This window comes from Orcinus orca, chromosome 11, assembly GCF_937001465.1.
Source record: "Orcinus orca chromosome 11, mOrcOrc1.1, whole genome shotgun sequence".
Lineage (NCBI taxonomy): Eukaryota > Metazoa > Chordata > Mammalia > Artiodactyla > Delphinidae > Orcinus > Orcinus orca.
Window position 1 is genome coordinate 29,163,022 of NC_064569.1, and position 60,948 is coordinate 29,223,969.

At 38.0% G+C, this 60,948-nt stretch overlaps 1 long non-coding RNA gene across 1 annotated transcript; it reads right to left on the minus strand.

Annotated features, from left to right (window-relative positions):
• Window positions 1–39,063: 39,063 nt before the first annotated feature.
• Window positions 39,064–60,567, minus strand: LOC125960482 (uncharacterized). The gene is made up of 2 exons (XR_007470163.1): window positions 59,904–60,567; window positions 39,064–39,275 (listed from the first exon to the last, which is right to left on the minus strand). It is a non-coding gene; the product is annotated as an uncharacterized LOC125960482 (long non-coding RNA).
• Between the last annotated feature and the right edge of the window lie 381 nt (window positions 60,568–60,948).

Here is a 60,948-nt window from a genome sequence, read left to right on the forward strand (position 1 = left end):
CAGGTAAATAAATTCTTCCCTTTCCAATTCTATGTTCCAGTCCCTTTGATAAAGAATCTTCTAACACAGTGCCACTCATACATCCCAGATGGCTACTGATACATGTCAGATAGATTTGCAGCATCTTTAAATTACAGTACTTTGTTTATGAAGCCAAGTGCATCCTCAGTTGCTTGATATTCTGACTTAAAACCTAGGTATAAGCCAAGTGGCCAGGAGGGAAAGTGAGGGCAGATCTTGAGTGGTATATCTGCTGCCTTGCAGGATTATTGAGATGACTGCTCTTAGCAAAAAGGAATGGAACACTTCTGCAGGCTTAGAAGAGTCAGAGGAATCAAAAGAATCAAAATCTTCAGAAGCAATCATCCGCATGTCTAGATTCTGTGTGTTAAAGCTTCAGATTTTCCCAATGGGGGCAATGCCCTTGGTATAACAAATCTGCCAAGTTTAACCTCCTTTGAAGTTAGTCGCACAGACTAATAAATCTCAGGCCTCACGTTTGGCTTTCTCTGCACTCCTGCTGCAAAACGAGGGCTTCTTTGCCTCTACCAAGGAGTCCCTTTGGCTTTCACATCTCATTTTTAATTCATTCTTATTTTCTTTATCATTCTATTATCATTCTGTAGAGAAATTATAGCCCATAAGAGTGTGACAGAGAGGGGACTGGAATTACAGAAATTGAGGAAGGTATTAATGGTCTAATGGTCTCCTTGCTCCTGGATGAATTCATGTCCATGTTCATAAGAGTGCACTCTCACTTGTGAATCCCATCATATCACTTCCTTTCCCAAATCTCTTCAGGATAAACCATATATATATATATAACAAGACTGTATTATCTATTCCCCACCAAAATAGTAAACTCATTTCCTGTTGCTCCCTTTTGTGGCATTTTAAATTCTCAAAAAATATGTAAATATAGAGAAGATCAATAATTATCAACATATGTCCAATCGTGTTTTGGCTCTGCCCAAAACACGATTACTTTAAGGTTACTTTAGGATTACTTCAGAGTTACTTTAACCCCTGAATAGTATAGATGAAAATCCTAAGCATAACATTTCATCGGGGAAAAAATAGCATAAGGACTAAAAAAATACAAAATAAGACAAAAGCTTTTCCAGCTATCCACCCACAAATTTAACAATAAACCCTTAATATTAAAAAATCTAGTCAGTGTATATATCGGCATGATGTATCATAATTTATTTCCAAAGTTGTTTTATTGAAATCAGAATCCCAACAGGGCTCAGAATATTGACAGCTTGGTTGATTATTCTCTTGTCTTTAAATCTATAGGTTGTCCCTCTCTCTTTTTTCCATGACGTTTATTCTTCCTTGTGGGTGGTCATTTGCCTTGTAGAGTTAACAAAATTTTGCATTTTTCTGTGTGTATTCCTGTTTTATTTTTAACATATTTCTCCGATTTTCATGTTTTTCTTTTTTAACAAATTAGTGATTGGGAACTACAGTTTTGATTCAGATTTGATTGGTAAGAGTTCTTCATAGTTGATGTGCTACACTTCTTATTTCTTCACATTAGGGAGCACATAATATCTGGTTGTCTCAAGTTTTATGTTCTTAAAATTAATCACTAGGTTCATTCACTTAAAATCCCCCTCGATGTGTTATGATTCTTAAACACTAATACATTTAGATGTACTGTTTTCTCTATGGTTTTGAATGCCCACAGCATACTTTATAGTATTATAAGAATTATTTTAAAGAAAAAAAGCAATTAACAAGGATTAATGTGCAAGAATGCTTTTATAGAATGTTTGGGGATAGAAACACATTTAATATCAAGTAATAAAGGCACAGATAAATTATGTGGTACTTGCATAAGATGGAATGTTTTGTAGGTATTAACATGCTTTCAAAAAATATTTAATAACATGGAAAATGTTCTTCATGTAACGCTACATCAAAAAGTGCTGAAGACACAGATTGTTCCTTAAGAAAATACAAAAGCTTATCAAATGTAATTTCAAGAGCAAAGAAATAATATGTAATTTTAACTTCCTAGTGTCTCTGAGCGTCTGTAAATATACTAAATTTTAATTTAGGATAATGGATAATAAGAACCAATATTACTAAATATCAACAAACTGATTTGTAATTATACATGGCTGAATAAAGTTGTTTCTTTTGCCCTTTACTCAGTAATTTGGTGCCAACAACAAAAGTAAAAATTAATGAAAAATATTTTAAGTGCATCTTCAGTAAGAATAAAAAATATTTTTTTTTACCTCTCAAAAGAAGATTTTGTTAGCATAAGGAAATATGACCAAACTGAGGAAGAACCGTGAGATCGTACGATTAACAATACAGATCTCAATAACACAAAACAAAGTTCTAAAATTAGGTGACCATCCTTGTGTTTCCTGAATTAAAGTCTGGGAAAAGGAGCAGGTTTCTTCAGGAGAATTAATGAGTGCTAAGAAAACACATCGAAACCAAATTGTATGGATAAGGTTTTCTCGTATAGAATTGCTGGCATAGCAACCAAGTGAGGACAACTTGAAATCCCCATAAGAATGACAAATAAATTATGAAGAATCCAGAATATGTGCTATGAAGGTATTTTGAAAAAGTTATAAATCTATAAACAGACATGAAAAAGTCTCTAAATCTTACCATCAAATAGAAAGCAAAATCCAAAACAATACAGATTAGTCCAATGTTTATATTTCCATCAATTTGAATAGTTTACATTTAACAAATTTCATGAATTAAACATATAGACAAAACATTCATATTATTTTTATTTTAAATTTTGTTTTGTTGAACACTGGTTAGTTTGAGCATTTCATTGTATTTATCACATTTTTTACATTTGCTTTCCTGAATTTCTTCTTCCTGGCATTTATTCAATATAATATTTACCTTTATTTTTTAATGAAATCTCTTGCCCCTATATTGATTATTTTGCATTGCAGAAGTTATTTCTCTATTTTGAGATTTGTTTAAACTTTTTGAAGCTTTTGGTGTTTAACCAAATCATTATGTCTGCTTTTACAGCTCAGAGTTTATTATCTCCTGTATTATTTCAGTAATTTTATGCTCTATATATTTAAGTCCTTATTCCATCTGAATTTTATTTTGATTTGTATTTTAAAATCTATATAAGGAGACCAACCATCTGCTAACTAAAATGTACATATGTATTTTGCATTATCATATCATGATATTTGTGCCCTACAGAAATCTCTGGATAAAGCATACTACTGTAGTTGAGGGGACGGGCAGGGGGACAGCGTGTCCTTAAAGAGAATAACTTACCATCAAGAGAAGAGTAGGTCCTTTGAGAGAAAACAGAAACCTAACAGAAAATGTTAACTTGCTGGACAAGAGAAAACACATTTCAAGTTTCTCCTTAACCACTATTCTACAGAAGGCCAAGCACTTGAGTGTATTCACTTTTGACAGTAGGGGATAGAGTGTATTAAATAATTTTGATACTCACTAGCTGATCCCATGAAGATGGGCTGCTGCTTCGGTTGCTTTGGAAAACCATAAATATCTATTTAAAACTCAGTTTGTGAACATCTGTGGTTAAGTTAATCAAATATTTTATCAACGTTTCTTCATGCATTCTCAGTTCCACGAGGTGAAAACGTGCTTCATTTTCCCCCCCCTCAGTCCACCATTCACCAGAGGAAAGTTCTCCTTCGTTTGCAGCATTATGTTTTTATCAGATCAAATATTGGGCAATTATCAGCTTCATCTTGACTTGTGTCTTCAGAAATGTTGAAAGGAATCTGAAACTAGTAACTGATAAATAACTATGTCACTTTCTGGATTAAAAAAAATCTTGTAATTTGTAAAAGTGACTGTTTCATGAAGTTACAATTTTCTGTAGATTGGATTTTATTTTCCACCTTCTTTCACTTAACTCTTTTCTCATCACACCTAGTTTCTATTATTTTCTTCTGAATTCTGAGAAAAATTGAGTATGTATGTATGCCGAGTATGTATTTCATTGCATTGATTTTCTAAGGAATATAACTTGCTGCTTACTGCTATCACAATGATTTTAAATTTGATAATTCTGTTTTTAATCAGGAATAATAATTTCTTTATAAATCTCTAGAATAATAAAGAGGCAATGATAGCTTTCAATCAGGTCGAAAATGGAGTGGTGGCTAGACTCTGGGTTTCTGGGGTTCTAGGTATGTCCCAACCACATCTGGGGCTTCCCATGTCTAGAGGTGCCTCAAGCAAGGAGGGCTTAGCTCACACTTGGAAGGCCCCTATTTACTTTGTCATGTTCCCCAGGGTGGGAGTCAGCTTGCTGAACGCCTTCCTGTTTGCACCAGAGAAAACATAAGAACCCAAGTTTTTGTCTATCCCCATCTCTGCGTCAGGTCCAAGCCCTTTTCCTAGAGATATGGTAACCATTCTTTATTCTATAACCCTCATTTGAAGCCACTTCTGACCTGCAATGAAGATGAATAAAGAAAACCTGGACCATTGTTCTACATCATGGACCACAGCTCAGATTTGGACTATTCTTGCACATGGACCAGTAAAATGTATAGGACCTTAAGCCCATGTTTGTTATTTGTATCAAATGATGACCAGTAGACTGATTTTGCATCACTTTTCTTGTAGCAGGAGATGAATTAAATAAATAACTTAGGTAAAAAAAGAAAAGGAGAGAAAAAAAGGTAAAGTTAAGAGGAAGACCATGTATCACTCCCCCCTTTCTTGTTGCCCTAGATTCCATCCTTCCAAGCAAGGAATCATAACATTTTTATATATATATATATATATATATATATATATACACACATACACACACACACACACACACACACACACATATATAACATATACATGCACACATATATACACACGTTATTTATGTTTTGTGCAAATAAACTTTCTGCACACTACCTAAAATACAAAAATCGATCAGTTACAATTAAAGTTCCCACTACTCAGCACTGTGCAAAGAGAAAATTGGAAATATCAGTTCGAGATTAGTTCTCATTTTGATGCAATGGTCTCAGCAGAGGTGGATCTAGAGGAAGTGTAAGGTGGCAGGTCTTCTATGATGAATGGCTTATTAGAGGAGAGTATGAATTGGTAATAAAAAACATGGGATTTCAGTTCACAATACTGATATAATTTGTGAGGTGAAAATAGCTAAGAATTTTTCAAAAATAATGACAGACACCAAACCATAGATCAAGGACTCAGAGGAGTCCAAGTGGGATAAATAATAAAAAAACTTTCACCTGGCATGTTGTGTTCAAACTACAGAAAATCAAAGAAAAAATCTTGAAACACACACACAGAAAAACAACACCTTACCTATGAAGAAAGAAGTATAAGATTTATAGCAGACTTCTTGTCATCAACAATGCAAGCAAAAAGAGAGTGGAGAGAAATATTTAAAATGTTGAAATAAAGGAATCACCAAGCTAGAATTCTGTATTAAGGAAAATTGTTCCTCAAAAATGAAGGAGAAATAAAGACTTTCTCAAATGAACAAAAATGAGGAATTTTTCACCAGTAGATCTGCCTTTCAAAAAATGTTTAAAGAAGTTTAATTTTTTTAAAGTTTAGAGAAAGAAAATGATGCAGGTTAGAAACTGAGATCTATGTAAAGAAATGAAGGGCATTAGAGAGGGAACACATAAAGGTAAAATAAACCCTTTTACTTTTCTTTTTCTTACTTGATTTAATATAAGTGTTCAAACTAACAACAGCAACAATATATTGGATGAGTATAGCTTATTGATAAGTGAAATGAGTGACATCAATGTTAGAAGGGATGAATACGAAATATTTTAAGGTACCTACACACTCATAAAATAATATAGACCTATTTAGAAGTGGACTTGTAAATACATGTTGTAAATACATGTTGCCATCCTTAGGGCAACCACTAAAATCATTTTTTAAAAAGAAGTATAACTGATTTGTTAAGAAATGAGAGAAAACAGAATCATATAAAATGCCTAATTAAACCAGATAAGGCAGAAAAGGGTAGAATATTAAAAAATAAGAAGTGCAATGAATAGAGAACAGTACAGAAAGGGGAGAGATTAATCCAACTATACTCATAATCACTTTAAATGTGAATGGATTAAATGCAGCTATAAAAATTAAAAACAGAAAATGACAGAGGGGATAAAAAAAACAACTGACTATATGTTGTCTGCAAGAAACCCACTTTAAAAAGAAAGACATAGATTATAAGTAAAGTGATGAAGAAAACTATACCACACTAACACTAATGAAGGGAAAGCTGGAGTAGCTATATTAATGTCAGGCAAAGCAGACTTCAAACAAGGAAAATTATCAGGGATAGAGAGAGCATTACATAACGAAAAGGGGGTCAATTTTCTAAGAAGACTTAATCCTTAATGTGTATGTGCATAACAGCAAAGTACCAAAATAAGTGAGGCAAAAACAGATAGAATGGCAAGATGAAATAAACAGCTCTATTATTATAGTTGGAGACCTCAACAGACCTCTATCAGTAATTGACAGATTCTGCTTACAGAAAATCAGTGAGCATACAGTTGAACTGAACCACCATCATTATCAACTGTATCTCATTGACATTTATAAAGTACTTATCCAACAGCAGAAGATTACAGTCATCCCTTGGTACCTGAGGGGGATTGGTCCCAGGAGCCCCTGCATATACCAAAATCTGCTGATGCTCAAGTCCCTCATATAAAATGTAGTAGTAAAATGAATGGAAATTTCAATCCAAGTTGATTGAATCCACAGACGCGAAACCCAAGAATTTGAAGGGCTATTAAAACAACAATAAATACATTAAACGTAAGATTTAATTTAGCTAAATAGACAATTATTATTTATTTATGACATACCCAATTTAACAGGACATAGAAAGTCTGAAGTATGAGTGACAAAGAATCTAAGGGGAGAATACTGATCAAAAAGAAATGGATTTAGTTATAATAATATCAGAAAAAGAAGTCAAAAATACTTTCAGGGATTAAAAGATATTTACTATGATAAAATGTATGAATCATTAAGACCTAGTAACTCCAGCTTCTCAAGCTTCTATAAATATAGCAACTCAGTCTTCACAAGGGAAAATTGAAAATCCACAAACTGGGAAATGTTCTCACACTTCTTTCACTTAATGCTATGTCAAAAAATATTTATAGATATAGATAGGTAGATGACAGATAGATGAATGAATGGATGTGTGTGTGTGTGCACATGCACATGCATATGTGTATCTTATAAGAGTCTTGAATCAGCAACTGAATTATTGAATCTGACACTGACCTGGGGTAACATTCAGACACTTCAAAAACATCTAGATAAGTGGTCTGAGGTATCAATACCATCTATTAAACAGAAATGATACCCTCTCAAGTTGCTAGCATGAGAGATATGGAGGCCAGGTGATAAGCTGAGTTCTGACCCAAGCCCAACTCACAGTGTGCTCACTGGTTCATAATGAAATTTGTGGATATTTATCCCGTTCCTGATATATAAGTGGAAAAAACACAGTTAGTGATAGAACACCCCTTGTCTTGCTTTTCAAATTTGTGTAGGAAAGCCAAATGAAACTGAACTGAACTTGTCTCCCATTCCAACAAGCTTGAAATCAACAGCAATACTGCATTTCTGGAATTATTGAAGAGATGTGTATTACTGTCAAAGATATGGAAAATGTAGTAGTTGTGATTCCTAGATATCCCCATTTAATTTGCTTACATGGCTTTAGCACAACAGTGATGGATCATGGCACATAAACATGGACTCCTGTATATTTAACAGGTGGTAGCCTGATTTTGAATTGAAACTGCTATGTCTACATATGATACCCTGACTAAAAAAGCTTATCATAGACATTACCATTGGAGATTTAGGTGTGCATCTATTGGTTTGGAAAATAATAAATAAGTAAATTTTCAATCTCCATTAAGTGTGTGTGTGTCTATGTGTGTGTGTTTATATGGTAAGGACCAAGGACGATAGTTCCACCTTCACGGTTTTATATAAGTATTATATCAACTCTCTTGCTTTCTACATAATACTGTATATAGGGCATTTATGATCTCAATAATCCATAGAAGATACCAGTAATTTGCTATATTGATTACATCAGAGTGCTCATTTAACCCCTTTGGGCCCCCACGGGAGTGGAGGAAGACTGGACAGAGAGGGAGAAGGGGCCATTGAAGGTACACTATTTACTATGGGATTTAACTCCTCAAAGGCCTCCCAGTAGCTTCAGATCTGCTCAAGAATCCTTCATGTCCTGCTGGTTTGCAGCGAGTGGCTCACAGCTTCAAGGCCTCCTCTGCCAGATGGAGAACTATTTCAAACATCCTGCCTCTATTTTGTACTGTAGCAATGCAGACAGGAGACCTGACCCCATTTTCAGGTTCTAAAGAGAAATTCTAAGTACCTGAAAGACTGAGGAACATGGTGGCTTTTATTTAAGATGTGGAGATAGAGAGCACATACCTGGACTTGGGCCTGCAGCAGCACCAAATTGCACCAAGAGTTCCCTTTATTTTCTCTCGCATCTCTGTTTCTCCTTTTCTCTCTGCTGGACTAGCCACGGGGACTCCAAGTTCTTCATTGTGTGGTCCTGGTACCAAGATTCTCCTGGGAATTATAAAGCTATTCACCTTCTACATCGAGCACTTCTTATTTTTTCCCCAGCAACATAAGTCATCCTTAAGAGGGGTCAGGGTGCTAGCTCTTAAATATATTTTAGTCATCCCTTTGTACATTAAATTCTCTTTCTTGGAGACTGCTCCTGACATGGTGTTCACCGTGCTCTCAGCTGGCCTCCTGAAGTTCTGCCCTGCCTTCCCCACCAGGTACAGTTCAGGAGCTGCCTACCTCAGGGTGATAGGTTATCTTCTAGTTGCTTTATTCCTTTCCGTTTTACATTTAGAGAGTATAATTGGAATACATAAACTTCTCTGTGACCACAGCTTTATTTGCAACCCACAGGTTTTGTTATGGCATATTTTCATTATCATTCAATTAATAAAATTCTAATTCCCATTGCGACTTTATCTTTGACCTACATAATGATCAGAAGTATGTTTTTAATATCCAACTATTTGGTAAAATATTGGTTATACAGGTTTAAATTTCTTGCTTATTCAGAGCCTTGTTTTATAACCAGAATATAGTCAATTTTATAAATGTGCCATGTGCACCTAAAAATTTCTGCATAATATATATATTCCATCATTGTCGGTGCAGTGTTTTATGTAAATTTAGGCCAAAGTTTTTAATGATGGTATTCAGATCTTCTATAATCTGCTGATTTGTTGTTGTGGTTCTATGTTACTGATCTAGGTAATTTAGATTTTTCTATTTCTACTTAGATTTTTGGAATTTCCCTTCATATATTGCATTGAAGTTTAGACTTATAATATATTCCTTGTAAAGTAACAGTGGGTTTTATTATCCTGCCTTATCGCCAGTGATACTTTTTGCTTTCAAATCTATGTTAACATTAAAAAATCTTCTGCAATTTTACTTATTGTTGTTATGACATAATTTTTGAATCCTTTCATTTTCAATCTGACTCTTGTCTCTTGTAGGTGGCATAGAATTAGGTTTTTGGTTTGTTTCAATAATCCTTGTCCTTTAATTTCAGTATTTACAGTTAATGTATTTTCTTATAGACCGTTTACTCCTTGCTTACTATTTGTCCCACCTTGTTATGTTCCTTTAGCTCTTCTTTCTTCCTTTGAGATTTCTTCAAATCCCATTTTCCCTTGTATTAGCTTGTTATTTTTACATAAGTAGCAGTTACACATGTACCATGACTTATTAGCTCTTTTACTTCTTCTCAAGCAATGCTGAGATCTTAAATTTCTTTTACTACTTTTTCCTCTTCCTTTTGTTGTAATGCATTCTAATGTTTGATATATTTTATTATTACTCTTTTTTGCTGTTAGATTTTATTTAGGTTTATCCACTTATTTATCCTTTCTGTTATACATAATTCTTTATAAAGTCCTTATTTTCATCTGTGATAATCTTCCTTCTGCCTGCAGGTCTCCCTTTAGAATTTAATTCAGTCAGTTCTGATGAGAACATATTTTCTAAATTTTGTTTGTCTGCAAATTTCCTTATTTCATCTTTCCTTCCAAACAACATTTTCTCTGCCTCTAGAATTCCCAATGCGCAGTTCTTTTCTTTAGCACTTAAAAATGTCATTCCATTATTTTCTAGTATCCAGTCAGTTTCGCTGAGAAGTAAGCTGTAATCTCAATCCTTTGAGAGTAATCTCTCTCTTTTTCCTCGGGCTGCTTTTAAGATGTCATGTTTTTCTTTGCTGTTCATGAATTGTACTGTGGTGATCTTAGGTGTGGTTTTCTTTGTATTTGTTCTTGTTGCTTTTTTTTTAGTGCTTATTGAATTTAAGGCTCCATATATTCTTTTTAGTTTTAGAGAACTCTCAGCTGTTAATATTGTTTTCATCCCAATCTCTCTCTCCTTTTTTCTTTGGACTCCAGTTTACACATATGATAAAAATGTTTATTGTGGCCCATATGTCTCAAATGCGCTTTTGTGTACTTTTTATTCTTTTCGTTTCCCATGCTTTAGTCTTAATATTGTTACTACTCTATCTTCCAGTTCACTTACCTCTGTTTACCTGTGTCCAATCCACTACCGAGTTTTAAATTTCGTATAATTTTTAATTCTATCAGTTCAACTTCAATCAGTTTATAGTTTCTAGTTGTCAAGTTAAATTCTTCACCTTGTCATCTATTTTCTTGAACTTGATAATATTTACCAAAACATGTATGAACTTGAACGTTTAGGTCATCTATGATTCTGATTCTTTTTTGTTTTTTATTCTAATTCTCCTTTTCTTGGTAGTCTTGGTGGTTCTTCAGTGAATACCAGACTTGGGATATGACAAGTTGTAGAGAATCTGAATGACATTACAGTTGTCCTTTGAACAACCTGGGTTTGAACTGCACAGATCCACTTATGCATGGATTTTTTTTCAATAAGTAATACAGTACTACACGATCTGTGGTTGGTTGAATCCTCAGATTCAGAACCACAGATAAGAAGGACCGACCATAAAGTTATATGGGGATTTTTGACTGCACAGGGAGTCAGCGTCTCTAACCCCTACATTGTTCCAGGGTCAACTGTATTTTCTTGAGGAGAGAATTTCCTATTCTTAGGTAGGGAGCAGAGGGGAAGATCACCTCAGTCACTGGACCAACTTCATACTCATTTTCCTTCTTTATGAGGTTCAATGTAGATGTTGCATCAACCTTCCTAACACATAGACACAGACACACACACACACACACACACACACACACACACACATATGTAGAGACTTCCAATGTCCTAATTCATATCATTAGTTTTCCATTGGGCCACAAATCTTTCATAGGTTCTGAACCCCAATTTTGTCTCTTCAGCATTATGAGCCAACTAAGTCTTTGCTTTGACTTCAGTTAGCTTTTGTTTGACTTCTTAGCATCTTGTCTTGTCTACCTATTATACATGGAAAATACTGCAAGGAAACACTGTTGCTGAATCCAGCTCCGTTCTCTGAATCTTTACTCTCTCTGTGATTTTGGTCCTTAAAATTCTAGCTGCCTTGTTATTTCTCAATTCCAACTCTGGTTTCCTTAGTCCTATGACACTGTCCTAAGATCTACTGGCTTTTCTACCTCTTAGGAGTCACATTTGGTTTCTCAGACTTTTGCTCTTCATCAGTAGTTTCTAAATGACTGGGCTAGAAACGCATGTGCAGAATATTGTTCTCACTTCAGTGAGTTTCTTTCTGTATTTTACTTTTCTAGGTCATGGCTACCTCAGTAGCTTTCTAACACTCACAGTCAAATGTTTCGTATGATTTATCTGGCCTTTCTAGTTCTGGGGTAAACATTTTCATACCTTCCAATCCAATTTAAGTAATGTATTGTTTTTACAGTGCATTAGTGGAAATTAAATGGTAAATTCAGTCAGTCATTTCATACATCAAAAAGGAAAATCAGTCAACACAACTGTCTGACTGAAATGAATGAAGAAAACAATTCAAGGTAAACAACTGTCCCAGTAGACTTGTATAAATACAGTAGTGGTGTCATGTGCAGAATTAATCTTTCCTCACCCTTAACTGCAGAACACTCTGCCAGCCAATTCAGTCACTCAAATGATACTGAATTATAATATTCCAGTTTCATTTACTCTCAGTTACTGGTGACTGCCCTTCCTTCTCCTTCATCTGTCCACCAGTGGAGAATGTCAGAGCAGGAGAATAGTAATATTGGCATATTGTAATGCACTGTCTTGAATTCTACAGCTTCAAAATTCTTAGGCTAACCCAATGATCTTAAAGAGCCTGGTGCAGAAAGGATATGTGAATTAAATCCCAGACCACTGGCTGACCCTTCCAGCACTAACATCCCTTATTCCTGGTTCTAATATATCACAGAATACTCAAGAGGAAAGTTTTGAGTGGTCAGCAGAAATATGGCTCCAAAGCAGGCACATGGAAAAGAAATGTTGTCATCTGTGAACCACTTTAAAGTTGACTTGTCTTTTACTCATAAACCAGATTCAGTGTGAGTTCTGTTCTGCTATATGTTAGAGAATCTGTTGGAGGAGTGTGGGCAATTCTTTTGAATTTTTTACTAACTTTTTGGTTTTTTAACATCTTTATTGGAGTATAATTGCTTTACAGTGCTGTGTTAGTTTCTGCTTATAACAAAGTGAATCAGCTATACATATACATATATCCCCATATCTCTTCCCTCTTGCGTCTCCCTCCCTCCCACCCTCCCTACCCCACCCCTCTAGGTGGTCACAGAGCATGGAGCTGATCTCCCTGTGCTATGTGGCTGCTTCCCACTAGTATCTATTTTACATTTGGTAGTGTATATATGTCCAAGCCACTCTGTCACTTCATCCCAGCTTACCCTTCCCCCTCCCCGTGTCCTCAAGTCCGTTCTCTATGTCTGCGTCTTTATTCCTGTCCTGCCCCTAGGTTCTTCAGAACAATTTTTTTTTTTTTAGATTCCATATATATGCGTTAGCATACGGTATTTGTTTTTCTCTTTCTGTCTTATTTCACTCTGTATGACAGTCTCTAGGCCCATCCACCTCACTGCAAATAACTCAATTTCATTTCTTTTTATGGCTGAGTAATATTCCATTGTATATATGTGCCACATCTTCTTCATCATTCATCTGTCGATGGACACTTAGGTTGCTTCCATGTCCTGGCGATTGTAAATAGTGCTGCAGTGAACATGGTGGTACATGTCTCTTTTCGAATTATGGTTTTTTTAGGGTATATGCCCAGTAGTGGGATTGCTGGGTCGTATGGTAGTTTTATTTTTAGTTTTTTAGGGAACCTCCATACTGTACTCCATAGTGGCTGTATCAATGTACATTCCCACCAACAGTGCAAGAGGGTTCCCTTTTCTCCACACCCTCTCTAGCATTTATTGTTTGTAGATTTTTTAATGATGGCCATTCTGACTGGTCACACAAAAAACTTTGGCATGGTGTTCATCATCTAGCTAATCCTAACATGCAGACATTTATGAGAGTAAAGTCAGGTCTTTGCCAGAGTGGGTGGCGTATTTGGGCAACTGGGTCAAATCAAGAAGGGCAAATGTAGGCTGCCAGAGTAAATAAGGAGAGGAAAAACAAAAAGAGCGAGACATATCATTCATCAGTGATTTCCCCCCCAATATTCTTAGCCTCCACCTATCTCCATCTTACTGGTAACACAGGAAATAGACTGAAGAATCAGGTAAAAGGTCTCTACAGAAACTGAGGTAATATAGAAAATAAAAAACTAAAACATAAAATTGTAAATTTTCTTCCTAGGGATAATTGAGATGATACTTCAATAATAACATAAGATCAGGTGAAGTCTAAAGAAATTTTAGAAAACCCAGATAAAGTAAGAAAACATCTCTTCGCCAGCATCCGAATGTTAGACACACACCGAGACATGTGGGCCAAGTTCTGGAGAGAAGGGAAACACAGACGCAAGCTTGACATTTGGTGCAGCTTTTCTCCTTGGGGCATTTGCTGATTCAACTCATACAGCCTAGGAGCTGAAAAGCCAAGGAGTTCAAAAGACTCTAACCACAGAAGCCAAACGGCAAGAGCTCAAGCTAAAGGCAACAACTAATGGAATGACAAGCTACACGTATCCTTAGTCTCACAGGGCTGGGGGAATCATTACATTTAAAGCCTAACAAATACAAGGGTAGTTGGGAATAGGGAGAATCTAAACGTTCACATGGTAATCCCTAAGGGCAACACCCGTAGAGGAAGGACAAGACAGAAATAGAGCAACCTTCACACAGAGTGAAAAACGGCTTTGAATGAGCTCAAACTGAGAATGGACTAAGATTTCCAGTCCCTATAGTAACTGTCTGCCATGGGCAAAAGGAAATCTTTTCAAGAGAACGATAACAACATCCTGAATGTGGAGGTATCTTTATAGTTTCCTAAAATAAGTTAAGCCCAATTTTAATATAAAAATAATTGGACATACCAGGAAAAAGACTAAATGATCAAAAGATAAAAAAAAAAAAGAAAGAAGGAAAAAAGAAAATTTAAATAGACACAGGAGGACAAGAGTGAGTAGGCCTTGGTTAAAAAACAAAACAACTATGATTAAACAAAGAAAATAGACACACGGCAAATAAGCATATGAAAAGATGCTACACATTCCACGTCATCAGGGAATTTTAAATTAGAACAATAATGAGATACCACTACACACCTATTCAAATGTCTAAAATCCAAATACTGAAATACCAAAGTTGTTGACGATGCAGAACAACTGGAACTCTCATTTGTTGCTAAGAGGATACTTGGCAATTTCTTACAAAACTAAACATACTTTTACCATACAGTGATCTAGTAATCATGCTATTTGGTATTTACCCATAGGAACTGAAAAGTTACATCCACATAAAAACCTGCACGTGGATGTTTATAACAGCTTCTTTCATAATTGCCAAAACTTGAAATCAACCAAGATGTTTTTCAATAGGTGAATGGATAAACGAACTATGGTATATCGGTACAAAGGAATAGCGTTCAGCAATAAAGAGAAAAGGCTATGTAGCCATGAAAAGACATGGAAGAAGCTTAAATGCATATTGCTAAGTGAAAAAAAGCCAATCTGCAAAGGCTACATGCATATTATATGATTGCAGCTATATGAAATTTAGGAAAAGGCAGAAGTGTGGAGACAGTCAAAAGATCAGTGGTTGCCAGAGGTTGTGGGGAGGGAGAAAAGGATGGGTGAAGCCCGGAATTTTAAAGGCAGAGAAACTCCTGTGTATGGTTCTGTAATGGTGGATACAGGCTCTTGCACATTTGTCAAAAATCATATAATGTACAAAACAAAGAGTGAAGTCTAAAGTAAACCATGGACATTAGTTAGTAATAATGTGTCAATATTGGTTCATTAACTATAACAAATGTATTACGCTAATGTAAGATATTAATAATAGGGGAAACTGGGTAGAGAGGTAAGGAGGTATGAGAACTCTGTCCTTTCTGCTTAATTTTTCTGTAAACCAGAAACGGCTCCGAAATAGTCTGTTAATTTAAAAAACAAATCTAGACCTGCATACAAAACTTGCACGTAAATCCAACCACAGCAGCATTATTCATAAGAGCCCCAAAGTGGAAATACCCCAAATGGCCATTTACTGTGAATGGATAGATGAAACATAGTAATATCTACACCATGGAATATTATTCAGCCATAAAAAGAAATCAAGTACTGATGCATGCTACAACATGGATGAACCTTGAAAACATGCTAAGTAATTGTATGATTCCATTTGTATGCAATGTCCAGTCTAGACAAATCTGTAGAGACAAAGTATATTAGTGGCTGCCTAGGGTTTGGAGAAATGGGGGAGTGAGTGACCTATAATAGATTCTTTTTCTTTTGTGGGTGTGGATGAAAGTTCTAAAATTGATTGTGGTGGTAGATGCATAACACATTAAATTGTACACTTTAAATAATATGGAAAGTAAATTATATCTCAATGAAACTATTATTTAAAATTATGATTAATGTATTAAAAAAAGGACAACATGTACAATTTAAGCAAAAATTGTCTGTGAAATGCAACCAAAAGAAACTTCTAGAATTAAAAATGCTGAAATTAAGCACTCAGAAGATCGGTTGAACAGTACTTTAGTCAAACAAAAGAAAGGATTACAAATGTCAATTAAAAAATAACTACACTAAAATGTGGAGGGAAAATGACGGAAAACAGAAATGAGTACTTAAGACATATAGAGTATATATAAAACACTGTGTCTAGCCAGCCCCAAGTCACACAGCCTAGGGAGGAGACACACAGCCTACCTGAATCACAAGGACTTCTCCAAAGGAAAAATGAGGTTCTGATGCCAGAAGTGGATGGAATGAATTGCAAAGAAAAAGAACAATGGTAAAGTATAATCTAGATATACATCGGTAAATACATAGGTTCCCTGGGGTTGTGATCTGGTACAAACACTAAAAAAAAAAAGATAAGACTCATAGTAGAGGCTGCTAGATTCTGCTGAGGAAAATGTCCAGGGAGGGAAGAGTTGATTTATTTCATTATTTTTTTAGAGTCCACATATAAGTGACATCATGCACTATTTGTCTTTGTCTTATTTCACTTAGCATAGTGTCCTCCAGTTTTATCCATGTTGACTTAAATGACAGGATTTTCTTCTTTTTTAAGGTTGAATAATATTCCATTGTGTATATACATACCATATTTCCTTTATCCATTAATCTACTATGGACACTTAGGTTGTTTCCATACCTTGGCTCTTGTGAATAACGCTACAATGAACATGGGAGTACAGATATCTCTTCTAATAATGATGATGTTTCCTTTGGATATATACTCAGAAGTGGGAGTGAGGAAGAACTTATGACACAAATCGACCATGTGTAAAAGATGTTGTAGGAATGAAAAAGTCTGAACACCTAGGCAGAGTGTGGAGTATTTGGAAAGGTCATTGTTCAAGGTCATACATAGTTTAAAATTATGACATTTCAGTGAGCCTGTGTGCATGAAGGCTTGCTTATATTTTGGGATTTGAATATAGTGCAAAGAAGTGTTGCTAAATATTCGATCAACATCAAAAACAGGGTGGAAATGTTTTTTCTTTTATTATGAAACTGCAGGAAAGGCAAGCCTAGAATTCTAGGCCCACTAGAATCTTCCCTGATGATAGTGCTAATTTAGGAGAAGAAGAAGGATCCAAGGCCATAGAACAATTTTGAAAGCAAAATAAGACTGCTGAGTCTTCACCCAGTGTATGAGATTAAGTTTTAATGGCATATGATGAAGTGGCCATGACACAGCCGGCAGAGCTCGTTGAGTTGTTGAAAATGGCTCTTGAAGCTACAGGAAATGAACAGTAGACATAGAAAAAGAACAAGGTAAATCCCAAAGAGTGGAAGGACAAAATTAATCAAGAGAAAAGTCAAAAATAGAGAAGAAAAGCAGTAAACTTGACAAATAAAACCAAAAGCTTGTTCTTTAGAAAGACCAATAAAATAAGCAATATTTGGCAAATATGATAGTGATGGGACTAGCTATAAAACAGAGTTTTTTTTTTTTAATTACAAAAGAATACCATGGTAGCTTTATACCAACACATTTGAAAATCTGGACAAAATGACTGATTATTGATTAGTTATGTGCAGCCATTATTTACTCCTGTTTTGAGTAGAGAATACAAGTAGCTTTATGAAAATAGAAAATATAAACAAAGATATACACCTTAGAAAGACATCAGTTATTTTCCAATGTATTAAAAAATTAGAAGAGTCCTAATACAAAAATCAGATATGGAAAATTTACCCAAAAGTAACTAGAAGCACATTTCTTTTAAGATCTTAAGTTCTACCTCATATTAGCAAATAGATTCCAGCAACGTATTTTTAAAAAGTCATTATGATCAAGAGGGATTTATCACCATAAAGCAGATTTTTTCCCTAATTGGGATTCGGGCAGATGAGCTATGGGACTTTTCAAATCTCCAAAAATAGTGACAAGAATAGTGACAGAAAAATAGGAGGCTGCAAGCAAAAACATTCAGGAAATGAGGAGAAATGAATGAGATTTAATAGATGATTATGACAGCCAGGATAGTACAGTTTGTTGGCACATACTTCATACAAGCTGAGGCTTTGGTTTTTTTGTTGTTGTTTTGTTTTTGTTTTTTTTAATTAGGAGAAATGTCTTAGAAGCAGCACTGTGGGGGGGGGAGAGAATGACAATCTAGTCTCTAAGCTCTACAACAGAGAGTTGTCCTTCTCTGAGGAGACAGTAAGGAAAGCTGTGTCATCAGGGGAAGTCAGTTTTTTTTTTTTTTTTTTTTGCGGTACGCGGGCCTCTCACTGTTGTGGCCTCTCCCGTTGCGGAGCACAGGCTCCGGATGCGCAGGCTCAGTGGCCATGGCTCACGGGCCCAGCCGCTCCACGGCATGTGGGATCTTCCCGGACCAGGGCACGAACCCGTGTCCCCTGCATCGGCAGGCGGACTCTCAATCACTGCGCCACCAGGGAAGGTCGGAAATCAGTTTTTTATTCAAGTCAGAAGATAAAGGAAACATTAAAGGAAAATACTGAAGATTGGGAATTTTGGTAATGACAGACTATATATTCTAAAGGATACACAGAAACTATTTGGGGAGTGAGGGATTGGAAAGAGACGGGAGATTAGATCAGATCAAGAGATGTAAGACGTTATGGGGGGGGGGACCTTGAAGATGGCGGAAGAGTAAGACGCGGAGATCACCTTCCTCCCCACAGATACACCAGAAATACATCTACACGTGGAACAACTCCTACAGAACACCTACTGAACGCTGGCAGAAGACCTCAGACCTCCCAAAAGGCAAGAAACTCCCCACGTACCTGAGTAGGGCAAAAGAAAAAACAGAGACAAAAGAATAGGTACGGCACCTGTACCAGTGGGAGTTTCACACACTAGGAAGCCCCTTCGCGGGCGGAGACTGCGGGGGGCGGAGGGGGGAGCTTCGCAGCCGCGGAGGAGTGCGTGAGGAGAGGGGTTTAAGAACACTGCTTGAGGGAACTCCGGAGACGGGCGCGAGCCGCGGCTGAAAGCGCGGACCCCAGAGACGGGCGGGAGACGCTAAGGCTGCTGCTGCCGCCACCGAGGGGCCTGTGTGCGAGCACAGGTCACTCTCCACACCCCTCTTCCGCGGAGCCTGTGCAGCCCGCCACTGCCAGGTTCCCGGGATCCAGGGACAACTTCCCCGGGAGAACGCACAGCGCGCCTCAGGCTGGTGCAAAGTCATGCCGGCCTTTGCCGCCGCAGGCCCGCCCCGCACTCCGGGCCCCTCCCTCCCCGCCGGCCTGAGTGCGCCAGAGCCCCCGAATCAGCGGCTCTTTTAACCCCGTCCTGTCTGAGCAAAAAACAGACGCCCTCCAGCGACCTACACGAAGTGGCAGGGCCAAATCCAAAGCTGAGCCACTGGGAGCTGTGAGAACAAAGAAGAGAAAGGGAAATCTCTCCCAGCAGCCTCAGAAGCAGCGGATTAAAGCTCCACAATCAACTTGATATACCCTGCATCTGTGGAATACCTGAATAGACAACCAATCATCCCAAATTAAGGAAGTGGACTTTAGGAGCAAGATCTATGATTTTTTTCCCTTTTCCTCTTTTTGTGAATGTATATGTGTATGCTTCTGTGTGAGATCTTGTCTGTATAGTCTTGCTTCCACCATTTGTCCTAGGGTTCTATCCGTCCATGGTTTTTTTTTAAAATTTTTTCTTAATAATCAATTTTAATTTTAATAACGTTATTATACTTTACCTTCGTTCTTTCTTTTTCTTTCTTTCTTTCCTTCCTTCCTTCCCTCCTTTAGACAACGAATCATCCCAAATTGAGGAGGTGGTCTCTGACAGCAAGATTTATGATTTTTCCCCATTTACCTCTTTTAGTGAGGGTGTATGTGTATGCTTCTGTGTAAGATTTTGTCTGTATAGCTTTGCTTCCAACATTTGTCCTAAGGTTCTATCCGTCCCTTTTTTTTTTCCTAAATAAGAATTTTTTAATTCAATAACTTTATTATACTTTATTTTATTTTTACTGTGTCTTCTTTCTGTCTTTTTTCCTTCTTTCCCTCCTTCCTTCCTTCCTCCCTCCCTCCCTCCTTTCTTTCCTTCTTGCCTTCTTGCCTTCTTTGCTTCTTCCTTTCTTTCTTCCTTCCTTCCTTCCCTCCTTTCCTTCTTTCTTTCCTCACACTTCTACTAATTCCCTCTACTTTTTCTCCCTTTTATTCTGAGCCGTGTGGATGAAAAGCTCTTGGTGCTCCAGCCAGGAGTCAGGGCTCTGCCTCTGAGGTAGGAGAGCCAACTTCAGGACACTGGTCAACAAGAGACCTCCCAGCTCCACATAATATCAAACGGCGAAAATCTCCCAGAGACCTCCATCTTAACACCAGCACCCAGCTTCACTCAACGACCAGCAAGCCACAGTGCTGGACAACCTATGCCAAACAACTAGCAAAACAGGAACACAACCCCACCCATTAGCAGAGAGGCTGCCTAAAATCATAATAAGGCCACAGAAACCCCAAAACACAGCACCAGACGTGAACCTGCCCACTAGAGAGACAAGATCCAGCCTCATCCACCACAACACAGGCACTAGTCCCCTCCACCAGGAAACCTACACAACCCACTGAACCAACCTTAGCCACTGGAGACAGACATCAAAAACAGCAGAAACTACGAACCTGCAGCCTGCAAAAAGGAGACCCCAAACACAGTAAGATAAGCAAAATGAGAAGACAGAAAAACACACAGCAGATAAAGGAGCAAGATAAAAACGCACCAGACCTAACAAATGAAGAGGAAATAGGCAGTCTACCTGAAAAAGAATTCAGAATAATGATAGTAAGGATGATCCGAAATCTTGGAGATAGAATGGACAAAATGCAAGAATCAGTTAACAAGGACCTAGAAGAACTAAAGATGAAACAAGCAACGATGAACACCACAATAAATGAAATTAAAAGTACTCTAGATGGGATCAATAGCAGAATAACTGAGGCAGAAGAACGGATAAGTGACCTGGAAGATAAAATAGTGGAAATAACTACTGCAGAGCAGAATAAAGAAAAAAGAATGAAAAGAACTGAGGACAGTCTCAGAGACCTCTGGGACAACATTAAACGCACCAACATTCGAATTATAGGGGTTCCAGAAGAAGAAGAGAAAAAGAAAGGGACTGAGAAAATATTTGAAGAGATTATAGTTGAAAACTTCCCTAATATGGGAAAGGAAATAGTTAATCAAGTCCAGGAAGCACAGAGAGTCCCATACAGGATAAATACAAGGAGAAATACGCCAAGACACATATTAATCAAACTGTCAAAAATTAAATACAAAGAAAGCATATTAAAAGCAGCAAGGGAAAAACAACAAATAACACATAAGGGAATCCCCATAAGGTTAACAGCTGATCTCTCAGCAGAAACCCTACAAGCCAGAAGGGAGTGGCAGGACATACTGAAAGTGATGAAGGAGAAAAACCTGCAGCCAAGACTACTCTACCCAGCAAGGATCTCATTCAGATTTGATGGAGAAATTAAAACCTTTACAGACAAGCAAAAGCTGAGAGAGTTCAGCACCACCAAACCAGCTTTACAACAAATGCTAAAGGATCTTCTCTAGGCAAGAAACACAAGAGAAGGAAAAGACCTATAATAACGAACCCAAAACAATTTAGAAAATGGGAACAGGAACACACATATCGATAATTACCTTAAATGTAAATGGACTAAATGCTCCCACCAAAAGACACAGATTAGCTGAATGGATACAAAAACAAGACCCTTATATATGCTGTCTACAAGAGACCCACTTCAGACCTAGAGACACATACAGACTGAAAGTAAGGGGATGGAAAAAGATATTCCATGCAAATGGAAACCAAAAGAAAGCTGGAGTAGCAATTCTCATATCAGACAAAATAGACTTTAAAATAAGGACTATTAAAAGAGACAAAGAAGGACACTACATAATGATCAAGGGATCGATCCAAGAAGAAGATATAACAATTGTAAATATTTATGCACCCAACACAGGAGCGCCTCAATACATAAGGCAAATACTGACAGCCATAAAAGGGGAAATCGACAGTAACACATTCATAGTAGGGGACTTAAACACTCCACTTTCACCCATGGACAGATCATCCAAAATGAAAATAAATAAGGAAACACAAGCTTTAAATGATACATTAAACAAGATGGACTTAATTGATATTTATAGGACACTCCATCCAAAAACAACAGAATACACATTTTTCTCAAGTGCTCATGGAATATTCTCCAGGATAGATCATATCTTGGGTCACAAATCAAGCCTTGGTAAATTTAAGAAAATTGAAATTGTATCAAGTATCTTTTCTGACCACAACGCCATGAGACTAGATATCAATTACAGGAAAAGATCTGTAAAAAATACAAACACATGGAGGCTAAACAATACACTACTTAATAATGAAGTGATCACTGAAGAAATCAAAGAGGAAATCAAAAAATACCTAGAAACAAATGACAATGGAGACACAACGACCCAAAACTTGTGGGATGCAGCAAAAGCAGTTCTAAGGGGGAAGTTTATAGCAATACAAGCCCACCTTAAGAAGCAGGAAACATCTCGAATAAACAACCTAACCTTGCACCTCAAGCAATTAGAGAAAGAAGAACAAAAAAACCCCAAAGCTAGCAGAAGGAAAGAAATCATAAAAATCAGATCAGAAATAAATGAAAAAGAAATGAAGGAAACAATAGCAAAGATCAATAAAACTAAAAGCTGGTTCTTTGGGAAGATAAACAATATAGATAAACCACTAGCCAGACTCATCAAGAAAAAAAGGAAGAAGACTCAAATCAATAGAATTAGAAATGAAAAAGGAGAGGTAACAACTGACACTGCAGAAATAAAAGAGATCATGAGAGATTACTACAAGCAACTCTATGCCAATAAAATGGACAATCTGGAAGAAATGGACAAATTCTTAGAAATGCACAACCTGCTAAGACTGAATCAGGAAGAAATAGAAAATATGAACAGACCAATCACAAGCACTAAAATTGAAACTGTGATTAAAAATCTTCCAACAAACAAAAGCCCAGGACCAGATGGCTTCACAGGCAAATTCTATCAAACATTTAGAGAAGGGCTAACACCTATCCTTCTCAAACTCTTCCAAAATATAGCAGAGGGAGGAACACTCCCAAACTCCTTCTACGAGGCCACCATCACCTTGATACCAAAACCAGACAAGGATGTCACAAAGAAAGAAAACTACAGGCCAATATCACTGATGAACATAGATGCAAAAATCCTCAACAAAATACTAGCAAACAGAATCCAACAGCACATTAAAAGGATCATACACCATGATCAAGTGGGGTTTATTCCAGGAATGCAAGGATTCTTCAATATACGCAAATCTATCAATGTGATAAACCATATTAACAAACTGAAGGAGAAAAACCATATGATCATCTCAATAGATGCAGAGAAAGCTTTTGACAAAATTCAACACCCATTTATGATAAAAACCCTGCAGAAAGTAGGCATAGAGGGAACTTTCCTCAACATAATAAAGGCCATATATGACAAGCCCACAGCAAACATCATCCTCAATGGTGAAAAACTGAAAGCATTTCCACTAAGATCAGGAACAAGACAAGGTTGCCCACTCTCACCACTCTTATTCAACATAGTTTTGGAAGTTTTAGCCACAGCAATCAGAGAAGAAAAGGAAATAAAAGGAATCCAAATCGGAAAAGAAGAAGTAAAGCTGTCACTGTTGGCAGATGACATGATCCTATACATAGAGAATCCTAAAGATGCTACCAGAAAACTACTAGAGCTAATCAATGAATTTGGTAAAGTGGCAGGATGCAAAATTAATGCACAGAAATCTCTGGCATTCCTATATACTAATGATGAAAAATCTGAAAGTGAAATCAAGAAAACACTCCCATTTACCATTGCAACAAAAAGAATAAAATATCTAGGAATAAACCTACCTAAGGAGACAAAAGACCTGTATGCAGAAAATTATAAGACACTGATGAAAGAAATTAAAGATGATACAAATAGATGGAGAGATATACCATGTTCTTGGATTGGAAGAATCAACATTGTGAAAATGACTCTACTACCCAAAGCAATCTATAGATTCAATGCAATCCCTATCAAACTACCACTGGCATTTTTCACAGAACTAGAACAAAAAATTTTGCAATTTGTATGGAAACACAAAAGACCCCGAATAGCCAAAGCAATCATGAGAACGAAAAAAGGAACTGGAGGAATCAGGCTCCCTGACTTCAGACTATACTACAAAGCTACAGTTATCAAGACGGTATGGTACTGGCACAAAAACAGAAAGATAGATCAATGGAACAGGATAGAAAGCCCAGAGATAAACCCATGCACATATGGACACCTTATCTTTGATAAAGGTGGCAGCAATGTACAGTGGAGAAAGGACAGCCTCTTCAATAAGTGGTGCTGGGAAAACTGGACAGCTACATATAAAAGTATGAGATTAGATCACTCCCTAACACCATACACAAAAATAAGCTCAAAATGGATTAAAGACCTAAATATAAGGCCAGAAACTATCAAACTCTTAGAGGAAAACATAGGCAGAACACTCTATGACATAAATCACAGCAAGATCCTTTCTGACCCACCTCCTAGAGTAATGGAAATAAAAACAAAAATAAACAAATGGGACCTAATGAAACTTCAAAGCTTTTGCACAGCAAAGGAAACCATAAACAAGACCAAAAGACAACCCTCAGAATGGGAGAAAATATTTGCAAATGAAGCAACCGACAAAGGATTAATCTCCAAAATTTACAAGCAGCTCATACAGCTCAATAACAAAAAAACAAACAACCCAATCCAAAAATGGGCAGAAGACCTAAATAGACATTTCTCCAAAGAAGATATACAGACTGCCAACAAACACATGAAAGAATGCTCAACATCATTAATCATTAGAGAAATGCAAATCAAAACTACAATGAGATATCATCTCACACCAGTCAGAATGGCCATCATCAAAAAATCTAGAAACAATAAATGCTGGAGAGGGTGTGGAGAAAAGGGAACACTCTTGCACTGCTGGTGGGAATGTGAATTGGTTCAGCCACTATGGAGAACAGTATGGAGGTTCCTTAAAAAACTACACATAGAACTACCATATGACCCAGCAATCCCACTACTGGGCATATACCCTGAGAAAACCGAAATTCAAAAAGAGTCATGTACCAAAATGTTCATTGCAGCTCTATTTACAATAGCCCGGAGATGGAAACAACCTAAGTGCCCATCATCGGATGAATGGATAAAGAAGATGTGGCACATATATACAATGGAATATTACTCAGCCATAAAAAGAAACAAAATTGAGCTATTTGTAATGAGGTGGATAGACCTAGAGTCTGTCATACAGAGTGAAGTAAGTCAGAAAGAAAAAGACAAATACCGTATGCTAACACATATATATGGAATTTAAGAAAAAAAAATGTCATGAAGAACCTAGGGGTAAGGCAGGAATAAAGATGCAGACCTCCTAGAGAACGGACTTGAGGTTATGGGGAGGGGGAAGGGTGAGCTGTGACAGGGCGAGAGAGAGTCATGGACATATACACACTAACAAACGTAGTAAGGTAGATAGCTAGTGGGAAGCAGCCGCATGGCACAGGGATATTGGCTCGGTGCTTTGTGACAGCCTGGAGGGGTGGGATAGGGAGGGTGGGCGGGAGGGAGACGCGAGAGGGAAGACATATGGGAACATATGTATATGTATAACTGATTCACTTTGTTATAAAGCAGAAACTAACACACCATTGTAAAGCAATTATACCCCAATAAAGATGTTTAAAAAAAAAAAAAGGTTATGGGGATAAAAATTAGTATTTAAATATCCTGAATGCTTGGACTTTTGGTAGTTACAGAGTAAAATGGGAATAAAAGCATGATGAGATTAATCCTGCTGGTCTTCTGGGGGAAGGTAAGTGGTGAAAACAGAGATATGGAGACACGCTGACTACACTGGTGGGGAGTACTGGTTATACACCATACTGGTGGGCTTTCAAAATGCTAAATGGAGGTGGGGTTCTGGCTAGGGAAGGGGAAGTCTATATCGACTTGGACAACAGAATTTCGGGGGGTGGCGATTTATTAAATCCAAGAGAGTAAAATATATCAAAAACAGTGGAGGTCGGGAATCAGACAATGTGAAGAAGTTGGGGAGAGAGGAGGAATTGATTGGGGCTGGGCTGTCCCTGAGTCATTACCTGGTGGTGAGCACTCCTTAAAAGACAGAGCTGGGGAGTAGAGGTTTACCTAATGCAGCGCTGGAATTAATTAGTTGAGGTAAAATATGTTTAGGAACATAGGAGTCTATCACTCACAAGTGTGGAAAAAAATTTCATCTCCCAGTAGAGACACTGCATTTTACACTTGCCATAAGGAAGATGAGTGTTGATGGGGGTCTGTATGATCCTGGGCTGATGATCCATAACACATATAGTCATAAAGATAAATGGGTTCTAAGTGGATCTGGTGATAGATTCTATTCACACTTCTGGTACTTCTTATTAAAATGACTACAAACTCACTTCAGGGATATATGTTCTTTGCAATTAAAGCTGAAAACCAGGCCCCTTAATGAGCCCGTATAGGGTAATACATTGTCTAGTATTAGCATCATGCTATTGCCACTTTTCAGGAAGCACTGTTCGCTAGAGTCTTTTCGTAATTTTACAGATAATCATGAAGTGTAATTAATCATGGGAAAGCATTTACAGGAAAACTTCATTTATTTGGCATGATTGGGAAATAAATGTTCCTACCTTATTATTTTAGATAACTCACACATCCCCCTGGAGAATCCAAAATTTAAAGAAAAAAATCTGTTTTCAATGAACTTCTTTTACAATTTGTTGTTTCTTTAAATACGGTAAAAGAACATAATTTAATCCTTTCTTGACTACTTAGACTAAGCAGGCTAGAGTCATATCTGAAAGCTAGGTAGCCAAGGCCAAGATATTTAACTTCTCTCAACTTTCCTTTTCTCTTCTATAAAGTCAATACCAATTTTATAGGGTCATTATGAGAATTTAATGAGATAATGCAAAGAGAGCTTAGCTCCATTTCTGTCACACAGAACACAATCAAGGGTACCTATGATTATCAGTAGCCTCATCAGATCAGCACCTTAATTAGTAACATCAAAATCTGCCTCCACTCCAATCAAATGATGGCATCAGATCATATGACCCTCGACAAAATGACCCTAGACTACTGAGGTTTTGAATTCCAGTTCCATGTTTTTCAGTATCTTCACTCTTTGCTGCAGTGTGTGTGCCTATACACAACTGCATTAATTTTTCTCTTCAACCACTGGATTTTCTGTTTCTAATATATTCTGGTATAACAAACTTGATACCTGAATTTACTAGGACTGTGTAGACTAAGTATAAAATTAATTTTGAATGAGAGCCAGAGGGCCTCTGTCATAAGCAAAGTCATGGATATTAGTGTATGAAATTGGTGACATCCACATTGGTTATTGAGAAACATTTCTTGAATTCATCTCAACTTTTCAAATATTTGTCAGGCAACTGTTATATAAAGTCTAGATCACTGTCATAGCCTTTTATTTCATGATCAAATGCATTAGAGCACTTAATATGTTCAAGATGTGCTGCTGTACTAGGTATTAGGAATGCAAAAGTGATGAGCTAGGCCCTACTTTTAATTAGGGAGGCTGACCAGAATCTTCGCCATTGTAATATCTTAAGATTGGTACGGAGGATCAGGCTTAAGTTATTTTACCTAGACCTGAGTTTTCTAGGGGAAATGATATTTAACTTGGTTAAGTAAGAGTCAGACAAATAAGTGAAGAGAAAGGCAGGGACATTGGAAGTGTAAAAGTCCAGAGGTAATAAAGAACTTGGAAAAGTTGATGACCTGAATAAAGCTCACTGTAGACGAAACATAAAATGGAACCGGAGGATAATACTGAGTTGTAACGCTGAGTACGTACATTAAGCAGGGACACGGATATGCAGACTGTGTAAACCATGGTAAAGATTTTGGGCTTTTTTCCAAGGATTATGAAGGGTTGTTTAAAGGTTTAATCTGTGAAGTGATATACTCAGGCTTATGCTGAGTATATCATGTTTCAAAGGTCATTTTATGTTAACCACAGATAATGGATGGAGAGTACAAGTCAAGGGATGGGGGACGGTGAGCATGCTGCCCAGTGGTCCGGGGTGGGGGGGAGACTGCAGTGATCCACACTAGAGCGTGGGCAGTACAAATGGTAGGGATTTTCACGAGGGAGAAACAGTAGGACTTGAAGACCAATAGAATAAAGGGAATGAAAGAGAGGTAGGTGTCAAGGCTGACTTTGTGTTGCCCAACTTCACAGATGGTGGTACAATTTACTGAACAAAGGAATACTGACAAGGGACCACACTTGAAAAAGAAGGTCGAGAACTGAGACTCAAAACTTGGCAAATTTGAGGTACCTTTGAAGTATATACTTATCCCCTGGGAAGGGACCAAAATGTGCCCATTACTGTGTGTATTCCAACCTCTTACGCTGTTCCATCAGTCAAAAGTCCTGATAGTATGTCCCAGCAAGGCCACTTCTAAATTTTTACCAAGAGGAAATGAAAGTATATCATCCACACAAAGACTTGTAGACAAATATTCCTAACAGATTTAGTTATAAAAGACAAGACTGGAAACAACCCAAATGCCCATCAGGGAGTGCAAAGTTAAACTGTGGTATATCCTTGTAGTGGAACACTATTCAGCCATAAATAAGTAAGTGAATAAATGGAGTAAGCTATTGATACGTTCAACGACATGAATGAATCTCAAAATCATTATGCTGAGTAAAATAACTCAGACCAAGAAAAAAAAAAGCATAATGCCATTTTTATAAAATTCTAGAAAATGTAAACTAATATATAGTGAGTAAAGCATAGAGAGAAGAAAGAATTGCAAAGCTGCACAAGAAAACACTGGGAATTATAACATATTTGGTATTTTGATTGGGATGATGGGTTTGTGGGTCTACGCATATATTGAAACTCACAGTATTTAGTATACTTTAAATATGAACAATGTATTGTGTGTAAATTGTACCTCAATAAAGTTATTAAAAAGTCAACCCCCCGATCACCTGCTTCCAACCAGGTGAGTTCTCATTCCCTGTTCTATGTCCCATCATAACAACCTGTTTGATAATTAGCAGCACACCTGTTTGCTCCTTCTCTCCCTGTGGATTTCCAGCTGGGCGCCAAAAGAGATTAAGCCCCTTTTGTTCCATGTGTCTCTTACAAACCTAACACAGTGAATGAAAGGATGAAGCATTGGTAGTCTCACTCATGCTGGTAAATATCTGAGAATGAACACCTTTTCCTATCAAATCAGGTCCTACGAGGACAGGGCAATAGGGGATGGATCAATGGTGGATACTAGGAAAGGTGTCTGCTTACGGTGCTCTCATATGCAAGTGAGGGACAGGAGGGTAAACAGGAGAGGGAGTGAGATAGTTAGGAAACAATGCTTTAACTTGAGACACATGTAGAAACCAGTAAAGAAAAATCTACGTGGAGGTGGAACACAATATAAAAACTATCCCATTTAATTTATGCTACCTATGAGACACCAAAGAACAATGCTTACATTTCAGGAATGGTGTTGGAAGTGCAAATCGAGAGGGAGATTTTGTGCGTATGTTAGATGCAGCCGTCAGGGAACAGCCATTCTGGAATGAAGCGATGTCACGTCACTTTGGGGTTTCACTGTCATTCAGCTTCACTCTGAGCTCACTGCCCTCAGGAAGTTAGCAGGTTAGACGCTTTAACTGAGAAGGGAAAGCTTTGAGTCCTGGGAGATATTCCTGTAGCTGAGAGTTTAATTTTAACTAAATGGAAACGGCTCATGAAATAAAAGCAAGATTGAGCCTTTATGGAACATTTTAGGATTGTACACGGCGGCAGTCCCAAGATGAACAACCAGGGTCCAAAGGTAAACTTAAAAAGATGCCTGTAGGGTCACTTAAAGCATCTGAAATGACCTACCATGGAAAATAAAATCCTAATGGGCAAATCCTTGTGCTTTATCTATACATACAAATGGAAAGTTAGATAGTTATCTAGCTGTTTTTAGATATTCAGTTTTATGCAAACGATGTTATTCTTAACGGCATTTTTGTAAGGCCCTCATTGCATACCATTTTAATTAAACTTTTATTTATTTAGCCACTGTGTTCACTGCCACGGAGCTGTAAATTATAATTTAAGATATAATTATTTCCTGATTTCAAGGATTAGCCTCTCTCTGCGCTACTTAAATAATACTTAAATAATATGATAGAAATTCTGTGATTCAACACTCAACTGAAAGATAAGAACAGTGTTTCAAGGGGGTTGGAAGAAGAGAGATCTATGTAAGCAATATGGAACAAGTAACTTTGCAAAGAAGAGATGGGCTTTGAGGCTACTCTTGAAGGATTCTTGAACTGGGGAAGTGATATAAGATAGAGAAGGGCATCCACATAGGAGAACAGGAGGAGTACAAGAGAGATACCACAGAAAGCGCTCAGGTTTCCCTCCTTGTTAAAAAAAAAAAAAAAAAATCTTATGGTGTCTGAGTTTGTTCAAAGTCTAAGAAAAATATTAGCATAGGCAGGGCTTCTCTATAATGGTGTAATGATCGAACCTGAAATAGAAACCACCTCAGGACAGAGGGAGGGTAAAAAGGCGTCAATTTCTCATTGTCTCCCATCAACACCCACTGTACTACACATAGTTCATAGATTAAAATCTTTTTTGACTGTGGACCTCAGATTGGACTGCCTGCGAATATGGTGTTCCACAGCACAGGCTAGTTTTATCTGTTTCTGGATTTTAATGCTTATGTTAAACTTCTGTAGTGAGAGATACTCTAGCAGGGTACTAAGTATCAAAATGGAATTTGTCTTTACTAATGGCTTTAAAGTTAATCTGGGTTAGGGATTATAAAATTATAGATATTAGTATTTCCCTACTGTGTGATGAAAGCAACCCATGCTATACCATGCATTTAAGAAATGTCACCACACAAATCCCAAGATGGTCTTCCTCCACAATTCCAATGGCCAAATCCTTCAGGAACAGAATGCCATCCTCTTCTGAAATAATAATGTTAGATATAGTACTATTTTTAGAGTTGCTTGAGGGTTTGTTTTCTTGGTTTTTTTTTTTTTTTTGCGTTACGCGGGCCTCTCACTGTCGTGGCCTCTCCCATTGCGGAACACAGGCTCCGGACGCACAGGCTCAGCGGCCATGGCTCACGGGCCCAGCCGCTCCACGGCATGTGGGATCTTCCCGGACCGGGGCACGAACCCATGTCCCCTGCATCGGCAGGCGGACTCTCAACCACTGCGCCACCAGGGAAACCCTGTTTTTTTTTTTTTTGATGTTAACTATAACAGGCCAAGTAGGAGGCATAACCAATATGAGAGGCAGATCAACTTGCCTAGGGCCACAGATACCGCAAATAAAAGAAAATAATTTTAACACGTATTTAATATTTTACAGGTTCTAGGCAATATTCTATGAACTTTCACATACGTTAAAATCACCATAACAACTGTGTGAAGAGAATATTATTAGCCCAATTTTATGGATGAGGAGACCGAGGCTCAGTAAGATTAAAAGCAACAGAACACAGATATAAACTCAGGTCATCTGACCCCAATCCCAATATTCTGTGTAATCATCATGATTAAAGTAACATGTATTAGGTACTTGCTCTATGCCATCTTCTCTGCTAAGTGTTTTATATAAATCATCTCATTCCCAGCATAATGTCCCTAGAAAGGAATATCACTGGCTAACATTCACAGATTCAGAAACAGGTTGATCAAGGTCACACAGCTGATAAGTAACCCAGCTAGAACTTGAAATCTGAGTTTAGAACTAACACTCTTTATTAATATATTTTGCTGCCTCTTAAAGGATAGTGCAATCCTAAAAGTGAATTCAGTTACAGGTATTAGGACCTTATTCAGGCAATATCTATGTGATAAAGTGAGGGAGAAAATCCATTCTCTTGGGGAATCAGACAGCAAGCACACATTGAAATCTCATTAGAAATTAGTTACAGGAAATAATACGTTTAAATGTTTCAGTATATCATCCTCCTCCACAAAAAGGACACTTCCATTTTCGCTTAATATCCTATCCTTAATTAGCAATGACAAGAGCCTCAATTATGGATTGCTTTCTATATGTGCCTAAAGCCATGCTTAGCAATTTATATAAAATATCTCATTTAATCCTCACAACCAGACTATTAAGTCTATGATTTCTTCCTGTGAATCAAGGGAACAGTATACAAAGCTCAAAGAACTCGAACAGGTGCTAACCTACCTAGTTAAGGGAAGCAGAGCAATTCTGGCCCACAAACACCTTGGAAGCTAATCATCTCTGCCTTTCACATGGAAGCCACAGTTGTGAGATTATTCAGCAGTCACCTGGTGAGATGTAAAGCATTTTATCTGATACGACTGTGGGAAATGTGCTATAAAAATAAACCCAGTGTGCCTTGCTTGTTGTGCCGAAGAAACCTCCCTGGACAGTGTGAGTGGATAAAATATTGAAGAAATATTGCTGCCCATGATTAGAGTTAGAGGGATGGAAAAATATATATATATTTTTTTGAAGCATATATTTGAGAAGGGGATAAACAGCCACAGACTTCCTTACTTTTGTCCAGAGAATGTGAGCAATTCAGCAAAGAGCTCCTAGCCTTCGTCTGTGTAAAACTATTGCTAGACGTTAACTTGCCAGGGCTGCAGGACCCAGCACCTCCTGCATGTATACCCTGTCAATGGAATGTGAGCAAAGGTAATGAATGTCACTTCTGGGATGGAGTGATTAAGAGCAGAGCCTCTACACCCTTTTCTCCTCTGTCTTCCAACTACATTCCAAAGGCTTTGAGGCCCTAGGAAATAGAGTCAGGACACAGAAGAAGCCTGGGCTCCTAATTCACTTCATGGAGAAAAGATCTCAGCAAATAAAAAATATCATGTTGGATTATGTCCTTAAAAGCACAAACTCTATTAGATAGATTTCCATCTTGGGCAGGTGAATACTCAAATACATAATAAGACTAAATAAAATATTTTTCTCCTGATATTCTGTTCATAAGACTATAATGATACTTGTCCAACTGTACAATAATTATGTGTTAACCTCTATGACTCCCCTCAAGACTGGGAGACCCTCCAAGGTAATGATAATGACTTTTTCACCTTTCCAGCTCAGCACCTAGATCAATACCAGGTATAGTATCCACAGTAACAAATATTTTGTGAATATATGAATGATGTGTAAATAGATGGATACAAGTATGAATAAATGAGTGAAGAGACTGGAGTATACAGAGAATAAAACAATTATTTTCATAACAAGACCACACAAATTACTTTCCATTTGACTTTAGAATGCATTTTGGAACTTATATTTAAATGTGGGTGTGTCCAAATCAATTCAAAATCATTCAAATAATAGAATTAAGTCAAACCATGAGAGGTTAAAAAAAAGAAAAGAAAAAAGCTTGTCTCTTTTGTTCTTCATCCTCAATTTCTCTCCCTAAACCTTTCTGGCTTAGGCAAAGCACCAACCTAACTTGAATTGTCCTTTTTCATTCAAAGTGTGTTACCTTCCTGCTGAGTGTCTTAAGTAAAAGATAAAGAATAAATATGTTCTCAGCTCCTGTGAGGCTGCAGGTTTAGTCTAGGTAAAGAAAGGGTAAAATAGAGAAGTTTGCCATTTTTTATATGACTTTCAAAGTTCTTCAAGGCTGTTTTAAGTCACATACCTGAATCAGAGGGTACCAAGCAGTCTGCTTAGGTATACAGTTCTGAATCTAATGTTTGTAAGTGGGACATGAGATAATGATCCCCTCAACCCTTGGGGCTGCCTGGTACAGCCTGGGTTACCCAGAACCCTGCAACTATTCACATTCAGCCACAAATAGCCTCTCTAGGGTCTCCCAGGAAGGTTACCCGAGAGAGAGAGAGAGAGAGAGAGAGAGAGTCAGACAAAAGGTCAAAAGTGGTCTCGGATGGCAGACACAGTGAGAAACACCACACCCGTGGGTCCATCAAAGTTCTCTCGCCATTCAACCAGTGGGCATCAGCTTGTGCAACAGCCAGCGGCGAGTATGCCAGTGCTGATGGTGAACAAGAGATTGCTAGGATTGCTACAAGAACTAATGATCCAGAGCAAAGATACAGCAGGTCAGGGGCGGGAGTCCCAGGAGACCTTGTCAGCATGGGTTTAGGTGGTTACCCGCCCATCTCTGTCTTCATGTAAAGATGATATGACCGCCTAGTGGATGTGAAGGCTCTACCACAGTCTGTGCCTTCTACCATCATTATTGGGACATACCTTACAAAAGCAACCACCAACTTGGAACGAAATCAGTCTCATACACATCATCAGATGATACTGCAATGAGTTTTTGTGTGCCAAAGAAAGAAGAAACTAGATTCTTTGAAAAACACTGGCTTGAAAATTTTTGATCGTAAAAATGATTAAAATTTTCTTGTCTAATGTGACAATCAAAAATAGAGAGATGTTATTAAAACATTGATTAGAATTACAGTCACAACTTCAAGAGTAAGACCTGGTAAACAAAACAAAACAAACAAAAAAACCAAAAAACACTTATGTTTGTGGAAGCAACTACAAGTTTCTCAGTAAAAATCCTGAAAAGCATTACTTGAAAATTATGTAAATTAAGTATTTGATATCTTTCCCAATACTTTATACTTTATTATGGCTTGTTATTTTAAATTTTTATTTACATTAGTTGTTTTACTTTATCATTGTTTAATATAAAGGCTATACAATTTTTACCAAGCTCCATTTAGATCCCCTCTAGTTTATTCTAGTATAGCATACAAGTATCATTTAATAAGTGTGCCATGAAGTGAAAACAGTAAGCAGTAGTACCTACCTATATAAGCAGCATATTAATATTCACAACTAGACAATGTGTTCTAGAGTCGAAGGGGGCAGAACCCAGAAGATACCCTTAGCCTACTGATTAGGTAAATATTCAATTTAAGATGATATATTCCCTAGACCACACAAAAAATAGATACCAGTGTAATAATAAGATTTGAGGTCTGTAATTTTATCTAGCAATGTAGCCCTTAAGGCAGCAATCGCTGGTGTTTCATGAATTAATTGCCTACCCTGGAGCTTTTCAACATAGAATACAAATTAATCCCACACACCTTACTATTATAAAATTTACTTACATTTTTCATGACACATGCAGAATCTAAAGATTTATAAATATGGAGTAGATAATGCTTTCCATTTAAATTTGGCATCAAGCTATCGCTCTGAGCCCAAAATAACAATGCAGACAACGCTGGTTTAAAAAAAATCCCAGATTTACTTAATTTTGGCTGTTTGTTCCTTTGCCTAAGTGTTTGGTTTTTTCTTTTTTTTTTTTAATCTTACTCTCTAAAGCCAAGCCGAAGTTCTTTCTTCGAAGAATCAGATTTTTTGACTGATGGTGAAGCAGATGGATCACAAAATTAGGAGGTAGGACAACTGGATATTTCTGATTACAACTCTTTTACAGATTTGTTTGCTTGAGTATGGTTTTTTGCTTCTTATTTGAGCTAGAGTTTCCTCATCACTAGAATGAAGGTTTTCATTAAATATTTCTGAGTGTTCTTTTGAGCATCATGTGAATTTGTGATCCTGTCTAACTTGTTGCAGAAAAAATTTAAATGTATATAATCTCAGAAGTATTTATACTAGTTATAAATTCAAACAAAGTAGGGATTTTAAACGCTGAATTATCCTGATTTTATGCCATGCTGCCACTAATAAACAAACAGCAAGTTCCCTGATAGTGATTCTCTATTATGGGATATTGATATATTTTGGGATTTGGAGGTTGGATTGACCTCCCCCTGTTTACAAGACACAACTTTCTGATTTGCCACCTGCTATGTCTCCTATTCATCTTTTTGTAAGACTTTTTAAACATTAAGCAAAACCCTCATGGTACAGAATTTCCCACAAGTGGCCCACATTTGAACAGTAGGATTCAACTGAGACTTGAAGATGGGCCACACGCAGCACACCCTGCTGACATGTTCCTCTACCCACATCCCTCCTTTTCTCACTGCCTGGTAATTGAAGTGTATTTTTGTCAGTGGTGTCAAAGCCTGTCTCCTAGGCTGTCTTATTATTTTTAAATCCCCGACAAGTCCACCACAGTGATCCAGCAGCTCCTTGCACTTTATAGGTGCTCAAGATCTATTGGCCAAGCCAACACGTCTCTCTCAGTTTCTCTAGACTTGCAGGTCCTTAACTGCAGACCCTAGGGTGACTGGGAGACACAGCAGCTGGCCTGGAAGAAACTGTGCATAAACCACAGATTTTTACTTATGCAGCTTTGTGCATTAATTCTGGATAAGCACATGATAGAATGTCATATGTGTGAACTTTACCTTTCAGGTGTAGTGATGGTGGGAAAGAGGCTGGTAATAGCTATTGTAGACCACACTGCATTACAAACAATCTGATAAATCCAAGCAATTCAATTCAAAATGGTCAATTAAGGGGAAAAATGCAGTCATTTAACTTGATAATTCTACATGATACATTAAGTCTCTCACAGACTCCACCACAATGAAAGCGAAAAGAGTTGAACGAAGGTAGAGGAAGATTTTCTTTAAGGTCCACTACTTGATTTCTTTTAGCTCCTAAATATGTGGGAAGCAGTAATGCATGGTGTTCAGGCCATTGTACTCACCTGATCTTGGAGTTGGGCAGTGTAATTTGTGCACTGGCTGAACAGATGGATAACTGATCATAGGCAAATTCTTAACTTTTCTCTTCCTCAGTGTCTTCATCTGTAAAATGGGGATATTATTGGTACTTACTTCTTAAGAGCTTTGTGAGGATTAACTACACTAATCCATGGACAAGAGACACGTTGTCTACATAACAGGTGCCCAATAAGTTACAGTGATTGTGTTGTCTTGTTGATAATGCCCATGACAACAATGATGGCATGTGTCTATTTTTATCATTATAGTGTGATTACACGTCATATATGTTGTATCTCCTTGTTCTGAGATTAACATAGCCTCTTTTAGAAACCACCAAAAGGCTCAACAGTATTGGTGAGAAACATCTGTGAGCAACAAACATTCAGACACAAACATTCAATTAAGACGACCGCTTCCAGAAGCAGTCTCTGAAGCATGTCTGATCTAGAAGGGATGCCCCCATACACTTCCTGCTGGGAGAGAATCTTCTATTGTTGCCAGTCAGGATCATTCCCTGTTGGTTTAAATTAACCTGAAAGATCCTCAGCAGTTTAGGTATGTTTAGCTCAACATCGCAGATTGTTTATACCTGTGACGCAGGCACGTCAAAAAAACCACCACTGAGCCACTGGCTTAGGGTTTCCAGCTGAAGCTACAGCGGTTCTTTTCTGTAAGCACAGGAAATCAGCCAAGCTCAGTTTGCTTAAGACATTCAGGTAAACCGTTTGCTTTGTCAGAGCACTCTCTCCCAGGAACGACCAAGATATTCTGAATCATTTACTTCTTTCCCATTTGCCATTCTTTTCATGAGGTGGATTCCCCAATCGTAAACACAAAGAAAGTGTTTAATCAGAAGCAGCCAGAGTGATTGGTGATAACTGGGATTTAATGGCTCAATCTCAAATCTAGTTTCAGTTGTGCTTCACCAGAGATTTTTCAGATTCTTGCTATGAGAGTTTGGCAGAACACAATAAAAATCATGATTTCCTCACTTTTTTCTGATGTTTTGCTATGGCACTAAATAATATGTTCAGTATTCCCCTGGATATATATAAAGCACTTTACGTGGTGTGTTCATCATTTGCCTCTGACTAAAATGTCCAAATGACTGAGAACTAATGAAAATCATTATGGATAGGAGCAAAGGATGTGTACCAAGATGTTCACTAAAGCATTGTCTACAATTGTGAAAATGAAAACATATATTATAAACTGTATAACAATAGGCATGAAGTATTTACTACTACATGGACTACTATGAAACCATTAAAATAATGATGTAGAAACAAAAAAATGTGAAAAATGGGTTTTAAAATAAAACAATAACACACTAATATTAGATTATTTAGTTATTATTCTGGGTCCAACCAGAAGAAAAACAAACAGTAATTTGAGCATGGAAAGTGTAATGAAAAAACTATTAATTATGAAAGAGGATTAGAGTAAGGAAGGAATGGCCAGCGACAAGTAAAGAGAACGCCAAAACACACAGTTAGCAGAAATAAGGAGAGCCGCTAACCCTCCAGTTGAAAAGAAGACCTCCTCCTCCCTGCCCACAGGACTGAGGTCCAGACCCGGTTGAAAAGAGCATGACTGTGGCTCACTGGATGGTAAAGAAGCTGCTGTGGTGTCTCATGGTGGAACTTTCTGGAAATATGCCCTCTGTAAGTTGCTGGAAATCCACATTCTAGGGTTCCAGTAAAACTATGCACGGGGAGATTTCTCACCTGAGGCGCTACTCCAAAACTGCTTGATAGAAGATGCCGACGGAAGCTGTCGTCCACTGCTCTCTCTGCGCACTGCTGAAGCCGACTACCGGAGACGTTGTGAGCCCCGGGAGCAGGGCTGACGACGCCCTCGGAGCTGCAGAGTGAGTGGGTGCTGAAGACGCCACCAAGAGCCTTCCCAGCAAGCACCGGGGCATCACGAAGCAACACCTTCCTCAGGTGCCATCAATTAGGAAAGCCTAACATCACACGAGCTGGCCAAGGAAAAACTATTTAAAGGACCCATAGCACTTTTCACAGAGCAAGTAACAAAAGAGTGAATTTCGAGCTGAGAGGCGGTAACCAATGTTACCTTAAGAAAAATTAAATTAAAACGGAGTTTTGTTTTGTTTTTTTTTTTCCGGTACACGGGCCTCTCACTGTTGTGGCCTCTCCCGTTGCGGAGCACAGGCTCCGGACGCGCAGGCTCAGCGGCCATGGCTCGCGGGCCCAGCCGCTCCGCGGCATGTGGGATCTTCCCGGACCGGGGCACGAATCCGCGTCCCCTGCATCGGCAGGCAGACTCTCAACCACTGCGCCACCAGGGAAGCCCTAAAAAGGAGTTTTTATCACATAATCGGTGAAATGCAAATTCAAGCAATAAGATGCCATTTTTGACTAAAACACAAACTGACACAAAGAGTATAATATTAAAACGTTAACAATGGCTCTCTTTGGGTGGGAAATTACCAGTGAATTTCTCATTTTTCTTGGAGCATTGCCATATTCCTACAATATAAATGTACATAGATTTCCAATGCACAAAAATAAAATACAATTATCAACTCAGCTACCCAATAAACTTAATATTCACTCAATAACTTTTACTCTATTTAATTACAGCATAAAATGTAAGAACAAATGCAATATGGATGCTGCATATTAAAGGGACTCGATCAGTCTTACTCATTTTGTGGAATCAAGGAAAGGACCATTCAAGCGTTTCCATGAGTTTCTCTTCCATTCTACCTAAAACTCCCTCTTGCTGGAGGAATTCTGTCCATCAAATTCTAGTTATCCAAATCAACACATTTAATATATCTTACAGGGGTATTAGTGCTTTGTGTGTGTGGGGGGGAGGGGTGGTGGGTACAGGTGAAATAAGTTTAGGAAATGATCAATGTACCAAAGGGGAACAGGTTTACATATTATTGTTTCTATCTGTACATACCACACAGGTTTGTACAGAACTGCAATAGTGTTTGGATCTAGCTAGAGCCTGGATATGATTCTGCTTTACCAACCCAACAAGGAACTTCTGTGCACATGACTGAATCAAGGTGAATGAACATGTTTGGGGGAAGTTTTAAAGGCCTACACAAAGCACTACAGCTCTGTCAAGTGATGTAATATAATTATAAAAGTTCTTTAAAAAAAATTTACTGTTGCCTTTCAGTCTACCTTCCTGTATTTTACTACACTCTACCTTATTTTAAATGTGATTTAAGGAAATGTTTTGCTCCATACTTTCTTAGTCTATCCCTCCCTTTCTTCCTCTCTGCCTTAGAATAAGGCAGAGAATAAATATATAAAGAATAAATATATAATCGAGCCAAAAAAACCCCCCTCCAGCTTATTTGTACAAAAAAGCTTCAACTAGCAACCTAAGTGTCCATTGACGGATGAATGGATAAAGGTGTGGCACATATATGCAATGGAATATTACTCAGCCATAAAAAGAAATGAAATTGCGTTATTTGTAGTGAGGTGGATGGACCTAGAGTCTGTCATACAGAGTGAAGTAAGTCAGAAAGAGAAAAACAAATACTGTATGCTAACACATATATATGGAATCTAAAAAAAAAAAAAAAGGCTCTGAAGAACCTAGGGGCAGGACAGGAATAAAGACGCAGATGTAGAGAATGGACTTGAGGACACGGGGAGGGGGAAGGGTAAGCTGGGACGTAGTGAGAGAGTGGCATGGACATATATACACTACCAAATGTAAAATAGATAGCTAGTGGGAAGCAGCTGCATAGCACAGGGAGATCAGCTCGGTGCTTTGTGACCACTTAGAGGGGTGGGATAGGGAGGGTGGGAGGGAGGGAGACGCAAGAGGGAGGAGATATGGGGATATATGTATGTGTATAGCTGATTCACTTTGTTATAAAGCAGAAACTAACACACCATTGTAAAGCAATTATACTCCAATAAAGGTGTTAAAAAAATAAAAATAAGCTTTAAAAAAAGCTTCAACTACAAAGGGACATGTTACCGCCTGCTACCATCAATATAATACCTAACAATTTATCATTGATGCTGTAAGAAAGTTAGTGGTGTACCTAAAACCATCTTTTCTTTTAAATATCCCTTGTTGTGCTAGTAATGATTTTCCTTTATTATCCCCAAGTCATATATTTAAACCTAAAGAGACAAACCCAATTTCACTTCTCTAAATTATTCTACTGTAACCACATGTACCCTAACTGTAGGAGATGCTTGAGCCATTTTCTACTTAAAATTCTGAAAGACTCGTGCTCACATAATCCCCACTGACACTGTTGCAAATGACCAAAAATTTCATCAAGGCCACTGGATCAGAACAATTAGTGGGTACATCAAGTAAAAAGCAATATAAAGGGTTAACACTAAGAATACCTTGAGGGAAAAGCCTAATTGTGTGCCTCTGTAGGTAAGACATCCATATTTCTTTTAAAATGCTTTTAGGGCAATACTACAGATGCATGTTAATATACCCTGCTTGATTTAAAAAAAACTTTAATGGTGGAACATATCAAATTCAAATCGCACAAGTTGCAGCGCCTGATTTTTCTTAAAAGGCCCATTTTTACTCCTTACTCTTCAATCTTGACATCACTTTTAGAATGCGTCCCCAACACCTGCCCCCTGATCCAGGCAGGCAGTGATATTTCCTTACGTCTATGTTTCTTTTATCACATTGCATCATAATCATTTACTTAATCAACTTTCTGCTTCACTGCAATATGAGTTCTGTGAAGCCAGGATCCATGTTTTATTAAGTTTGAATCTCCAAAGTTTAGTGGATTTGCTGTTTCAACAAATATTTATTAAATGTCTACTCTTTCCCAGATGTGTGTGCCGGGTATAAATAAGGTGGCTTGTCAAAAAAAGAGATGCGGTCCTTGGGCTCATGGAATTTAGAGTTCAGTGAGGGAAACAGTAAATTAACAAGAAAACATTCTAACAAATAATTACAAATTCATACAAGTTCTATAGTATAAAAGAGAAAGACGTCGCGACACATATTAACCTGGGGGAATTTCTCGGGATAAACAGGACAAGGCCACCCTTGGAGGCCACTTGGAAGCCACTTGGAAGTATGTGAGGCTCAACATAAGGGAATAGAGTGTGTGAAGTTTCTGAGTCCAGGAGAATTCAGCAGGAATAAATGGAGGAGTGAAGAAATAAATGATTTGGAAATGAACACTGTGGCAACATGATGGAAAGTTGAAACATTACCTGTGTCTCTAAGAAGCTTATAAACAGCAAGGAAATTGAGCCCGAGAATCCCCATCCTTTCCGTCCTGCAAGTCACTCAACCTATTTCTATTCTTTTTTCTTTTAACCAAGGCAGACATTGCTAATCAATCACGGCATTCTTCCCCCCTAAGGCTGGACAGAGCTTAAATTTGTTTCTTAATTCAGTGCTTCTGCCAACCATTACCACTCATTCAAAATGGGCACTCAAGATGATACCCTTTTGCCCTTCCTGATGTAAGCGGTTAATACCATTTTTACCTAATTAATAAACATTTGATATTGGCTTGAGGGGGACAAGAGGTAGCAAACTGAGCTAATATATATAAAGCAGTGAAGGTTGTAAATGGATAAGCAGCCTGGCTCATTACGGGTGCTGAACTGATAGGAGTGATTATAATGATGCTGGGAAAATATGGAGCATCCAGTAATTGATGGGAGCTAGCATTTGAGGCTACTCCTGAGGGTGAGAGAAATTACCAAGTGGGAAGCACTGAGTCACTGAAGTCACTCTTTCATAACGTCATAGTTTTTAGCTAACATAACGTCATATGTTAGCTTGGGACAGCCAAGCTAACATTTTCTCAAAAATACAGAGAAAAGAGTATCTTTACACTCAAGCAAAAAAAAAAAAAAAAAAAAAGATCATCATCAGAAAGGATATATGCAGTTGGAAACTAGCATCTTGACCTAGTCCTAGTACATTTAGAAATGAAACCTCATCAGCTTTACTGACTTCACCACTTAGCCCGTGTACCAGAACTTCAGCAAGCCAGAGTTAGCCAGTCTAAAACATTCAGTTTTCCCCCACCTGCACTGAGTGAACCATGCATCTTAGGTATAAAATGATAGCATTTATTTATAATTTAGTAAGAGCTAAACCCAGAAGTACTCTAACATATTATTAAGGTTGAAACTTTCTTAGAAACCAAAGAAATACAGAGGTTTAGTTCTTATGATGATATTAATTGGAAATACGTTGCATCTACTACATGTTGAGAATCTCCTTGGATATGAATTGATGCACTGAGACCTAGCCATAGGATACAGCTACCCAATCCACTGCCTACTTGTAAGTTCTTCTGAATAAGATTTTATTATATATTGTTTCACTTTAGAACTGCCTATGTTGGGCAGAGTAGTTTTCCTGAGTTATAGTAACAGTTACCACTTTGAGTGTCTGTTTTATGTCAGTGCCGTGCTAGGCCTTTTATATATATTATTTATAATGCATACAATAACCCAGTAAAGACTGACCTGATTTCTACCTCACAGACAAGGCAACTGCAGTTCAGAGAATTTAAGGAACTTGTTCAATTTACGTAACTAAATCCATGATAGGGATGGGATCTGGATGCAGTTCTGTCTCACTCCAGAGCTCATGTCATTTTCACTACCCTTTGTTTGCACGTTAGCTCTATCTCATTCCACAGCCACACACAGATTAGGAAAATTAGAGGACCACCCCAGACACCACATTTGTAAGGGCCTGCCTTTAGGAAGGGGGAAAGCGGGCTAGCTTGTGGGGGAGAGAGTTGTTCCCATCTGATGCTAGGGCTTGTATAGCCTCCATCAGCCCCGGAAACTCTCTGACAGCACCTGAGCAATGTATGTGATCAGCACTTTCCACCTTCCTTATGGTTACATATGCTGATTAATTTTTCCTGGTATAGATGCTCATTTTTAACAAGTCACTCGTTGTAAACAGGGCCAGGTGTAGGGCCCATTTCCTGCTCCACCCACTTTATTGAAGCCAAATACTCCATCTATATCCTTCCCGAGTTGTATCTCACAGTTATAGACAATAGGCACTGTGAGTCTTAAGCATGAATAGATTGACATAAGAGCATTCTCTCTTCACTAAAAGGAAAAAAAAAAAAGTACGCTTACTGGGTGATAATATGGCAGGAAGTCTGCTATGTATCTTTATAAACAGGGTACCGAGGTATAATTATTCCACTTTAGCTCACAGATGCTTTCACTCGTTTCCTGATTTTCGTTTTGTTTTGTGCGGCTCACTACAGACCAATCCATTTTTGCAGAGATCGGGCCCTGCAGCTCAGGGCCGACTCTCATAGATACTCTGAATCAAGTACAGAGATGAGCAGCTGGGAAGATGGGGGAGGCGGTCAGGGAGGCAGGGAGACCTGAACAGATGAGTAACGGGGACCAGGAAGGAGGACAGAGGCTCCATACATGATTAAACATGAATATGGGCCCTCTTGCCAACCAGATGCATCATCTTTATGCAACTGGAATGACCCCTTTTCCCACACCTCCCTACGCTACACAGAATGCTTTGACTGACTTTTACTGACAGCTCAGCATGTGCTATAACAGCAGTAGCACACCGAGTAGAACAGGTTGACAGTGTGGCAGATACCGCCATCCCCTTCCAATGTTTGTAGGCTTTCTGAGCAGGCCGTGGGCGTCCTGTGCACCTCACTCCTCTTCTAGCAGAGGCCAAGCGATGCAGACATTAACTATGCACCTAAATGAGACTCCTAATGAGACAGAGCAGGACCCTATGATCCTTTCCCCTAACCATGTCCTCTGCCTGCTTTTTGTCTGTGGAAAAACTTTAGCCCAAAATTAAGTTTAATCAGAGAAGTGAGAAAATGCAGAAGCAAAAAATAAAAGCAGTCAAACAGGACAAAACAATAATAATTTATCAGTAAGCAAAGTTAAGGACCTTTAGTTCCTCCTCAATGGCTATAGATAATATTCTGAGCCATATCCTGTGAGCTGTGTGAAACCCCACTAGGTGAAGAAGTTAAGTACATGATGACCAGACTGTAGGCATGACATAAGCTGCCACAATTCACAATTCTGAGAACTGGCCTCAAAGAAATGAGAACGAACCGACCCTGGAACTGAAGACTAACTGTACTTAAAACAATCAAGATGACACTGGTCAGACCACCGATGACCAATTTCAAGATGACGGTCAGAGCTGACTGTGCTGTTTCTGCGTGTAGCCCCCCTCCCTCCGTCTATAAAAGCTCTTGCCCCCTCATTGGGTGGGTGCGGGGAGTTGGCCTTCGGACAGGCGTCCTCCCTCCCACACCCCCTGGTCGCCGGCACCCAAAACAAAGTAAACTTTCCTTTCCACCAACCTTGCCTCTTTACTTGCTTTTGAGCGGCGAGCAGCTAGACCCCACCTCCGGTTACACTAACAGGAAAGGCAAAGAGAAAAAATCATTTAAAAACATGATGTAGAGAACACAGATGTAGAGAACAAATGTATGGACACCAAGGGGGGAAAGTGGCGAGGGGAGGGTGGTGGTGGGATGAATTGGGAGATTGGGATTGACATATATACACTAATATGTATAAAATGGATAACTAATGAGAACCTGCTGCATAAAATAATAAATAAAATTAAATTTAAAAAAAACATAAGTGGCATTTTATGCACCCCCCCTCAAATAAGGGGGAACCTAATCATTGTGAATGATAAACCAGTTTGTGAAAAACCCACTGCTTATTAGAAAAGCACGCTCCATGTAAAAAGAAATTTTCTAATGGTAAATATAGCAGAAGGCTACAATTACAACCTTTCAATGATTGCAATCCACAGAAAAGCCATTTAGTGATAAATTGGAGAGCAAGAGGAGATTATCACCTGTTTAAGCTTCCACTGATTCTATCAAGTTGTTTGCCTGGCAGTATCTAGGCTATGATGGAAAAGCTGAGAAAAACTCATTTTTCCCCTATCTAAATATTATTAATTGCAAGCATTCATTTTCAAAGATTTGTGGCTCTTTGGGAGAAAAGGATCTGCTTGACAACTACTAATTATACTTAATAATAAATAATACTTATCATTTACATAATTATTTTCATATTTAAATCCTTTCACAGATTTTGTTTCCTCATATGGAATATCAGTGCAACTTGACTGCATATAATGTTATGATATTTCTGTGAAACCAGCCCCAAGTAGTAAGCTTTCATAAGAAAATTGGGGCCTTAATCTTATCTATATTAACAAGTGTTAACAAATCATTAGAATTTCCTTTTTCAGCACCTGAAGATGTGGGCAGTATTGAACAACTATCTGAGGAACACTGAACTGACTTTTTGGCGAAACACCCAGTTAACGCCAAAACTGTGCAAAAATATTTAGAAGAGGCAGAGACATGAGGCAACAAGATCAATGAGAGACGTATTAAATTAAAAGAAATGCCTATCTCTCTCTCTATCTGCCTACCTATCAACAGGGTGAAAACAAAAGAGCAAAACAAATGAAATCAATATACTTAATATAGTTGTGAATGTCAAGGTCTGAATATAGATTTTTTAAAAATTGTCTGCACGAGTTGGATATTTGACCTAGTGAGTACATGTGTAGAAATTTATTCTAAGGATTTCACAGAAATCTAGGTACCATGGCATTAACTGGAATACTATTTGTAAAAAAGAAAAACTTGGAAATAATTTGTTTCCAACAATAGGGTATTGTTTAAATAAGTGATATCATATGTTGAAATATTAAATAAGTTTTAAATTTTCTAAATGAGGAATATTAGCTCATGTGGGAAATTGTCATGATAACATTAGGTGAAAAGGTACTAGAAATAAAAATTATATAAACAGTATAGCTTATCCTTATTAAATAATGTATGTATAAAATATATGTAAATATATATGTTTATATAAATATATATGCATATATAAGTGGGAAAATGCAAAAGATAATATTTATCTCAGAGTTCTGCAAGTGTATTTATATTTTTCCTTTACATTTTTCTGTATTTTATAATTTTTCTACCATAAAATATTAATTTAATTACTATGTATTTTTGAACAACTGTATTTTTTAAAATTGTTTTTACATATAGAGTGGTCACGTGTTTGCTTAACAGAGTGCAAGTGAAAAATAAAGGCTGTTTTTGTGGTTCTCATGATGTGTAAAAGACTAAAACAAGTTCTGAGACCTCGAAGTCTACTTTGGCCACACAATTCCACATCTAGTCTGGGAGCTCATCATAAGACTATCAAGCAACTGGGTGAAAAAGATATTTGCTGCAACACTATTTATAATAGGAGAAACAAGGAACCAACATTAAGGTCTACCGAAAGGGGATTTATGAAATGAATGGTGGTATACAACCACTGCCTAGAGCTACAGCTATTAAAATGATCATGTTCCGGGAACACAAATTCACCCAGGAGGGGCTGTCCTTGCAGGCTGTTTACATCAAAGAGGAAACGCTGACGATGAAGCTCTCGTTGGAGAACACCTCCCAGGGCATCAGATGTACCTGCGCTTCAACTTCCCCCACATCCAGGTAAGGCTGCACACCAAGTATCACCAGACTGTCCACTTTTCAGGAGAAGCTGCAACATGCCTAGGCTTTTCAGATGTTGTGCAGGCCCGGGGGTGGGACTGGGGGGTGGGAAATAAAATGTCTACGGGCTGAATTTAACTAGTCAGCCAAGAGTTTGCAAACTTTGATGCAGAATTAAATTTATAACTATGTAATAATGTCCAATGCTTACATTAAATTTTAAAACGGGTTTAAAACATTATGTTTTTATTTACGTTAAACTGTGTATATATTAGTATGTTTGTGTGATGTTCACACAAATGAACATACACACAATATAGGGAGATAAAAAGCAGAGATGAATGGATCTGAAAGTACTTTTCTTTGGGTAATGGGTTATTTTGAATGACTTCAGGGGGTTTTTTCCATACTACTCTATATCTGTATTCTATTATATAAAATATTGTATATTTATACTATTCTGTATTTTTATTTTGGAAACAAACACATGCAGATTTTATGATATAAGAATTAGACAATTATACTTAATAGAAATATAGATTTCCTTTTTTGCATATGTTGTCTCATTCTGTCTCAAAAGGACCATGTCAGAAGCACTAGATCCAGTTCTGAGCATTGCCTTTTTGGGAGTATTTTAGAAAACAAAAGCAAGTACAAACATCAATAAACAAGATGGGGAAGGGCCTAGACATACTTTCACAGGATTTTTAGGAAAAAACATTAGATGTTTTCCTGAAGAAAAGTAGACTTCAGTTGTGTGATAATGGACTACAAAGATGTGAAGTGCAAACATGGGTATTTGAAACTCAAATGTTTTTCTCTGTAGTTCCATCAGGTCAAGCTAAGACCAATGGGTGACATGCTTCAGGAAGGCAACTATAAGGAAGTACTTTGTAGAAATTATAGCTGTTCGTATGCTGGATGACTTAACTCACCAAGTAGAGCATTCAAGATACGAGGAGTGCTCAAACAGAGGCCAGATTACCAGTACTTTTATAGCATGAATTCTTACATTGGATGAGGTGATAAAACAGATGACGTCAACTTCTAAAATCGAGATCATATTTCCCTTTGAGTCCTAACACTATGATAATATAATCTCAGTTATGGTATAAAGCAGGTAACTGATTTGAGAAGGGTACTGAGTTTGAGGACATATTGACTGATTCATTCCACAGATACTTTACTAAGGGACTATGCTAAGGGCCTGGGATCCCATGAAACAAAATGCCAGCAGAAGTGAATCTCTTTAATGAAGCAAAGTATGTGGAAGACAAATCATTAAATGCTTACTTACAGTAAAGCATGCAATGTATCCTGAAATAGGATATATAAATGACTGTATGTCCAGGGCTTGCCCCAAGAGCAAGTCTTCTCTAAATGGATTCTTTTCTTTTCTCTTTCTTTACCTTGTCTTCCCCACTTATACCTCTACTCTCTGCTTCAGTGAAAGATATTTCTCCTTTCCACTTCTAGCTGAAAAAACAACAAGTCTCAGGTGTCAATTTACTATAACTGTGGGTCCCTCTCTGTATTACAAAACAAGACTCAGGGGACAGTGAGTCCTGATATCATGACCTCCAAAAGGGTCACAAGGGATCTCTGAAAATTTCAATCGTTTTAGAGTCTTTTCTACATCTTTTCCAATGATTCAGGTATGGAGGTTTCTATATCTGGGGCCTAGAATTCCTTCTACTGAGTGGCGAGTCGATGTGGTTTTAGTGCTTATATCCTATAAGTTCTTTTAATTAGTGTCTTATAGCCTCCCAAAGTGTTTATATATATATGACTGGCCACCATTTAAAATGAAAAAAATAATTTACATTGCTACTTATCCTCATTGAGTTGCCCATTTAAGAAGCAGAACTGCACTGTCAGGGCATCCACTTTTGTAATACCTTAGCCATAGTATTTTAACATATATAGTAGTTCTCAATATTTACAGTGTATTGGAAGCACCATATTAGTCAGGGTACTCCAGAGAAACAGAACCAATTGGAGATATATAATAAATATAATGTAATATATGTAATTGCTTTAACATATGTAATTGATATTAAACATATTAAATATATTGTATATTAAATATAAGCTGGAAACTAGGAAATCCAGGGGTGTAGTTTTCGGAACTGACGTAAGCCACAGTCAGAGGGCAGGGGATCAGATCAAACACTCAGGCAGAGAGAGCAAATTCTCCTTTCCTCTGACTTTTTATTCTTTTGGGGCCCTCAAGAGATTGGATGAGGCCCACCTACACTGGAGAGGGGAATCTGCTTTACTCCATCTACCAATTCAAACGCTAATCTCATCTGGGAACACCCTCACAGACCCACCCAGAAATAATGTTTAGCAAAATATCTGTGTATCTCAGGATATAGTTGAGAGTTGACACTTAAAATTAACCATTACATTCTGCAAACCTTAAAATATACCAATGCCTCAGTCCAACCCCCAGAAATTCATATTTAATTGGTATAAATTACAGGCTGGGCTTTAAGAGTATCAAAAGCTCCCTAGGAGATTTCAATGAATCACCAAAAGTTAAGAACCATTAACATCATAGAACATTTCTTTCTTGATGAGAAATCAAAATGCTTCTCACTTTTAGCGTTGATGCCCTGGGAGAGATATTATCTACCTCTGTAAGGTGCCTTCAGAGTATCCCACTGTACCCCATGTAGTCAGTATTTTCAAACAGGCCACTGCAAACATGTGCCTCCAAGTCTGGTCAAAGTCAATCCAAATATTTTTCCCCAATATGGTAGTAGATGGGTAGAATTTCTTTTATGATCACCACGTTGTATGGTAGGCATAATTATTCCCATGTAGAGGGTGAACTGAGATTCAGAGAAAAATAGGGGTGCATATTGCCACAAAGCTAGTAGCAAATGTAAAAAATTAGGAAAAGGTCAAGTTTTCTGATCTGAGTTAAATAAGTAGTAGGTATCATTATTTTATTTATTCCACAGATACTACTGTCAGGGGTGAGTAGAAAAAAAGCAAGTGAATAAAAATGTAGTCAGCCTATGAACGGGAAGATTAGCTAGCATCCTTCACACAAAAGACCTGATATGTATTCGGCCACTAGAGAGGTTTAGTCAGCTGTATTTACAGTCCCATAAATGGAAAGAAGCATCATGACAAAAGGAAATGTACTATGTACATTTACACATGTACTATGAATCCAGGAAAAAACACATCAAATTAAATAAATAATTCACGGGCAGAGCAAAGATTACAGAGTTGGCTCTGATAACAAAGTATCTAAAATAAATGGTGATGTGTTTCTCCAACCACACAGGCTGCCAGTCCAGGTGCAAAGGAAAATAAATAAAACTATTATAGATCTAGTAAGAGTTAAACAGACAATAAAAACCAACAATGGAGATGAATTTTAAGTTGGTGATTCTTTGAACAATCTTCAAAAGATTTCATTTGCTCTGTTAACGCAATGTCAAGTCCATTTTAGAAATAAAAGAACATTTTTCTGCTTGCTAGAGTTTAGACATAAATCCTCAAACTGTATTAAATCAAGATGCTTCTAGAATCATAGCGCTAAAGATCATCAAGGATTATTAAAGAACTATAGTCACGCCCTCATTTTACAGGTGAGAAAACCAAGCTGGTAAATGACTGTGTGATGGGCTTACAGTCCACATGATTCCCATCAGTGGCCAAAACAAGATTAGAATGCAGGTCTCCCATTTCCTCTTCACTTAATTATTCATCATTCTTTAGTCATTTTGAGCACAACTAGTGCACTGCTGTTTGAAACCTGACCTTTCCAATGGCAGTCAAAATGCCATACTTTAATAGTGCTTCCATTGTCTTTGACCAGAATATTAAATAACTGGCAATCATGTTCTGAGCTTCTTTCCAGATGAATTATATGTTAAGCTCTATTTCAATACTGATTTGTAATATACTTTAAAGCATGTTGATCTTCCTCTGGTCTCTTCTTACAGTTCTGAGCTACATGAATGCTAGAGTTCCTAAAATTTGTGATTTTCTGAATGGCCATCTTTATTATGTCCACCAACCCAACAATAGTCACTGCTTGTTGCTAGACAGAAAAAAAAAAGTTAATAAATTTACAAGTGAAGTCCTGTGTTCGTTTTTTTTAATGAAAAACAGAAACCTATTTGATTTAGAATCTAAACCCTAGAAGCATACACAGGGCTTAGAGAAATGTATGATTCTTCTATGGAATACTGGAGAATTCTTGTTTAATCAATGGAAGCACATCATTAGTTTACTCAGGTCCCTAAAAAGGTGGAGGACCTCACTTAAAAGAAACAAGTGACTATCTTAGTTAATGTAAATAGAAATGCATTTCCAGCTTATTTATGGTTGTTCATTTCTATACCATACAGTGGTCTGTTTCTCAGGACATCAGTATAAAAGGCAAACTGATAGGTGAGAAGGATAAGTGATATAATAAAAAAGTTAAAAGCATGGGCTACATGACATGGACAAGTTACCCAGCCTTTCTAATCTTCCATATGCACATCTATAAAACAGGGAATAAAACATATTACAAAGAGATATGCTTCTCCTCCCACCATGCTTCGGCCTTCACATGTTTGGGAGGCATAGGAGATCCAGTGCCTTTCCCCTCCATCCTATTCTTGGAAGAGGAATTGTTAATGTTATGGGTCAGTAACCAGAACATCTATGGAGCAATGGGTAGAATTATTACATTTGAAAGTGACAAACGTGTCACATGGTTCTGTCCCAGTAGCTCAGCTTATGATTCACAGAATAAGGCATGTTAGCTTAAGCTTGTCCCATGACCTAGTCATCTGTGATTTGGGGGCAAGAGAAAGAGAGAAGGAAAGCCTCAATTAGAATTCCAAAATGAAGTAACAGCGGCTAGCTCACTAGTAATTAATAATACTTTGGTCTTTTCTGATTATCATTTCTTGTGTATGGATCCCTTGGCAGGAAACTTAACCACCCACTTCAGAGGTCTGTTATGAAGTCCGATATGGTATAAAAAGTGCACAGTGCAGTGCCTCATATGCAATAAGCTGTCAAAGAATATTATCTAGATGACCTTGGATTTGCACTTAAATGTTTGTTATTAAGTCAGTTTGCATGGGACTAGTATCCAGAGCCTCAGGATAAAGTAGATTCATGTGAGTTAATAAATGAAAAGCTCTCTGAAATTCTAGATGGCAGGTCATGCTAACTCAGGTAAGTGGAAGCTGGTGGCTGGGCGTTCCCTCAGGACACGTGTTTTGATGGAATGAGGACTCAGGGTGTAGAAACCAGCTTGGCAGTGGATGGTAAACCATTGCCCAACACATGCTGCCTCCTGTTAAGCAGAAGGCTCTCATGCAAATTGCTTTCTAAATCATTAGCTGTCGGCAACCCTCATCTCTCCTCCTGCAGCTGTTCTTTCTGATTCTGCCTGCAAACTTTTCATATTGGGCAGGCTCCCAAGCCAAACAAGTTGCCCCTCTGCAGGCTTTGCTCCTGGGGGCGAGAAGTGAACCTCACAGATAAGTCAAAGTAAGGATGCACCATGGACTAATACACACTGAAGGAACAGACTCCTGCAAGCTAAGGTGATGAATGCCTTTGAAAGTAATTTTCATGCGGCTTCCTATGAGAATGTCAGCCAGGCTCCAGAAGTTATATGCTGCAATTTAAAAATTATCTGCCTCTGTAGACTTCTAAAGCTTCTATCAGCTAAGAAGTATCTTTTTTAAAAAAGAAAATATTTTTATACAATTTTAAAGACTACTTTCCATTTATTACAAAATATTGGCTATATTCCCCCTGTTGTATAATACATCCTGGAGCCTACTTTACACCAAATAGTTTGTACTTCCCACTTCCCAATTCCAACTCTTAAATTGCCTTTCCCCCCTCCCCCACTGGCAATTACTAGTTTCTTCTCTATATCTGTGAGTCTGCTTCTTTTATGTTATATTCACTAGTTTGTTTTATTTCTTAGATTCCACATATAAGCGATATCATACAGTATTTATCTTTCTCTGTCTGACTTGTTTCTCTTAGAATAATGCCCTCCAAGTCCATCCATGTTGCTGCAAATGGCAAAATTAATTTCATTCTTTTTTATGGCTGAGTAGTATTTATATATATATGTATGCAAATATATAAATTTAAATTTTATATATATATATATATAATCTTCTTTATCCATTGATCTGTTGATGGACACTCAGGTTGTTTCCACGTCTTGGCAATCGTAAATAACGCCTCTATGATGCTGCGAACACTGGGGTGCATGTATCTTTTTGAATTACAGTTTTGTCTGGATATATGCCCAGGAGTGGGATTGCTGGATCATATGGTAATTCTATTTTTAGCTTTTGAGGGACCTCCGTACTGTTTTCCACAGTGGCTGTACCAATTTATTACATTCCCACCAGAGGAATGTGTGGGAAATCTCTGTACCTTGTGCTCAATTTTACTGTGAACCTAAAACTTAATTAATTAATTCTCAGCAGCATTAGCAAATAAGACCATGCATTTTTTTAAAATCTTTTTTTAAGGCATAGTAAATATTTGCTGAATAAAATGAGAAACTCTATCTCGATTGGGTGGATTAAATCAGCAGAAACTAAGCTTCACCTGTGATTTTAGCAGCTGAACTGGTTGAGAAATTCAAAGCAGAACAGGCACAAGTCCTCTCTGAACAAGGTAAGGTACCAGAAAAGGAAGGATGGATGTTGTAGGCAAATCATAACACTCTATCATGGCTAAATATAATATCAGGAATTAAATAACTTGAAATCATATAAAAATTTCCTTTACTCGTATGCCCCTTCCCACATAAAGTGGAAGGTGAGCACAAATGTAAATCAAGCAGGCAGAGGCTCCCACTATCTTATATATGAAATCAAAATTTTTAAGTGTTTTCTTCAGAATCCCTTTTGCCTGGGTGCAGAAGAAAACGTAGCTGATCCGTGCACCCAAAGGTAAAATGAAAAATAGTAAAAGAAAGTTTTTCTACATTTTTTAATTTAAAATCTGAAATACATTTCCTTAACACTCTTCTTATTTATACCCATGTACCTTAAAAACCAAAATTAAAATTAAATTGTATTAGAGCAGAGAAGCAAAAATTTCCAGCCAATCCAAAGGTTAAGTGGTGCCTGATACACTGTTTGAATAAAGTTACGAATCCATATCCAGACTCAGCTAGAAAATTAAAGCGTGCTGTGATCACTCGGTACAAAGAGGGGTCATGGCAGTTGATTTTATTTATACACACTTTCATACATAATAATTTATCAAATTTGTCCTATGCCACTTTCCATGCTTATTTAATCCTCATTTAATCTCTACCAAATGAATACTGTGAAACATGTTTAATCATTATGCCCATTTCCAAGATGTGGAAACTGAGGCAGGAAGTGTGGTACATCAAAATTCAGAAATTTTGTCACTCCAAATATCTCCAGGTCTAGCTCTTTAACCTGTATAATAGTCTTTTTCTCTTTTCCTTGCCATGTGAACCTTTCATCTTCTCCCACTGTCAACTTCAAGTGTTAACTCTAACCTCTCTTGACCTCCGCTATCCACTGAAGGATGCCTTCTGGCTTCCTAGAAAAGCTTCACCATTCTTAGCAGAGTACTTGAGATCTAGCAGGTGCTTTGTTAAGTGAATGAGTTAATAAACATATAAGAGAGCATTCAAATTGCCATTTAAGGGATGGAGAAACAGGCTCTGAAAGATTAAGTAACTTCCTTCATGTAAGGGGTCAAGCTGGAATTCAGATTCTGAAGCCCAAGTGATCATCCTCAGAATAATCTAAGTTATCTTCATTGGGATAGAATATGCTCAGTCTATATCCCTCACTAGACTCTAAGGAACAAGAAGGCAGTACTAGGTACCTAATGCACTTCATTTTGGGTAAATTTTTCATTTATGCAAAAATACGTGTGTAAAGATAGACTAAAGCCTTAAGCTTTCCCTGCTGGATTCCCTGCTCAACTGTGAGTACTCCTGTGATGAAAACTCGCCTAACGCACTGAATGACCTTGACCAAGCAGCTTTCCTTTACAGCCTCCATTTTCTTTTCTGTAAAATACTGTTGAAAGGACATGTTCCACCTGCCTCATAGAAATGCGTTTATAAAGCACTTTGGAAAGCATGAAGCTTTCTTTTTTTTTTTTTTTTCCGGTACGTGGGCCTCTCACTGTTGTGGCCTCTCCTGTTGCGGAGCACAGGCTCCGGATGCGCAGGCTCAGCAGCCATGGCTCACGGGCCCAGCCGCTCCGCGGCATGTGGGATCTTCCCAGACCGGGGCACGACCCTGTGTCCCCTGCATCGGCAGGCGGACTCTCAACCACTGCACCACCAGGGAAGCCCAAGCATGAAGCTTTCTTCAAAAGCAAGCACGTATTTTAAATGTCATTATTATAGGACTCCTTAAAAGGAGCCTTTTTATGGTGAAAAGAAACCTTAGCTTATCAATTGTGCAACTCAACCACAGAAAATTTAAGGCAGAACATGCATGACACAATAATAATTCCAAATAAATCCTTCTAATAGTTAAGTAAAGAGAAGTCAAAATTCTTCTCTGGACTACTTTGATTTCATACAAAGGGCATCCCTTTAGAAGTTATGGAAGTTCAGATACAGAGCCTCAAACTCTAGATTGCAATACGACATTTGTTTCTGAACTTCTGCTGCCAGTCTTGCTAACAGTTCACTTGCAATGTAATATATTACTGCATTTCATTTCTAGGCAAGAACATTATTTACTCACAGGAGAAATACTTTCCTGAGGAAAGACTGTCTTTGGAAACTTTCAAGGACATTTGAGAAATGCTTCAGCCCAAGCCACAAAATTATGAGCATACTTTTGTGCCTCTCTGTTCCCAGGGCACCATTTCTAAAAATCTTTCATTTAAGTTTATTGCAAGCATCCATCTTCCCTTTCCAGAAAAAATAGCAATTAACACAACTTCATTGATTTCCAGTTTTCCTAGGTGTCATTTCATAATGCATATATTGTAAGCAGTTCACATCATCATTTTCATCGCTTTCAACATTTTCCATGTTGTCTCCCTACCTGAACTGTGACTTTTTGTATGGAAAGTTTTATTTATCACTTGCATCTTACTTTGAATAAATCTGAAATCAACATTCAGTATTATTTAATTATTTTTATTTTCTTCAGTATGTTTCTAACTTAGCAAACTATGGGTAAAAATGCCATGTAACAACAATATGTAATACTTACATAGAGCCCACGTAGTGAACATAGTCCTAAACTCTTACCAAATCCTCACCAGACCCTATAAAGTAGGTACTATTAACCTTGTTATTTGATAGATGAGAAAACTGATGCATAAACGGGTTAAGTAACCTGTCTGAGGTCAGATAGCTAGTGATTACTTTCCCATCACCGCCATTGTTTAGTTAATGCGTCCTTCCCATCTCAGTTCAAATGGCACTGACACAACAAAGCCTTTCTTTGACCTCCTGAAAATACTGGGTCTCGTTGCTTTTACAGCATCATATGTTTATTATTCATTTCACATATTTGTGTGATTAATTATATTTGAACGTATTTTTCCTAAGGGTAACTCTAGTCCAGCTGTGCTTTCCAAATTATGAAATCCGGGACTACGTGGGCTATGTCTGTTTTGCTTATTACTGTAGTTTCAGTATTTGGTGCATGGTAAGTATTCAGGAAATGTGCTGGATGGATGAACACAGGACTGTGTAAGAACAAATAAATAAATGACTGGATCAATAAATTTGGTTGATCATAACATAATCATGTTATGCCATGTTAAAATTTTTCTCTGCGTCTATACACAAACTCTTCTCAGACAGGGTTCCTGTTTGCTGTCTACACCACCAGTTGGAAGAGAAAAAAGCCAGTCAAGGTCTGACTGTCATTATGTGTACAGGCTGAAGCTGATGCATTAGGTTGAGAGACAGGGTGATTTAGGAATAATTTTACTTCTGGCTGAACTATATATAGAACCAAGTCTTACGTAATAAAAAAAAATCTACTTTTAATATGTTTGTGTGAAGAATGAAATAGGAGCATCAAGCCCATTAATTGTGATATTTAATTATATCGTCCCATTTCCACATTCATTTCCATGAATTTGGATGCCTTTAGGTCAAGCTAACCCAAGCATTTACACCACCATGATAAATAGTGAAATATCAATGGATACACAGAAAGAAACTTTCCCAAATTTAGCAGAGAACACATTAGCATGAACTTGTAAATTTAACATTCAAGTTCATTGGCGCGCAGAGAACCAAGTGACTTTTGTTAAAGTAGGAAACTTTATGACTATGCGAGGAGATGAACATTGAGAAAGTGCTCCCTATTTTAAAACCAGGACATTAGAAATATTTTAATGAATTTATTTTTTGCATATCTGCCATCTAGGTGACAGTAAAACTCAATATTTATACATCAGATTTTTAAAACATTGTGCATATATACTGTATACTGCTACAGAATATAAGGTGCCCCCAAATCTCCAAGATACAATATGGGATCAAACAAACAAACAGAATGACAAGAAAAACCAACTGTAATATTTTGACACCTCTTAATTATTAAATAATTATGTTTAGAGAAATAGAAGTTTAAAAATTGTGCTCTGAAGAGTATTTAAAATATCAATGAACCTTCAAGATGGCAGAGGAGTAAGACGTGGAGATCACCTTCCTCTCCACAAATACATCAGAAATACATCTACATGTGGAACAACTACAGAACACCTACTGAACACTGGCAGAAGACCTCAGACTTCCCAAAAGGCAAGAAACTCCCCACGTACTTGGGTAGGGCAAAAGAAAAAAGAAAACACAGAGACAAAAGAATAGGGATGGGACCTGCACCTTTGGGAGGGAGCTGTGAAGGAGGAAAAGTTTCCACACACTATGAAGCCCCTTCACTGGTAGAGACAGGGAGCAGTGGGTGGGGGGAAGCTTTGGAGACACGGAAGGGAGCACAGCAACAGGGGTGCGAAAGGCAAAGCGGAGAGCATCCCGCACAGATCGGTGCAGCCTCAGAGGCTTCTCTGCTCACCTGCCAGGGCAGGTGGGGGCTGGGAGCTGAGGCTCGGGCTTCAGAGGTGAGATCCCAGGTAGAGGACTGGGGTTGGCTGCGTGAACACAGCCTGAAGGGGGCTAGTGTGCCACAGCTAGCTGGGAGGGAGTCCAGGAAAATGTCTGGATCTGCCTAAGAGGCAAGACACCACTGTTTCAGGGTGCACAAGGAGAAGGGATTAATAAAGCACTGCCGAAACGAGCTCCAGAGATGGGCGCGAGCCGCGGCTATCAGCGCGGACCCCAGAAACAGGCATAAGATGCTAAGGCTGCTGCTGCAGCCACCAAGAATCCTGTGTGAAAGCACAAGCCACTGTCCACACTTCCCCTCCCGGGAGCTTTTGCAGCCCGCCATTGCCAGGGTCCCGAATTCCAGGGACAACTTCCGCGGGAGAACGCACGGCGCGCCTCAGACTGGTGCAACATCACGCTGGCCTCTGCTGCGGCAGGCTCGCCCTGCACTCCGTACCCCACCCTCCCCCCGGCCTGAGTGAGCCAGAGCCCCCGAAGCAGCTGCTCCTGTCTGGGTGAAGAAAAGACGCCCTCAGGTGACCTACACGCAGAGGCGGGGCCAAATCCAAAGCTGAGCCCCAGGAGCTGTGCGAACAAAGAAGAAAAAGGGAAATCTATCCCAGCAGTGGAATACCTGAATAGACAATGAATCATCCCAAAATCCAGGCGGTGGACTTTCTGTGATTTTGTCTGTATAGCTTTGCTTATACCATTTGTCCTATGGTTCTGTCTGTACGTCTTTTGTTTTTTTGCTTTTTAGTATAGTTTATAGGGCTTGTTATCATTGGTGGATTTTTTTTTTGGTTTGGTTGCTCTCTTCTTTCTTTCTTTTTTTAAATTACTTTTTAATTTTTTTAAATTTTTAATATTTTTTATTTTAATAACTTTATTTTACTTATTTTTTACTTTCTTTCTTTCTTTTTTTCTCCCTTTTGTTCTGAGCCGTGTGGCTGACAGGGTCTTGGTGCTCTGAAGGGTGTCAGGCCTGTGCCTCTGAGGCAGGAGAGCCAAGTTCAGGACATTGGTCCACGAAAGACCCCCCCGGCACCACGTAATATCAAAAGGTGAAAGCTCTCCCAGAGATCTCCATCTAAACGCTAACACCCAGCTCCACTCAACGACCAGCAAGCTACAGTGCTGGAAACCCTATGCCAAACAACTAGCAAGAGAGGAACATAACCCCACCCATTAGCACACAGGCTGCCTAAAATCATAATAAGGTCACAGACACCCCAAAACACACCACAGGATGCGGTCCTGCCCACCTGAAAGACAAGATGCAGCCTCATCCACCAGAACACAGGCACCACTCCCATCCACCAGGAAGCCTACACAACCCACTGAAACTACCTTAGCCATTGGGGGCAGACACCAGAAACAGCAGGAACTACGAACCTGCAGCCTGCAAAGAGGAGACCCCAAACACAGTAAGTTAAGCAAAATGAGAATACAGAGAAATACACAGCAGATGAAGGAACAAGGAAAAAACCCACCAGACCAAACAAATGAGGAGGAAATAGGCAGTCCACCTGAAAAAGAACTCAGAGTAATCATAGTAAACATGAGCCAAAAGCTTGGAAATAGAATGGAGAAAATACAATAAACGTTTAACAAGGACCTAAAAGAACTAAGGAGCAAACAAACAATGATGAAGAACACGATAAATGAAATTAAAAATTCTCTGTAAGGAATCAACAGCAGAATAACTGAGGCAGAAGAACAGAAAAGTGACCTGGAAGATAAAATAGTAGAAATAACTACTGCAGAGCAGAATAAAGAAAAAAGAATAAAAAGAATTGAGGACAGTCTCAGAGACCTCTGGGACAACATTAAACACACCAACATTCGAATTATAGGGCTCGCAGAAGAAGAAGAGAAAAAGAAAGGGACTGAGAAAATATTTGAGGAGAATACAGTTGGAAACTTCCCTTATATGGGAAAGGAAATAGGCAATCAAGTCCAGGAAGCGCAGACAGTGCCATACAGGAAATATCCAAGGAGAAACATGCCAAGACACATATTGATCAAACTATCAAAAATTAAATACAAAGAAAAATATTAAAAGCAGCAAGGGAAAACAACAAATAACATACAAGGGAATCCCCATAAGGTTCACAACTGACCTTTCAGCAGAAACTCTGCAAGCCAGATGGGAGTGGCAAGACATATTCAAGGTGATGAAAGGGAAAAACCTACAACCAAGATAATTCTACCCAGCAAGGATCTCATTCAGATTTGACGGAGAAATTAAAACCTTTACAGACAAGCCAAGGCTAAGAGAATTCAGCACCACAAAACCAGCTTTACTACAAATGCTAAAGGAAATTCTCTAGATAGGAAACACAAGAGAAGGAAAAAACCTCCAATAACAAACCCAAAAGAATTAAGAAAATGG